Raw genomic sequence first — 62,887 nt, 5'->3', positions numbered from 1 at the left:
AACATTGAGTGGTTCTTTGATCTCTTAATGTGAGGGCACACATATGCAAATCAAATGCCTGTTAAGTGGTGCATTAGATTTCAGTCTCGTTGATTGTCACCTGTGGGGTAATATAATAAAAGTGGACATGGACGTGCCTTTTGGCTACCTGTACTTTGTCAGCTCTATTTCTGCATTTAAGGAATGCTCCCCATTACACATGCTACCTCCTCAAGGTGGAAGCTTATTCTCTACCAACTTCTCTTGCAACCAGAGCATAAGGAGCCAGATTTCCAGTAGGAACAAGGAGGCACCATGAGAACCTGGCCAGCAAAGAAAAGTGGGTTAAGCATGATGGAGAGATGCCCAGCTTTGAGAGACAATGTTGGCAGACATTCCAGGGCAGAGTCCTTCCCAGCACAGGTGCTATGAGCTGAAGACCATGTCTTCTGGAGGCTACAGTAGGCATTCCAACTGTAATGCTTTGGAGGCTGTTCCCATTTGTGTAATTTCCTTTGAATCAAAGTCCTTCCCAAAGGTCCTGGAAGTTTTAGTGTTCTTTAATAGTTTCCTTTCCACTTCAAAGTATCTAGAGAGGATTCTGTTGTACCTGCTAAGAATCCTGATAGACTACAATAATTCATTCTGCCATCTGCAATGTCATCAGAGGTTTTGTTTATAAATACAGGCATGTCATTAGTCAAAGCATTCCTTTTGTATATTTAGAATGTAAATTGTGTGTTGGGAGAGTGGATAGTGGTTTAAAATAAAGTCTGTGTTAAGGTGGAAAGTATGCCATCATAGTCGAATCCCTCATTCTGTGCAGGAAATGGAACTGAAGCCCAGAAAGGGGAAGGGATAAGACTTTTTTTAAAAATTAAAAGTTTTTTAGCTTTTAATATAAACACAAAAATCACATGAGTTGTAGCATTCTTTTCAAGATGAAATTGCAACCAGTACTTGAATCTTCAAGTTCTAAACTCCATAAATTTTTTTGAGGTGGTAGATTATAATATTTTATATACCATTATTTATGTCTCTGTCCTTTAAAAATGATGGAACCCATAACACTAAATACCATGTGAAGTGTTGCTATATTTAGAGAAAATATTCCTGGCCCAGAAATGCTTTGTTTACAGGTCCGATTCCTGGGATTATACTTGAGAAGGTAGGAGAAACAGGTTTCATATAGTTGAACATTCATTTTTTTCCCCACTATTTCAAATCAAGGGTGATATTGTTACCAATCACCTAACATTATGTATTCCTAGTCCTTTAAAGCCTGGAGAGTCCCCAAGATTTATATAAGTTCCCGCTTAAAAGTAGCAGGACTTGGGCCGGCACCGCGGCTCACTGGGATAATCCTCCGCCTAGCGGCGCCGGCACACCGGGTTCTAGTCCCGGTCGGGGCGCCGGATTCTGTCCCGGTTGCCCCTCTTCCAGGCCAGCCCTCTGCTGTGGCCAGGGAGTGCAGTGGAGGATGGCCCAGGTGCTTGGGCCCTGCACCCCATGGGAGACCAGGAAAAGCACCTGGCTCCTGGCTCCTGCCATCGGATCAGCGCGGTGCGCCGGCCGCAGCGCACCGGCCGCGGCGGCCATTGGAGGGTGAACCAACGGCAAAGGAAGACCTTTCTCTCTGTCTCTCTCTCTCACTGTCCACTCTGCCTGTCAAAAAAAAAAAAATAAATAAATAAATAAATAAATAAAAGTAGCAGGACTTGAAATGGGACACTTCCAGCCAGGTGAACATGTGGGACTAAACAACTGTTTTGTATCACCTACAACTATTTAGGGTCCAGTTCCTTGTTGTTGATCACATGTGCATTAACACTGCTCTTCATAATCTTCCTTTACCAGATCTGGAGGAAAGGGAGAGTACAGCTCTGCAAAGAGCTACTTTAAGAAGGGAGGTGCTTCCTAGGTGACAACAAGGTATTCCAAAACTCTTAGTGCTGCTTTAAGCTTTGATAGCTGTAGAAGTATAAATGCTACAAACTTACATACAACACATTACCTGAAAGCTCAGTTATTTCTTTTGGACTTATTTAGGTTTGCAAATTTGGAATATTAAACTTTTAATTCTATTTGGGGGGGGAGGGGTTTAGTCAATGTATGCTATCTAAGATAGGACTGAAACAAAACATTAAAATTAAAAGTTTACCATTCCAAATTTCAAAAAACTAAGTTTAAAAGAAATACAATGTTCTAAGTTTGTAGCATGTCTACTTCTGCTGCAGTGTCCTGGAGGGCCTCCTCCCACACACACATACACACACACATGCTTAAAACTGCACTAACTTCCTGAACACCTTGTATTTTTCTACCTGCTTGTTATTTCTGGACCATCATGTTGGCTGACGTTAGGAAAGTATCTTTTAATACAATTACTTGATAAGGAAATCATCAGAAGATGAAAAGCACCATTATGTTATAGCTCATGAGAAACACAGCATGGCCCCAACAGAAATAGATTATCAATAACTGATACTTTCTCTTTATGATCCCAAATGTACTAAAATGCTAGTACCTAGTGCTTGCAAAGAACAGCAATGACAACTGTTATCCGGCAACTTTTTGGTTTAAATTGATCGCCAATGATGATGAACAGCTTCAATATTGCAAGAAGAACCCTCAGTACCTAACAATGCTACAGTCTGCTCCTAAGCGGCTTCCTGAGATGGCAAGAGTCCCATGTTTCAAGGATAATACTGCATTGATTCTAAAGGCATATGCAGCAATATTGGAAGAGGGTAAGAAAAATAGGAAAAAGATAAATTATAGGGTTAGTGTCTGTAGTGTCTAAAAATTTTAACAATTTAAAAAAAACCTCATGTAGCTCACAGTTATTAAGCAAATATCTGTGTGGGGGTAGGGAGCTTTCCCTTTCTTGAATGGTTTTTGTAACCCTTTACATTAAAAAGAACAGAAGAAGGCCAGCGCTGTGGCGCAGCGGGCTAAAGCCCTGGCTTGAAGTTCCGGCATCCCATTTGGGCATCGTTTCTAGTCTCGGCTGCTCCTTTTCCGATCCAGCTCTCAGCTATGGCCTGGGAAAGCAGTACAAGATGGCACAAGTCCTTGGGCCCATGCACCCATGAGGGAGACCCGGAAACAGCTCCTGGCTTCGGATCAGCACAGCTCCGAGAGAGAGACAGAGACAGAGAGACCGACAGATCCATTCTTTCCTATGGAGTGTAATCCACCTCACTGTCCACAAGTCTCCTGAATTCCATGTCTGTCTTTTCGGTGAAAATACTAACTTTGCCTATTCAACAAATGGAAAACTGGGAAAACTGGATTTCTACATGCAGAAGTATGAAGCAAGACCCCTTCCTTATACCTTACACAAAAATCCACTCAACATGGATTAAAGACCTAAATCTATGACCCGACACCATCAAATTGTTAGAGAACATCAGAGAAACCCTGCAAGATATAGGCACAGGCAAAGACTTCTTGGAAAAGACCCCAGAGGCACAGGCAGTCAAAGCCAAAGTTAACAATTGGGATTGCATCAAATTGAAGTTTCTGTACTGCTGTAAAAGAAACAGGAAAGTGAAGAGGCAACCAACAGAATGGGAAAAAATATTTGCAAACTCTGCTACAGATAAAGGGTTGATAACCAGAATCTACAAAGCAATCAAGAAACTCCACAACAACAAAACAACCCACTTAAGAGATGGGCCAAGGACCTCAATAGACATTTTTCAAAAGAGGAAATCCAAATGGCCAACAGGCACATGAAAAAATGTTCAAGATCACTAGCAATCAGGGAAATGCAAATCAAAACCACAATGAGGTTTCACCTCACCCCAGTTAGAATGGCTCACATTCAAAATCTACCAACAACAGATGCTGGCGAGGATGTGGGGATAAAGGGACACTAACCCACTGTTGGTGGGAATGCAAACTGGTAAAGCCACTATGGAAGTCAGTCTGGAGATTCCTCAGAAACCTGAAGATAACCCTACCATACAACCCAGCCATCCCACTCCTTGGAATTTACCCAAAGGAATTTAAATTGGCAAACAAAAAAGCTGTCTGCACCTCAATGTTTATTGCAGCTCAATTCACAATAGCTAAGACCTGGAATCAACCTAAATGCCCATCAACAGTAGACTGCATAAAGAAATTATGGGACATGTACTCTATGGAATACTATACAGCAGTAAAAAAAATGAAATCCAGTCATTTGCACCAAAATGGAGGATTCTGGAAAACACCATGCTGAGTGAATTAAGCCAATCCCAAAGGGACAAATATCCTATGTTCTCCCTGATCGGTGACAACTAACTGAGCACCAAAAAGGAAACCTGTTAAAGTCAAATGGACACTATGAGAAACGGTGATGTGATCAGCCCTTTCCCTGACTGTCGAGGAACAACTTAATACTTTATCCCTTTTAGTATTTTTTGTCCTGCTTAATACCATTGGTTGAACTCTTTAATTAACACAGTTATTCTTAGGTGTTTAAATTTAACTGAAAAGTGATCCTTGTTAAATATAAGAGTGGGAATAAGAAGGAGGAGATGTACAGTTCGGCACATGCTCAATCAGACTTGTCCCTAATGGTAGAGTTAGAAACGTGCCAGGGGATTACAATTCAATCCCATCAAGGTGGCATGTACCAATGCCATCTCACTAGTCAAAGTGAACAATTTCAGTTCATAATCGATCATAATGATAGGATTAAGTGTCAGAGATCATGTTAACAAGACTACTATCTGCTAATTCTAACTGATGGATTGTTCTCCTCTTTTAAATTCTAACATGGGGAGCGGGATACACAGCAGACTCATAGAATGGCAAATGCCCTAAAGAGCACTCTGGCCTCAGAATCAGCCCTCAAGGCATTTGGATCTGGCTAAAAAGCCCATGAGAATTTCTCAGGCATGGAAAGCCAAGACACTGTGGCCAAAAAAATGACCTAAATGAAAGATCTCTGAGTGATATCCCAGTGGAAAGAACAGGCCATCAAAGAAGGAGGTACCTTTCTCTGAAGGGAGGCGAGAACTTCCACTTTGATTATGGCCTTGTCTTAATGAGGTCAGAGTTGGTGAACTCAAAAGGCTTCCATAGCCTTGGCAATCAATGACAAGAGCCTAGGGTGATTACTGCTGTCAGAAATAAGAGTGTCAATTGTTAATAATGACAGTCACTGTGCACTTACTCCCCATGTAGGATCTCTGTCCTTAATGTGTTGTACAATGTGAATTAATGCTATAACTAGTACTCAAACAGTATTTTATACTTTGTGTGTCTGTGAGTGTAAACTGTTGAAATATTTACTTAGTGTATACTAAGTTGATCTTCTATATATAATGATAATTAAAAATGAATCATAATGAAGAATGGGATGGGAAAGGGAGTAGATGGGATGGTTGGTGGGTGGGAGAGTGGTTATGGGGGGAAAAGCCGCTATAATCCAAAAGTTGTACCTTCAAATTTACATTTATTTTTTATTTTTATTTATTTTATTTTTATTTTTTGACAGGCAGAGTGGACAGTGAAAGAGAGACAGAGAGAAAGGTCTTCCTTTGCCGTTGGTTCACCCTCCAATGGCTGCCGCGGCCAGCGCACTGTGGCCGGCGCACCGCGCTGATCCGATGGGAGGAGCCAGGTGCTTATCCTGGTCTCCCATGGAGTGCAGGGCCCAAGCACTTGGGCCATCCTCCACTGCACTCCCTGCCACAGCAGAGAGCTGGCCTGGAAGAAGGGCAACCGGGACAGAATCCGGCGCCCCGACCGGGACTAGAACCCGGTGTGCCGGCACCGCTAGGCGGAGGATTATCCTAGTGAGCCGCGGCGCCGGCCTCAAATTTACATTTATTAAATGAAAGTTGTTTTTTTTTTTTTAAACATACTAACTTTGCTGGTTTTTGAGTGGGAGAGGTGACAATTCTCCAGTCCTTGTAGATGATGGATTCAGGATGTTTGAAACAGCGCCTCTCCCCCATTACTCCCTTTAAGAGAGGATGGCATTAGAGTGCTGAATGCCAATGAAATTATCGGCACCGAAAGATCCTCTCACATCAGCTCTACACAAGTCTTTGTATTTGTCTTCACACAGTCTGTAAATGGCCTCCAGGCTCTGGGCTCTTTCCTTGCTGAGAAGAGGAAACAGAAAATTCAGATTGTTGTAATCTGCTAAGGAGTGAAGGTCAAAGCAGTATTTGGCATAAACACTGGCAGGAACATTAATATTAAACTGAACCAGCCCCAAAAAGTGCCGTTATGTTTCATTCCAAAGTGACTACTGCACCTTCAGCTGTGAGCTGTACAGCACTGAAAAGAGTTTGAACAAATGTGTAAATAAATTGGTGTTCAGTTAAAGTACTCCTCCGGAACCTTCTCTCATGTGAGTGGATGTGATTTCTCATCAAAAATATCCAGGGATCTATTTGCATCTCTGTTCTTCATGTGGTAATATATTGCTAAGGTCACACATCCATTTGAGATTTGCTCAGGAAAATTGTGCTTGCCCTCAGATGGTCAGAAGGGCTTGATTCCAAAGCCAGACCTTCGGGTATCTCCCAGTCGCTGCTGTGCTGCGGTGGTGGCCCTCGCAGGCTCCGAAATCCAACTTGGTGGGCTCCGCAACAGCAGGTGCCAGCTGCCACCTCAGATTTCAGACTCGTATTCCGGTTCTACCAGCCCCACATGCTGGCCCAACTTGGGGCTGGCACTTGAGGACCTGCAATGGGTCAGCATGTTCCCCATGGGGTGCCTTCGCAGCCGCTCCCTCCCCCAACAATGGCGTGGTCTGCACCTGCAGCCCCAGGCTATTCTGCTCCCTCCTGAGTTCAGTTAAATGTCTAGACTATTTAGCAGACCAGAATGGGTCCTGGTATTTTGTGGCCTCTGTGAATGTCCAGTGAGGCCTTGCTGGAGCCAAAACCCCAGGAGATAGGACCTTTGTCTCTGGGGGCTTTGAATGGAACAGGTATCATAATGTTATAGAGTAATATGGTCCAAAAGTTGACCAGTGGAGCATGCTGGGAGATATGCAGCAGCCCAGAGGGGTGTTGGTTTGATAGTGGCCAGTGGAGTGATCTATTGTCTAGGAGGATGCATTGATGTGAATATCTTAAACTCAGTTGAGAATGATCCTTGCACAGGGCACTGGGTTGGTATAACTACCATAACTGATGTTGTACCACTAGGCACTGAGCATTCTGGAGCTGGAATAGCTCTACTGCCTGACCAAGTTTATGTGGTTGGGAGATGTGAAGGCAGAGCTCACCCTTCCTTTGTTGAAGCATATAATATTCAAACTGACTTCTGGGCAACTATCACTAGTATGATCAATCCACAATACTATACAGGGACCACAGTGCTTCAGGGGAAGCTCTGTGCAATTGCAGGATACCATGGGAATTCCCTGATGAGCAGCATTGGATACTATGATCTTGTCACTGATAGCTGGGAAGTCGTGACATCTGTGGGCATTCAGCACTGTGATGCTGGTGTGTGTGTTCTCTGAGAGAAGTTACCATTGTCGGACATCCTCCAGGGCTAGTGACCAGTCCACAGGACAGTGTGCAAGAGTCAAGGATTGTTTCCAGAATGTCATTCTTGATTTATGAAGAGTTAATTACAGGCACAAGTGGTGCCTATAATTTGACTTATTTTGTACTTATTTGACATATACTGCCCCTTGCATTGGTAGCTGGTAGGGTGTGTAACACACTCAAGGGAAGAGAATGCACATTGTATGGATATGACAGACCAGATCACCTCTCCCTCTTCAGTGTGAAGCACTTTGTTGTCATTTAACTGACCATGTGCTTAGGAGATACACTCACACACGTGTGCATTTCTCATATCTCCCATTCCATTCTGGAGGAAAAGAGGGCCCTGTCCAAACTTTGGTGTCTTGGGAAAGAGATTCATCTGACTTTCAGTGCAGCAGGGTTGGTATACCAGAACTGAGTTAGAAGAAGTGAAGTAGATTGAATTTAACAGAATGTGAGTGAACCCAAGGTCTTTCTTTTGTTTTAAATTTTTTTAACTTTTATTTAATGAATATAAATTTCAGAAGTACAGCTTATGGATTACAATGGCTCCACCCGCCCCCATAACTTCCCTCCCACCCGCAACCCTCCCCTTTCTATAGAAGAGTATTGTGCATCTTGCTGGAAACTGTCTGAAAGAGTATAGTGACCTAACATTGAGATGAGAACAGATAGAGTATATGTGGGAGTTTGGCATACCTCGGGAGAAACTCGAAGTATGTGTGATTTCTTTTTTAAGATTGATTTATTTGAAAGAGTTATACAGAGAAAAGGAGAGGGAGAAGGAAAGAGGGAGAGGTCTTCCATCCGTTGGTTCACTCCCCAGATGACCGCAATGGCCAGAGCTGCACCAATCCAAAGCCACGAGCCAGGTCGTCCATCTGGGTGCAGGGGCCCAAGGACTTGGACCATCTTCTACTGCTTTTCCAGGCCGTAGCAGAGAGCTGGATGGGAAGTGGAGCAGCCACTTGGAACAGGTGCCTATATGGGATGCTGGCACTGCAGGTGGAGGCTTTACCTGCTACACCAGAGTGCCGGCCCCGTGATTTCACATTTTATTCCCTGCCGGGACTTAGCCATGGCAATGTTTCTGTTAAAGGGGTGAAAGATTTTCATTTTGTTGTTGAATCAAACACAACTATACTTCCACCCTATTTAAGGAGAGGGTGTGGATAGCAGCAGCCTAATAATTCAGCTACCGGAGTTACTACCCCATTCTTTTAAGAGCACACTTCCACGAAGGAGTGGTTTTTCAATGCTGTGTTTGGTACATTTAGTCCTTTTCCCAAAGTTTCCCATCTCTGTCTGTAGAGTGGATTTTATCCATCCTAGGACAGAATAATCAAGGACAACCTTTCTTTTTTTTTTTTTTTTTTTTTTTTTGCTAGTTTCAGTACTGGCTCCTCTGTGTAATGGAATAAAAGTCTTGCTTTACAAGTATTGGGAGCATGAGGACATCGTAACCTAAACAAAGATGTACTTTCCATTCAGTCTGAAATTCCAACTTCTTCCCTCTTTCCTTGAGTTGTATTGGCCTACAAAGTTAATTTCCTTTCCAACTTTTTAAACACTCAATCAACTGTCTCAAAAAGAATTAGCACAAGTTGGTTCAAAATTCCCATCTAGAACTATATTTGTATTTTTTCATCAAGGATTTTTTATTACTATAGTTGATATGTAGATTCCATATTTTGACCCAAAACTGTATACACTTACAGAGTACCATATGATGTTTTGACAAATGTATGTATTATATAATCAAATCAGCATAAGCATATCTTTATTGTGTAAATATTAAAACCCTTTCTTCTAATTTTTTGGAAATATACAATATTTTGTCATTATCTGTAGTGATCCTACTGTGCAACAGAATAAGAGAATTTCTAACTTGGCACCCATTGGCCAACCTTTTGCCATCCCTACCCTTCTCTACTCTCCCCAGCCTCTGGTGACCGTTATTCTACATTCAACTTCTATGAGATCAACTTTGCTATTTATAATTTTAAAGTCTAGAAAATTAAATGCTCAAGCACATGAATTTTAATTTACTGTGCTATAATCACATTTGAACTGTTCTGTAGGCCTGAAAATAGTATTTTAAATATACGTTGATCATGAAAAATCGGGTAACTAAACTATTAATATCAGATAATCCTATCTATAAGTCTAAAAGGGTGGCTGGATACATAAGAATATGTACATGTGAGTTTAAGTTTTAATTTTTTAAATTTTTATTTAAGGTATACAAACTTCATGTATACAGATTCAGGAACATAGTAGTACTCTCAACCCTACCCTTCATCTGCTCACACTCTCCCACTTCCTCCTCCTCCCTGTTCTATTCCCATTCTTGTTTTTTACAATGATTTATTTTCAGTTTACTTAGTGTAGGGTTAATCTCATGAGTATAAAGTTAAGAGTTCAACAAGTGTTAGGAAGAAAAACTATATATACACATATATAATATGTATTTGCTATGCTATAGAACTTTAATTCCTTATTTATATTTTCTGTTTTTTTTTTTTTTTTTTTTAATGTCTTTCTTATTTGGGAAGCAGACACAACACACACACTTACGCTCAAACTCCCTTCTGCTGGTTCACTCTCCAAATGACTGCAACAGCCCCCTTCTGGGGCCAAAACTGGGAGCCAGGAACTCAACTCAGGCCTCCTACACAGGTGCAGGGACCACTTTTATCACCTGCTGTCTCCCAAGGAACACGTTAGCAGGAGGCTGGAATCCAGAGAGCAGTCATGATGTGAAATCAAGCACTTCAATTAAGGATGCAGGCACTTCCACTGGCATTGTAATCACTAGGCCCCAGCCCCACTCCATTTTCTAAAGGAACTTGTATTAAGCAGCCGGGACTAATATCAGCATCCATATAGGATGCCAACATCACAGGTGGTGGCTTTTCCTGCTATGCCACAATGCTGGGCCTGGGATTTATCTTCTAACCAATCACCCAATGACTTACTGGGACCCTGGAAAATGGTTCTTAAAATTCAGTGTGCAAAAGCATTATGTGGGCCAGCGCTGCAGCTCAATAGGCTAATCCTCCATCTGCGGCACAGGCACACCGGGTTCTAGTCCCGGTCATGGCGCCGGATTCTGTCCCAGTTGGCCCTCTTCCAGGCCAGCTCTCTGCTGTGGCCCAGGAGTGCAGTGGAGGATGGCCCAAATTCTTGGGCCCTGCACCCGCATGGGAGACCAGGAGAAGCACCTGGCTCCTGGCTTCGGATCAGCGTGGTGTGCTGGCTGCAGCACACCAGCCATGGCAGCCCTTAGAGGGTGAACCAATGGCAAAAGGAAGACCTTTCTCTGTCTCTCACTGTCCACTCTGCCTGTCAAAAAAAAGAGGGGGGGGGTGCATTATGTGGGAGACGGTGCTGTGGCACACTGGGTTAAGCCATCGCCTGCATGCTGGCATCCCATATGGGCACTGGTTTGAGTCCCGGCTGCTCAGCTTCTGATCCAGCTCCCTACCGATGTGTCTGGGAAAGCAGCAGAAGATGGCCCAAGTGTTTGGGCCCCTGCACCCACATGCAAAACTTGCAAGAAGCTCCTGGTTTCAGCCTGGTCCAGCCTTGACTGTTGTGGCCATTTGAGGAGTGAACCAGCAGACGGAATATCTGTCTCTCCCCCTCTTTAACTCTACCTATCAAATCAAATAAATAAATCTTTAATATTCAATAGAGACCTTGGAGCCTGCCAGCACACTTGCAGCACCGTGTGATTCTGGTGAACGTTTTGAGAGAACACTGTGGGAGGGGAGCAGCACTCCACCATGTGACCTAGCACATGCCGTTTCTGCTGGCACATCTGAAGTGTCAGGGCTCTCTGGCTCTGGGGAATTCACTCTGTTGACAGGCCCCACTGCTGACAATTATTCCCTTATATTCTGTTACAGCCAGTCTAGCACAGGTCTTTATTCTGTAGAGTTTGTGGCTCCCTGGTATGGGCATCTCCAGTGTGGTTCTCCAGGTTCTTTTCTTTCCATTATTGGTTAAGATGAGAGGCAGCTAAGAAAGTGACTGGTATAAGGCCATGTTTCAAGATGTAATCGTAATGTAATGATATTGTTGGATTCCTTAAGGCTCCAATGAATGGACATCTCAGAAAATGTTTGTAGCATCAACGGGCACTTCATCTGAATAATTTTCAAGGCTAATTTTCTGCAATAATGGAGTTAAACCTGGCATGAACCATGGATGAAACAGAAGAAGCTCCCTTTGAAATTCAGGCTAACATTAAATTTGAATAAACTGAGCTGTCAAATTGGATAAGGTGAGACTGCCCTCTGCTGCCTGGAGGTAAAATAGCCTTAAATGTTTTCTAACAGCACATATCCATGGATCAGGCTTTCCCAGAGGGGCAAGAGGTCAGTCTCCTTTGTTAAAGTTCTAGTATCACTGGAGACACATAACAGTTTTGAGATGTTAAACTCCAGGAAGTCATACCTTAAATACTGGTCTACCTAAGTCTTTCCCAGAATGAATCTCTTTATGGACCTATAGGAATCATGACTTAATTTCCCAAGGCAACAGTTACCCAGCACTTCACATAAGGGGTTGTGTATCTGACCTAATTATGCATCCTCCTGAGGACAGTGCCACCCCTCACTCACTCACCTCTTGATTCCTTTCCTTCATCACGGTCATTCCACCCTCAATTCCACATTATTCTTGCCTCCTCGTCACCGTGCCCTTACCTGTATCACCCTCTTTCCTTCCTGACCTGCCTTCCATGGTTCCTGGACTGTGTGCTTCCTTTATACCTTGTGTCCCTTCTGCAAAATATGCCTCAAAAATACTTGATTTCTCCCTCTCTTGCTAGTTGACTGTAAAATGTGTGGGCAGGGATCCTATCTACCTTGACCATGTCCTAGAGCAGCACTGGTTCCATATCTGGATCAATCCCAAGGTTTTGTCTACCCTCCCCCAACCGGGAACATGAATTCCTAGAGATGTCAAATGCAACTTAGAGCAGAGAGGGTCTTTTTGGTCTCTGGCAAGCATCATTTGAATGCTGTGGGTGGGTAGTGAAGTCAGAATATCCAGGACACAGAAAACAGTGGAACAGGAAAGACATCAGTAGTTTTAAGGTAATTAGGGAAGAAGTTGATGATGTAAAGGGGACAACCATTGAAGATTATGTAGTCCCTCAAAAACTTTCTCTGCTTTCCTTAAATCCCCTACATCTTTCCCAAATTGAGTGTCTAAAAGCTCGTAGAAAGCACATAGCTTTGTATTTTCCAGTGTCACCTCACACTTCCTGTCCCTCCTTCATTCTAATTCCCTGACTCTGCTCCTACTCCTATGAAATCTGGAAATCAACACTGGTGATTCCCTAGTTCCCTTCAGTGAATGAGACCTTTCTTTTAAGACCAGTCATCCTACTGGAGCTCTTGAGAAGCAAAGGTTGAAGTTTTGGAGGTCCAAAAACAGTTGAGTTTATGAACTTTTTAAAGATTTATTTGAAAGACAGAGGTCTTCCTTTTGCTGGTTCACTCCCCAAATTGCTATAACAGTCAGAGCTGGATCAGGCTAAAGTCAGGAGCCAGGAACTTCTTCCAGGTCTCCCACACAAGTGCAGGGGTGCAAGGACTTGGGCCATCCTCTGATGCTTTCCCAGGCACATTAGCAGGGAAGTTGAGCAGCCGGGACTCGAATCAGCAATGATATGGGATGCAGGTGTTGCATGCCAGGGTTTTAACCCACTTTGACAGTGCTGGCCTCTATTTGTCCACTTGATCAAGTAGGATAAAGGTGCATGGAATTGAGAGTGTTGCTCTAATAGGTGTGCAAAAGATAAAGCCATGGAACTCAAGGTTTAGTGAGGAAGAGAAGCAAAGGAGCCAGGGACAGAAAATGCTCAGTGGAGGAATATAGGAATTAAAAAACTAGACAGGGGTAGGCACTTGTTCCAACTGTTGACACCACTTGGGACAGCTATATCCCACGTTGGAGCACCTGGGCTCAAGCTCCAGTTCTGCTCCTGAGCCCAGCTTCCTGCTCATGCACATCCTGGGAGCCAGCAGTGATGGCTCAAGTAGTTGAGTCCCCTTATCCCTAGTAGGAGACTTGTATTGAGTTCTTGGCTCCCAGGCATTTGGGGAGTAGACTAGGTGATTGGGGCTCTTTGCTTTTCTTTCTTCATATCAAATAAAAATCAGTAATTAAGAGTAGCTATTTATGTCCAACCAGACAGAAACTGAGTTAGGAATTGCTTTAGACGTAAGATACCACAAAGCTGACCATTGTAATTTAATCAAATGAGGGTTTATTTCAGTCATGTAAGAAAACCAGAATTGGGCAGTCCAGGCAGGTTCAGAGGGTCCAGCCCCATTATCGATGACCTAAGCTCCTTCTACCATTCTGTTCTCTACTACTAACATGGTCACCTCATGGTTGCAAGATGGCTGCCTTCAGATCAGAGAAAGAAAGTTGAGGCAAGAAGGACAGGGAAATGGCAAAAAGTCTTTCCTCTATTAAGCTTTCCAAGAAGGCACAATCACAGATTTACACTCTTACCTCAGTGGCCAGATCTATCTCATGAGTGTTCCTAGGGCACACTGTGTCTCTCAATGAAGTCTGAGTAGAGGAAGTAAGAAGTTTCTCTGCAATCTGACATACTAGGAGACATCTCTAACTCCAAACCACCTAACCATTGGAAGTGAATCAGACAGCACTGTGGCATAGCAGGTAAAGTCACTGCCTGCAGTGCCGGCATCCCATATGGGCACCGGTTCAAGTCCTGGCTACTCCACTTCCAATCTAGCGCTCTGCTATGGCCTGAGAAAGCAGAAGTTGGTCCAAGTCCTTGGGCCCCTGCACTCAGAGGGGACCCGAAAGATGTTCCTGGCTTCAGATTGGCACAGCTTCGGTAGTTTTGGCCATTTGGGGAGCGAACCATCGGAAGACTTTCTCTGCCTCTCTGTAGCTCTGCCTTTCAAATCAATCAATCTTAAAAAAAAAATGAATGAGGTAGCAGAGGAAGTTAGGTAACATCTAAATCAGTGAGACTTATCACATGAAATACAGACTAAAACAGAAAACTAAATGAATGCCTTCAGATAAGAAATACAACCCAAGCAACAAAAACAAGATGGTTTAACAGAACAATGAGAAAAAGTGAAGGAAATCTCCCTCAAAGTAGAACATTTAAGTAATGGAAGGCCCATTAAGGACCAGGAGATCATCAAAGCCTAAACACAACGACTGCTCACCACGATGGAAGGCAAAGGGCTTACAAAGTCAGCATGAAATTTCAGAGCATTAAGGTCAGAAATAAAAGATACAAACGTTTTGGAGGAAAAAGGTAACATAAAAGATTAGGGGTAACAATGAATTTCTCAAACATTAGAAGGCAGACAGCAGGAGCAACATTTTCCAAATACTGAGGAAAAATAATTCCTTTCAAACAAGATTTCTATACCAAATAAAGTACTGATACTTGCTGAGTATCAGAAAAAAAGCACCCCATGCCTCCTTGGAGAAGCTCCTGGTCTATTAGCATGAAGGAAAAGGATCAACATAGGAGAGGGGAGGGAGCAGGAGGTTGGAGAATTCTATGAAGAATTTGTCTTGGAAGGAAAATGAAATCAGTGAATTGTCAGGTTTGACTGCAGGGCAAACCGTAATGAAGATAGAAAACAGAGCTGTTCAAGTTGGATACTGAAAGAAAAGACTTTAGGGGTGGGCATTTGCTGTGGGACTTAAGATACTACTTGGGACACCTGCACTTCGTATCAAAGTACCCGAGTTCAAGTCCTGGCTCCACTTCCCATCCAGCTTCCTGCTAATGCACACCTAGGGAGGTGGCAAATAATGCATCAGGTACTTGGGTCATTGCCAGCCATGTGGGATACCCATGTTGAATTCCTGGTTCCTTGCTTCAGCCTGGCCCATCCCTGGTTACAGCATGCATCTTAGGGAGTAAATCACCAGATAGATACTAATAGCACACATAAAAAGTACACCAGAGAAACTCGAATCAGACTCCTATTTGGCTTGTAATAAGAGTAATATTTACAGGGGCTCACCTGGTTAATCCTTCACCTGCAGCACCAGCATCCCATATGGGCGCCGGGTTCTAGTCCTGGTTGCTCCTCTTCCAGTCCAGCTCTCTGCTGTGGCCCAGGAGGGCAGTGGAGGATGGCCCAAATACTTGGGCCCCTGTACCTGCATGGGAGACCAGGAAGTAGTAGCTGGCTCCTGGCTTCGGATTGGTGCAGCACTGGCTGTAGCAGCCATTTGGGGAGTGAACCAATGGAAGGAAGACCTTTCTGTCTATAACTCTACCTGTCAAGTAAATTAAAAATATTTACAGGCATATAATAACGAAGACAACATTGATTTAACAAGTTTGAGATTTACCTTTAGAAGGATGGAGGGAGAAAATGGAGTGTGAAATAAACTAATTTTTCAAAACAGTCAATAGAGGGGAGTTCTAGAAGTGAATATTTAAGATAGTTCCTAGTATTTAGAAACAGGAGCACTGGGCTAAATGTGGCCACCTGGGAGGCGGGAGTCAAGAAGAGGTGGCTTTCCTTATAAGCTTATCACTACTTTTAAGATAAGAGAGAATAAGCAAAGTCAGTGGGAAAGGAGAGCCGTCTACTCAACATAAACTGGAGCTTGTTAGATGCAACCTCTTGGGTCCCAGTCTAGACCTACAGAATCAGCCTGGATCACCTTTCCATTAATTTAAGAAGAGTATGCCTTCTCACTTCATGGGAAAGGCAGAGAGACCTTCCACCTGCTAATTCCCTCTCCAAATGCCATCACAGCCACAGCCGGGAACTGCTGACTCCAGGAGTTGGATACTCCATCCAGGTCTCACACAAGTGACCCAAGTACTTGAGCCATCAGTGGCTGCCCCTTAGGCTGCACATTAGCACGAAGCTGGATAGGAAGCAGTGGAGCCAGAACTCAGATCAGGCACTCCAATACGGGATGTGGGTACCCCAAGCAGCTACTTAACTGCTGTGCCAAACACTCACCCCTCAGCCTGCTTATTTTGAGAAGCACTGACAGTGCAGGAGGACAATTAGTGGGCATACATTATCAAAGGATTGAAGTCAGAGTTCAGCCCAGTGTTTTAGGTAAATTCACCCTTTTCACTTGCCTATACTCTGACATTGCTGCTCAGTGCCCTTGACAAGCCTTGATCTTCCTGGTATTTCAAGTTGTTTCCAGAATTTTCTGTCCTGGTCATCACTTCCTTCATGATTTGGGGAGTTTCACTTCTTTACCTCACAAAACCCGCTAAGACAGGGACTTGTGAGTATGTTGTTACTGTTTTCAAACTGTTTCTGCATATTTTAGTCCCAAGATCATGGAACTCTGAATAGCTCAGCTGCTCAATAGAGGCTCATCAATCTGGTTCTTTCAAGTAGTAAGCCAGGACAGAGCAGCAAATAAAAATCCCTGCCTCCCAGAGGAAAAAAAAAAAAAAAAAAAAAAAAAAAGGCAACTAGAAATAAGGCACAATTCTAAAAGCACTTAGAGTAGTTCCTGTAATTCTAATGTAGGTGTTAGATAAGGAGGTTAATCTTAAGTTCTCAGAACTTACTTTCATAGCATAAGATCTATAAAGCTTTTTTATTTTTTAAATGGTTCGAGGGAAATTATTAACCACATACGCCATTAGTTGCTTTAAGTGTAAGACAGGTACTAAAGCCATTCAAGCCATAGCTATTGGTCTTTGGACTAAACAGTTTAGTGACTTTAAAATTTTTTATTGATAGAGTTAGACCTTTCTGTCTGCCTTCCGTTGGTTCACTCTAATGGCCGCTATGGCCAGCGCTGCGCTGATCCGAAGCCAGGAGCTTCTTCCTGGTCTCCCATGTGGGTACAGAGACCCAAGCACTTGGGACATCCTCCGCTGCCCTCCCGGGCCACAGCAGAGAGCTGGACTGGAAGAGGAACAACCGGGACTAGAACCCAGCACCCATATGGGATGCTGGTACCTGGCCCAACTTTGTAATTTTTTAAAAAACAGAAAAACTCAGAATGAATTATGAAGTTAAGTTACACCACAATTTCCTGATTCATTTGAGTGCAAAGTCTGGCTTAAATATGGTACCTATAAACATTAGTAACACATTTATCAAATGTAAATCTTAAGACATTTAGAGATACAAATTTAAAGATGTTTTTAAAATGCTTCCTGTGATCAAAGATCCCATCTTTTATTACTGTGAGGACTCCTGTATGCAAATTAGCTTCACTTACACAAACTGACAACGTTGACTTTACACATGACAATATTAAACAGGAACTAACAAATACCACATAAATATTCCTTATTTTGTAGTGTTCTTCTCCTCATCACCGTTTTCTGATACAGAACATTATACGCTGCAGGCCTGCCCGGCACAGAACTTTCAAGATACACATACCTGGGACCAGTTGTATGATTGTTTATGTAAAGGACAAAGCAGTCTTAGTTTGTGAATGAACATTTTTTTATTTTTATACCATAATCCAAATTGTAGCTTTTCTGGCTTGTTGAATGTTTCAACTAAATTTAATTTACAAAAAGATTTCTCCCACATTACACTAAAGCATTCATTGTGGTTTTTTATTTTCACCAGATTTTTACAAATAAAATCATTTTGATGGCTCTCTAATCCCTTAAATTACACATTGTCTAAAACCTGTCTGGGTTGAAAGAGCTCAATTCTGCCTAATTTTTCCAAGTTCAGTATAAATTACTGTGATGGAAACACTGATCATCCTCTTCCAGTAGTCCAGTCTGCGTTAAAATTCTTCCTCTGCCTGCTTGCTACGGGACTGCTTAAGCTGCTGTAGCCTCTCGATGGTTTCAGAAATGGTGCGCTCCCCATGGACCTTATTATCTCTGGTACGGATATTAACTGTGCCGCTGGTTTTCTCTTTTTCACCAACAACTAAAACGTAAGAGAGCTTGGTTAGACTTGTCTAGAGATACAGGATTACTAATGAATATCAAAACCACCTCTTTATAGTTCCCAATATGTTAAAACACATTTGACCTAAAAATCTACTTTAAAAAAAATGGGGTCATTTAGTCCAGGCAACTTAAAACTTTTCTTGCCTTCATCTTTTATCTCTTCATATAAAAACTTTCAGACACACCTTTTAAGACATTTAATGAAATTTTCACAATCAGGACTGGAAGGAACTAAACAGAGAATTCATTGGAGCCTAAGGTCTCAGGATTTTCCTTCCTTACCCAGGATGAAGTTATACTGGGCTAACTGTGCGTTCCTGATCTTCTTATTCAGTGTACAGCCAGCATCCAGGTCAATGTCCGCCATGAACTTAGCATCATGGAACTGCTGCCGGACCTATTTATACAGAAATACCTTATTCATTAGCTCTAGAACGAGACATTCAGGCAAGCAGGAGAAAAAGAATGCTAACAAAAAGTATACATTAATTTGTGACTTGTAAAAAAAACACTGCCTTTGAGAGATGAAATGCCCTAGAACATTTCGAAAATCAGAATCAAAGCAATCAAGTAAACCTAATTAGCTCTCAAGATGTTTATAAATTAATTGCTTTCCCTTTGTGATGTATAGTTTATCAGCTTACATATAACATCCAATGATGGATTTCTAATCCCATGCATATGCAGCAAGTCGGTAATAACAGGAATCCTCCAACCACTGCCATTTTTGTGTGCAGTATTTTTTAAGCTAAAATGCCGATAGCACAACCAGGTTAAAATCATCCCAACTTTTCTGTTGCTGGAGAATGGAATATAAAATGCCATTAAGAATTGTCTTTCTAACACTAATTAACTGAACATGATGATTACTATGTTAAATAGAATTCTAAGTTTTTCTCAACTGATTTATTTATAATTTCTTTAATCAAGAAAAAATTAAAAGCAGAAGACAGATTAAAGCCAAAGATCAAATCAAGATTGTTAAATGAAGTTCCAGAAATGTACAGTTGTTTTTACTACCTCAAAAATGCCAGTTCTGCTATATTGCCTTAGGTCCATGTTTATCAAGTAGACTTATTTTCAATATCAAAGCAAAAACTAGGTTAAAATTTTCTACCCAATAATTACAAAGGTTTTTCAAATCAGATTCTCATGGGTATTAATTAGTCCTATAACCTTAAAATGTAATAATGAAGATTTACTAGCCTAAAAGTAATACTAGCCATGAAGGATAGTTAAAAAAAAAAAAATCTGTTTATAACCTGCTTTGAGTTTAGCTCTTATGTTCAAAACACCCCACACCTGGTTTATAAACCAGTTTTTACACAGTGTGATTAACACGAAGAAGAGGCGGAGTAAGTGAAAACCAGCGAGCTTTACCATCTGCCCAGCCTTTATTCTTGCAAACACACAAGTTACAGAGCAGAATCACCACCACACGACCTAGAAACACTAAGAAGGGGTCCAGTTTCTGGAAGTCCTGGTTACAATGCAGAATGAATGTTTCCATGGAAATCTTTTAGGTATGGAAGTTTAAATTGTAACTGTCATCAGTACTCCATTATCACCAGTAAAATTAGCTTTCTTAGGCTGACCCAGGCATCCAAATAGCCCAAATCATCTACAATACACTAATTTTGTATGTGTTATATGATCTTTGAACTAATATTAGCCATACTAATAATTTTTATGCTTTAGTGGTCTTTAACTAGTTAACTTGGGATTTTTTAAAATGTTAACTTGGGATTTTTTAAAACACAATTTCTAAAGATTTTGTTACATTTCTCTACTATAAGCTTTAAGAACACTTCCTAAAATATCATTACATTAGAACAGACTCTTCTAGCCTGTAAGGTATAAGTAGGAATGGCCATTTATACATTTGCTAGTTTTTTTAGCAGGAAGGGTAAAACATTCATCCACCATGATGCTAACTGAAAAATTCTGGATTAAAAACAAAGCAGAATTACTCTTTAACCCAAAGAGCAGCCTGAACTGCATTTTACATCTGAATTCACACATCATGTTGAGGTACTTGTTGGTTTGGTTTTTAAAATACTAAATGCTACAATGTACAAGTGTTGTGTCTATACAATACTATCTGAATGTCTTCTGATCAGGTACTCATGTACAAAAGCACTGAAAAGGTAATATAATCATACTCTATACTTTGTGCATCTTTGTGGGTACAGTCTGTTGAAATCTTTATATACAGAAGATCAAATCAGACTAAGTAAAGATAATTGAAAATGAATCTTGAAGAATGGGGTGGGAGGGAAGTTATGGGGAGAAAAACCACTGTAATCCAAAAGTTGTACTTTTTACCACATATAGAAAACAGTTAAATTTCACTCATAATGTATGGCTTGAGATCTGAAACACTTAACAAGAGGTGTTGAAGAAAAATCTTAGTTAAGGATTACCTTTTGAGCATATTCATCACAGGTTGGCCCCACTGGAACGACCATTACCTGGCGAGGAGACAGCCAGAAGGGCCTTTAAAAGAAGACAAACTTTACTCCAGATCTGGATACACTCTCTAACAAGGATGACACAATTCTTACTCTGCTCTTTATCTGTTCTGAAGCATGGAAGGATACTTTTTTCATCATGGGGAATACAGTGCCCTGAGTTTATCATTTTGCAGGATTCAGCTATAATTAAGTTGGCAGACTTAGGATTCCTACTCAGAAAAGATTACAAGTTTTGGTGCAGTGATTCGTTTTACTGAACACTTGTCACTGACAAGGAGGGACTCTTCAGAATATTTCATTACTAAATTGGAAAGTTGTTGCTCACTTACACTAGACAAAACCAGAGAAAATGACAGAAGTTACCATTTCCCCCCATAGTTTTCTGTGAGGATGGCAATCATTCTCTCCACAGACCCCAGGATGGCACGATGAATAATCACTGGCCTCTTCTTGTCATCACCATCATGGCTGGGAAGAAAAACATTTTGCCTTATATATGCATTTCCTCTTGTATATTTCTAGAGAAAATTCTGACCTGAAACCAGAAACTCACCTTACAAAGGTAAGATTAAAGCGGATGGGCAGCTGAAAATCCAGCTGGATGGTGGCACACTGATGGTACCGACCAATTGCATCTTTAATCTGTATGTCAATCTAAGAAGACAGGGCCAGGTTACCATAAGACATTGAGTTAAAACTCAGCTCAACAGTGGGAATAAGGCTAATTTTTCCTTTTTAAATTTAAAAGAATCTCCTCTTCACCCACAAATGAAAATTACATTACTCAAAAAATACTTTGGTACTAACCTTTGGACCATAAAAAGCTCCATCTCCAGGGTTTAACTCCCACTTTTCACCAAATTCATTCAGACTGTTTTCAAGTTGCTAAAGATAAAGCAAAATGATTTTTTATTTTTGTTTATCTGCAACTTCCCTTCTGGACCAACCTGAGACTCAAAATACAATTATTTTCATGGATCACTATTCTCAACTTTGTAATTTTGTCCCCTTAAACTTATGCTCATATAAACCCCTTTTTGGGGCCAGTGCTATGGCACAGTGAGTTAAGCTGTGTCCTGCATTGCCGACATCTCATTTGGATGCCTGCTAGAGTCTCAACTGTTCCACTTCCAATCCTGCTCTCTGCTAATGCGTGTGGGAAAGCAGTGGAAGATGACTCAAATCTCTGGGCCCTGTACCAGTGTGGGAGACCCAGAAGCAGCTACTGGCTTTGGATTGGACCAGCTCTAACCATTGCAGCCATTTGGGAAATCGCTTACCTTTCAAATAAATAAATCTTTAACAAGGGTATTTAAGTTTACAGCTTATCAACAAGGGGCTGGTGTTGTGGCGTAGAGGGTAACAAGACACTTCCATCTTATATTAGGTGCCTGTTCATGTCCTAGCTGCTCCACTTCAGAACCAGCACCCTGCTAATGGCTTGGGAAAAGCAGTAGAAGCTGACCTGAGTAACTGGGCCCCTGCCACCATTTGGGAGACCCAGATGAAGCTCCTGGCCCATTGCTGGCCATTGCTATCATTTGGGGGAGTGAAGTAGCAGATCTCTCTCTGTAAACCTTTCAAAATAAAATTGAAAAATAGCTTGCAGCTTGGTAAATGAAATAACATTCAATCATTGGTGAAACAAGCTTCCTCACACCTAGGAATCACTTCCAATTCCTTCTGCTTTAATCCTTTTAAGGAGGCCAATTTCAGATAGTGTCTGTCCCATCAAAAAACACCACTTACTTTCTCAGCTTGATTCCATACTTCAATATCTCCAAGGAATTTTTCTGGGCGAGTAGAAAGGTTCAGTTTAAAAGAAAATCCAAATACATTATATACTGTTCGTAGAAAATCCAAACAACCTTTTATTTCATCTTCAATCTTTAAATTTAGAAAGCACAGAAAAGAAAAAATACTTTGAAAAATGGAAATACTTTGGAAGCCAAGAAAAATTTTTATCTTACTGGGTCTCATACCTGCTCCATGGCACAGAATATGTGAGCATCATCCTGCTGGAATCTTCGTACCCGGGTAAGTCCTGTGAGTGCCCCTGACAGTTCATTCCTATGTAGGACCCCAAAATCAGCAATGCGCAGGGGCAACTCCCGCCAGGATCTTGGCCGATGGTCAAACATAAGGCTGAAAAAAAAACCACGAAATTTGAAATCTACCAATCCTGAACTCTAGGAAAGTGAAACTGCTTCTCTACTATGACATCTAATTCCATGCTTTTCTGATTACACATCTTGTTTTTAATAATTGTTTTGGGGGCCTAGCATTCTGGGTACAGGTGATGCCTGGCTGTTCCATTTCCAATCTAGCTCCCTGCTAATATGCCTGGGAAAGCAACAGAAAATGGCCTGAGAACTTGGGTCCATGCCACCCATACAGGACACCAGGATGAGGCGCCAGGCTTCGGTCTGGTCCAGCCCTGCCACTGAGGCTATCTGGGGCTTGAACCAGCAGATGGAAGATCTCTGTTTCTCCCTTTCTCTCTAACTTTGTCTGTCAAATACATAAACCTAAAAAAAATCTTTTGAAGGAGGTAAAGCAAGCTCAAACTGTGGCACAAGTAAATCTTCAATAGAAACTCAAAGCTGCTGAATACCAGTGTCCTGGGCAGTTCATGGGTTTAAGAGCAAACAGCTCCTTCTCCACCTCAAAGGAGAACATGTTTTCACTGTAGTGCTGCCAGTGGCCTGAGGTCATCCACAGTCGGCTGTTGTAGATGTTTGGGGTGACAACCTCCTGGAATCCTCTTTTCCTATATTCACTCTGTTAAGAGAACAAACAGTACAAATGTAAGCAAACAAATGTTTACCTTTCTGATAGTATAAAAATCACACTTTTTACTCCTAAGTGATACATGGGCTATTACTCAGAAATTGCACTTCTAGGTATTTTCCAAAAGGGAACCTCTTATACATGTACATAAGGAAGCTTAAACAAACCAGGCTAACCACATCGTGTTTAGGAATATGGGAAACTCAATTTATAGTACTCAAAGTGATAAAGGAATAATATGTAACAACTGAAAATAAACAGTATTTGAAAAAATATCACAATAGACAATGTAATAATTTAAGGGTAAATATTTGGGGTACTAAGGATCCATGTCAACTTCAAAACAGTTTCTTCTTGGAAAGGAGTAGAAAGCATTAGAAAGAGGTTCCAAAAGGAGACTTCTTAAAACTTATATAATTTTCAAACATAGCATGATATATTTTTTAAATTTGGGTGGTAAGTACACAAATTCTCTTTAAATTCATGTTTGAAATTTTATGGTTCAATGTAAAGACTAGCTTGCTTTTTCAAGGAAGCTATAAATGAAAGGTCAAAGATCTCCTACACAAAATATACAGAGTTACACATCCTACTTCAACTTCATCTGCCTGTGTACAGCTAAGTAAATGGACAAAATGGTATGATAGGAAGTAAGTATTCTTACATGACCTATGAGACCCCAGACATCAAAATACAAATTTTTATCTTATATCCTAAATCTTAAAATAATGAAAATGATTTACCCTGATGAATTCCATAAGTGTGTTATAAATATAGGCTCCCTTTGGCAGGAAAAAGCAACTTCCAGGGCTAAGTTCATGGAAGAAATAGAGTTCCTGGTCCTGTAGAAAAAAAAAAACTTAAGATTGTACTTGAATGTATACAAACCAAACTTTAGAAAACTTGAGTATAGCAGTCATGTCCCATATTTCAATTAGTACCAATGCTGAATCAAACCATCTCACTATTTCTGGTGCACAATTTAATGGTGGGGAATTGTAGCTGATTTACAATTTCACATAGGCCCATTTCTGCCGGTTACATTCCCCAGTCAAGATTCCAAAACAGTGACATCTTCCACTGCCCACACTGAGAGATCTTTAATTCCTCGAGGTTTCAACTTCATTTGTTCTTTCCTCCTCTCTCTACCCTGCCCTCCCTTTCTCTCCTACAAAACAAAGGGCAGGAAAGAGAATGGGACACTGATAATCAGGAGGAGGAGGAGAGGAAGATGATTAACTTTGGGTCATGTGAAAGACAATCTGCTTCCTCATTGCCCCCATAATCCCAAGTACCCAAAGCTCTCAGGGACACCCCGGTCCTCCTCCTAATCACTGCCAGCTTCCTCACTGGTGCAAGTGACTTCCCAAAGGAGCATGGCATGGCTACTGTCTTCAGCTCAAACTTCATCACCTGACAATCAAGGACCTCTGGCACAGAATGGGCCCTATTTCAGGGGAGAATGATTACATCAACATTAACTTCCAATCTGAGGCTATATCCAGTGGTAAGCAGAGAGTGAAGGAAATGAGACAAAGAATCCACTGGTGACCTGATGTCACCTTGGCCAGCAAGTAGATTAGTATGTCTGGGTCTCAGTTTCCACATCTTTAAAATCAGTCAGACTAGATGTTTCCTAAATGTAGTTCTCCTGGCTCTATGAAATAGCTATAGCTCTTTTACAGAAAACTACAATGCATTTTTGAGTATGAAACATACTCCATAATACATGAATAACCAGTAGCCCATAGTTAATTGAAAGCTATAGCATCTCTTCAAAAGGAAATTTCTAGTACTTAACACAACTACATTTCACATTTCAAACTAAAGAAAAACAGAATACATCACTGCTCTTTTACATACCCTCCCAATTTTCCTATGATCTCGGTTTTTAGCTTCCTCCTGGAACTTTTCCCACTCTTTCAACATTTTGGGATCTGGGAATGAAATGCCGTAAATTCTCTGCAGAGTCTCCATATCTGCTTTGCCTTCCCAATATGTGGAGGAATTCTGAAAAAGGGATTAACCATGAAAGATCACCAGATTTGTAAATCTCATTTTAAGAATTGGAGCAGGTGAAGCCGCAGCCTGCAATGCCAGCATCCCATATGGGTGCTGGTTTGAGACCTGGCTGCACCACTTCCAATCCTGTTCTTGCTGTGGCCTGGGAAAGCAGTGGAAGGTGGCCCACACTGCACCCATGTGGGAGACCCGGAAGAAGCTCCTGGCTTTGGATCGGTGCAGCTCCGGCTGTTGTGGCCAATTGGAGAGTGAACCAGTGGATAGAAGACCTCTCTGTGTGTAATTCTGACATTTAAGTAAATAAATAAATCTTTAAAAAAAAATTAGAGGGGCCAATGTGTGGCACAGGTTAAACCCCAGCCTGCACTGTTGGCATTCCAAATGGGTCCCAGTTCTAGTCTTGGTTGTTCCACTTCTGATCCAGCTCCCTGCTAATGTGCCAGAGAGAGAGAAGATGGCCCAAGAACTTATGGCCCTGCTCCGAGGTAGGAGACCCAAAAGCAGCTCCTGGCTTTGGCCTGAGCCAGCCCTGGTCATTGTAGTCATCTGGAAAGTAAACCAGCAGATGAAAGACCTGCCTCCCCCTCTAACTCTTTCAAATAAATAATAAACCTTTAAGAGTTGGATCTTATTTCTCAGTTATTTTATAAGTCAAATTAGTATTAGTCCTTTGGACAAGACAAATGGCATAAAAAAATTGCAGAGTGTCTCCTGTGGTTCTGAGGCATAGCTGGAGTAGCTAGACTCATTCCACAGCCAAAGGTAGTTATCTTCATCCTTCAAAAAGAATGCCATTCTTCAATTTTCATTCACTTAGGCCATGGACATTACTCTGACTGCAAGGGCATGTCTCACAAAAAGACTAAGCAAAAATGAAAATGAAACAAAAACATCCTGAAATGTCAACTATTCTCATGATTTAAAGTGCCTTTTAATACTAATAATTTAATAATTAAATGTATGAACTGTAGTCTGCATTGCATAACAGTGTTTCGGGTAATGAAGGACAATATCTAAGGCCATGGTCCTGGTCCTGGGCCAGCGCTGTGGCACAGTGGGTAAAGCACATCCTGTATCAGGGCAGGGGCTGCTCCACTTCCCATCCAGCTCCCTACTCCCATCCAGCTCCCTACTAATGGCCCGGGAAAACCAGCAGAAGATGGCCCAACGTTTGGGTCCCTGGAATCCACGTAGAAGATCTGAATTAAGTTCTTCGCTTTAGCCTAGCCTAGCCTAGCCCTGGCCATTGCAGCCATCTGGGGAGTGAACCAGCAAATGGAATCTGACTCTCTCAAATAAATAAAACTTAAAAACAAAACAAAAAATATCACTGTCCTACTAAGACCATATCATCTAGTGACATATTCATCTTGGCTTGGGTAAGAACACTGTGGTGCTTGGGTAACAACAAAATAACCTAAAGGCACATTTCTCAGAATGTATCCTCACTGGTATTAAATGCACAGCTGTTGTAGAAAACTGTAAAATTCGGTTTATAGTTTTATTAAAAAGGACAACTTGGGTGTATACAAAGGGCCAAAGCACACCCTCCTACAGTGAGTCTCACAGCCATTATTTCATGATGGGTGAATTCCCTGCAGTTCCACCCTATGGAGATCATGGATGAAATTAATGACTCCCGGTGAGAACCTGAGTTATAAAAGCCTGAAGACAAAGAAAGAACGCCCACTTAGTAGACAGCAGGAAGAAAAAAAAAAAAAAAATCTTACGTGGTTGGGAAAAAAAATGGTGGAAGAGAAAAACCCATGCAAATTTAAGCACATACCTATACTAGGCAAATAAGTTACATAGTCTTTAAAGTTACATTACTTACTTTGTGTATTTTTAAAGTCTTAATTTTTCCTGTGTGTCTCACATGAGGACCCCGGCAGAGGTCTATCAAGGGGCCACATCTAAAGACAAAATGAAAAAAATTTTAACAAATACAAAGTCATACAGCCCAATTGCATTTAATGACATCTGATATTCTCACCTATAGACTGTAGTAGTTGGGGTATTCACTTTTTCATTAAGTATCCGGCATTTGAACTTGTTGTACTGAAAACAGAAACAATTTTTAAGACCCCTCCTTTAATTTGTACCTCAAAATATGGTTGCTAAAATATAACTCAAAGTATATCAGAATTGTATAAGTATAAAAATGCCAATATGTCACCCATCAAAATTCTTCTCAAGAACAAAATAGATTTCCTTTAATACCCTAAAGCCCAATGGTACAAGTCATGGATGATGTAAAAGTTGAAGCCACAAAACAGCAAATTAAAAAAAAAAATTAAAAGTTGAGGCTGTTACAATTAAATTTACCTTAAACATTTCCAATAAAGTTTCTTTCTTAACTTCTAATCTTTCAAAAGCTTGTTTTTCTTTCATGATTTTCTTACATACAGTCTCCAAGGAAGCGAAGTCATTACTGGACACACCCCTGAGGGACGAGAAAGCAATATCTCTTACCATTTCATGCTGACCACTTGCTGGCTTACACCAATGTTTCCTAGGACACTTTAGAGGTAGAAAGGGTTAACATCGGGCCCTTGCATCATGTATGTGTTGACTATTTTTCCATAAATTATTTTCGTATTTCATGCATACAGTGCTTTGTACCTTTGTCATCACAGAGACCTTCTCACTAGTGCCTCCTCCCTCCCACCAGCTTTGTTTTATATTTCTCAATATATCCAGGGGCTTTAATTCCATCAATCTAGATCAGAGATCTCAGGAAAGCCTCTATCAACAACTAAACTGCAACACTTCCAGTTTTGACAATGCGAACACTCGGTAGCAGAAAGCAATGACCTCGGTGTCCTGACTCCTTAAAAAAAAAAAAAAAAAAGGCACATTCACAGACTCAGTCACCCACATTTTGTTTTCTTTATCCAGCGCCACAACTTACCCTTCTTCAAGGTACATGTCGTAATAGAACCCATTCTCTATGGGTGGCCCATAGCATAAACATCCACCATAGACTCTCTCCATAGCCTCACCCATAATGTGAGCACTGGAGTGCCAATAGACCTGAAATATTAAGAAAAAAAGAGTAGTTTCAGTGCTGGCACACAAGTTGTTGGCTAACAAGGTCATTTTAAAGAGCACAATTTATTACAAACAAAATCAATTAAAAAAAATCTCAATTTATAAATCTGTCAACTACAATGATTTTACCTACAGCCAAACTAATTTTAAAAGGTCTCTATGGGCTGGTGCTGTGGTGTATCAGGTAAAGCCGCCACCTGAGGTGCCAGCATCCTATATGGATGCCTGTTCAACTCCTGGCTGCTTCACTTCCAATCCAGCTCTCTGCCATGGCCTGGGAAAGCAGAAGATGGCCCGAGTTCTTGGGCCCCTGCACCTATGTGGGAGACCTTGATGAAGCTCCTGGCTCCTCATTGGAGCAGCTGGGCCATTGCAGCCAATTGGGAACTGAACCATCAGATGGAAGACCTCTCTCTCTCTGCCTCTCCTCTCTCAGTGTAACTCTGACTTTCAAATAAATAAATAAATCTTTAAAAAAAAAAGAAAGGAAAATAAAATGGTGGTGCTAGTGCTGTGGCACAGTGGGTAAAGCCCCCACCTGCAGTGCCAGCATCCCATATGTGTGCCAGTTTGAGCCCCGGCTGCTCCATGTCCAATGCAGCTCTCTGCTATGGCCAGGGAAAGCAGTAGAAAATGAAGAGCAACATTTGGCCACTGGCTCTTGTGTATGCGTGTAACCTGAGGGGAAAATCTGCAGTCCCATTGACTTTGAGCATGGCCAGGAAACCACGGAAGACCATGAGGTGTCTGCAGCCTCCCAGAATCAGTATTCCTAGTGGGAACTGGCTCAGGGAACATCTGTCTCTTGCTAACTGGACAGGATGGCAGGGCAGAAGGAAACCTCTGCACCCAGAGACCGTGGGAGCCTTGTGTACTGAGACTGTGGGGACTTGGTGGTACATGCGAGGGTGCAGGGTGTAGCTGGGTCTCTGGGAAATCACTGGTGTGGCTCCACACACTTGGAGCTTCTTGGTTGCTTAGGGCAGATCATTACAGCAGGAACTGCACTCACAGTGAGGAATGCACAGAGCGTTTGTGCAGTTCATACGGAGGTGTGGATGAGCACTGAATACACTGAGGGCTAACACCCAGGCACTGCTCAGCATGGAGGAGAGGAGGTGAGGCGGTGATCACACTGATGAGACCCCTTCTGTTAATAAGAGGAGATCTACCATGCCCAATGGGGGCATTACCATGGATACTCGCCCCAGCCTGAAGCACTGACCAGAGGTCCCGGCCACATCTACCACACATCTCTTGGTATTCACTGAAAGTGCAGATATTCTAAGAAACAGAGGCACAGCTCAAAGATAAGAGCCATCAGAGGAAAATAACAATTAACTCCACAAAGGCCTAACAATAAATGCAGAAATTCAAGAAACAAGAATAAGACAGACACTATGAACACCCCCAAAGGAACACAATAACGTTTCAATATTAGAATGTGAAGATGAAGAATTTGATGAAATGCCGAAACAAAATTCAAAAAAATCATAGGATTACTGAAAAGCAATCAAAAGCAAATCCACAAACTAAAACCATACATGACATGAATGAAAATTTTTCCCATGAAATTGATATTTTAAAGAGAAATCAAAAATATTAGAAATGAAGAATTCAATAGATCAAATAAAAACTGCAGTGGGAATCTTTATCAGCATTTGGTGAGGCAGAAGAAAGAATATTTGAGTTAGAAGATAAGTCTTTGGAAATCTTTCATTCAGAACAAAAATAAGAAATTTGAAAACTTAAAAACAGTGTTGGAGACTTACAAGATACCATCAAACATATGGGTCTGGGGAGTTCCTGAAGGTGGGGAAAGAGAATGGACTAAAGGCCTACTTAGTGAAATAATTACAGAAAACTTCCCTAAGTTGGAGAAAGAAAGAGACATGCAAATACAGGAAGCACACAGAACTCCTAATAGGCATAACCAGAAATGATCTTCATGCCACAATGCAGTCAAACTTTCCACAGTAAAACATAAAGAAAAGTTCTAAAATGTGCAGGAGAGAAACATCAGGTCACTTTCAGAGGATCTCAAATTATATGCGCAGCTGACTTCTCCTCAGAAACCCTACAGGCTAGACGGGAATGGTGAGACATAGTCCAAGTCTTAAGAGAAAAAAATGGGGGCTGATGCTGCGGCGTAGCAGGTAGAGTTGCGACCTGCAGTGCCAGCATCCCACGAGTCCTGGCTGCTCCACTTCAGATCCAGCTCTCTGCTATGGCCTGGGGAAAGCAGTGAAGGATGGCCCAAGTCCTTGGGCTCCTGCACTGGCATGGGAGGCTCAGAGAAAGCTCCTGGTTCCTGACTTCAAATTTGTGCAGCTCCAGCCGTTGCGGCCACCTAGGGAGTGAACCAGTGGATAGAAGACCCCCTCCCCCCCGAGCATCTTTTTTAAAAGATTTATTTATTTGAAAGGCAATTACATAAATTTAAAAATGCAAGCAAACTGTTGAGTGGATAAAGGAATTATGGTGTACACACACACACACACTGGAGTACTTATTCAGCTGTAAAAAATTAAAAAAATGAAATCTTGTCTTTTGCATGGTCACAACTGGAAACCTATAATTATACTTAGTGAAATAAGTCAGTCCTTAAAAGAGATATTACGTTTTCCCTGATCTGAGGTAACTAACAGAGCATCTAAAATGTGGTATGTTGGAGTAAAATGGACATTTTGAGATTTGATGATTGTGTACAGCCCTTGTCTCTACTGTTGAGGAACAGTGTTTTTTTTTTTTAGTTGACAGTATTTGTTGAACTCTTTACTTAGTGTAGTGATAATCTTTTGAGTAAAGTAGACTGAAAATGGTTCTTTATAAAAAATTAAGAATGGGAATGAAAGAGGAAAGAGGGGTGGGAGCATGGGTGAGAAGGTAGGGTAGGACGTATCACTGTTTTCCTAAAACTGTATATATGAAATACATGAAACTTGTATAACTTTAATAAATAAAAAAAAAATTCCCATATGATTCTTCCTCATGAAAGTATATAGTAATGAAAATAAACATATTCAACATCTCCTCTTAATTTTCTCAGGCAAGCCCTTTTAAATGCAAATTTCAAATATGACTATGACAATCACGAAAGTAGCAACAAGCTGGGATGAACTGCCAATATGAGCTGCCATTCAATGAACACTTACGGCCTGAGCTTCCTCATCCTCAAACTTGAGAAGTTCCAAGGTACAATCTTCCTCCAATGGGCGGTCTAGGTCCCAGACAACTTTATTCACTTTAGCAATAACAGTATTGTCAGCCAGGCCTTGACTTAAAAATATACACAAAAACACAAGAATTTTTTAAAAAATTAATTCCTTACAATACAACATTTAATATTAAGAATAGGAAAGAACTATATTATACATTAATACTCTGGTTATATACCTATATGTCTTATAAAATATAGATGTATCTATACCTTTCTGAAATAAAATGAAAAAGCAACAGTCTCCAAAAAAATGTACCCAAGAATATATATGCTGAAAATTCAGAATACTATTTAATCTGGGTATCTCCATGATGTTCAGCAGGTACACTCAACTAACAGAGGAGACTACACACCTTTTACACTGTTAAATCTCACAGAAGGCTTGAAGGTGTTAATGGAAAATCTGTCATCGAAGGCTCTTATTTTCTTCTTGCTCTGTGTAAAGGTTTACAACTAAATTTATACAACCACCCCTCCCTTAAAGATCAAGAAAAAAGTAGTGAAGAAAAAATTCCTATTCAATATTCAGTGCTCATGAGACTTTCCTGTAGATAACAGTCAATGTTTTCTTCCTCCATGAGAACAGATGGAACCAGTAAAATGATTAAAAATAAACATTTCACAAAACCTAACATGAATCTGACAGAGAGAAATGTCTGTTCATTTTGGTACAAAGAGTTTCCCAAGACTAACAAACAGATAAAGGTAACTAATATTGTCTGTATTTTGGAAATGACTTTCATCTTCTGGTCCATAATGGTGCCCTGAGATGGTTAACAATAGTGTTATTTTGAAAACACAGATAACATATAGGCCATCCTGAATCATTTTAGTCTTTCAAAGAAAGGATAAAGCAATTCATACTTTCTGATTTACAACCAAACAAAACTTCAAAGGAAAATCTTTTGAAGCAAAGGGAGCATGGCTTTTTCTCTTCCCTTTCATATTCACCACTAATCATTTGAACATTTAAATAGGCCATTATTCATATTCCAATAGAAAATAAATACTTATTCTGGAGTTGTGCAAAAATGTCTTAATAAAGTACCCTGATTACAGACCAGCCTAAAGCCCCTCAAGGCTTTAAGCACTTCACTATATAAATCTGCAGTGCTTGCAAAAATTTTTTTCCAACAGGTCACTTGAAAAATTACAATCTATTCTGTACTAGATGAAAACACAGGAGAATGTTGAGAAAAAAGTTTCTGGACTCACAAAAGCATGAACTTTAATAATGACATGGCTATAATCTCATTGTGTGACAAAGGAGAAATCTAACCTGAAAGGTTGAACTGGTATTTAAACATCTATGCCATTTTCTAGGATCTCACCTGGTAAATTTGGTTATCACTGCAACTTTTTACTTCTTTGGGAGTAAGGCAGAAGTACCTGTCAAATCAACTGCAACACTCGACTCACTTTGTAAAAATAACCAATGTCCACAGCACAGTGACAGCTCATGGACTATTTTCTTTGACTCCTGCATAATATGCTTACCAAGATTCAACTGCATAGGTTTCCAAACCTGTTTATGTGGCTTCTAAAAAGCCAAGTTCAATAACTGGTAAGGGTTGATAAAGGTTGGGTAATGGGGAAAAAAACTTTGTCAAGGAAGGTGTGGATAAAAATAACCACATAAACATCTGGAAAGATTCTGCAATCATGCCGTTTCTCATTTCTGTTATATTAATACGGGAACTCTAATTGGCATTCTCTATCCTCAAAAGTCCTGGCCTTACACATAAAAAATAAATGAATATATATGCATATATTATATACTAAAACGTTTAAGACAAAAATTAGCAAGCATTTTCTAGAAAAGGGCATATGCTTGCTGTTGCATATTGTTCTTAGCTTTAACATGGTTTAAAAAATAAAGAAAAGCAAAACATAAAAACCACTCTTACTTGGTTTAAGACATATGGTCATTTATCGGCCGGCGCCGGCACACTGGGTTCTAGTCCTGGTCGGGGCGCCGGATTCTTTCCCGGTTGCCCCTCTTCCAGGCCAGCTCTCTGCGGTGACCAGGGAAGGCAGTGGAGGATGGCCCAAGTGCTTGGGCCCTGCACCCATGGGAGACCAGGAGAAGCACCTGGCTCCTGCCTTCGGATCAGTGCGGTGCGCAGGCTGCAGTGCACCAGCCATGGTGGCCATTGGAGGGTGAACCAATGGCAAAGGAAGACCTTTCTCTCTGTCTCTCTCACTATCCACTCTGCCTGTCAAATGACCATATGTCTTTTTTTTTTTTATCAATTTATAACTTCCCGATTCTAATTTCCTGATTAACTGGCCAACCACTGATTCAATCACATCAATTACAAAGTATGCATTTATTTCTCAGTTACTTCAAATAATTTCCTCCCTGTCCAATTAGGTTTTAAGATTAGTATTCATAGGGCCAGGCTGTGGCATGGCAGGGAAAGTCACCACCTGCAGTGCCAGAATCCCATATGGGCACCAGTTTGAGTCCCAGCTGTTTCACTTCTGATCCAGCTCTCTACTTTGGCCTGGGAAAGCAGTAGAAGATGGCCCAAGTCCTTGGGCCCGTGCCCATGGGGGAGACCTGGCTCCTGGCTTCGGATCAGATCAGCTCTGGTCATAGCAGCCATTTAGGGAGTAAACCAGCAGATCGAACACCTCTTTTTCTCTCTCTCTGCCTCTCTATAACTCTGCCTTTCAAAAAAACCTTTTAAAAAAATTAGGTATTCTTTGAATTTATAAACATATGCTTTTTTCATGTCACATATAAATTTCTTAACTTTCTCATGTAGCATGATCTGCCTTCACATTTAACTTCAAAACTGAGACATTTAAGGCAAAACCGGTAAAGCTTTCTACTTGATTCTGTGCCATTTATGATCAAAGTAGAACTACACACACAAATTTTCATAGGTACAAAGCAGATTCTTTCAGAAATTAACTTCAGATCCTGCCTGTAAGGTTCCACATCACTTTGGTTTTAAAAATCTGCAGCAATATAAACACCCAAAAACTTTCAAGCAGTAACAAAGTATGAGGATAAAACTTGTCAAGAGAATAAATGTTTAGTATGGTTAAAAACATCAGGAGGTCAAGGTAGATGTTTCTTGTACCTAATTCCACATGCAATTTGATAAGGTGTAGTCTTCCAGGATTCTGCATCGACCTGTTTGCCATCAGGCAGAGTGACTTTAATTGGCTTGCTGTGTTTCTCCGCCTTTTCTGCCAGGATGGAATCATGTTCTGCTTTTAGTTTATTATACATCTCAAGACGTGTGTTAATATATTCAGGCCAGGGGTTCAACTGCAAAGCAAATGTGAAAATTCAGAAAAAAACTTGTCTTCCTTTTTAGAAAAAGAAATTATAAAATAGACAATATAAAAGCCACAATGACTGATCAATGCAATATGTTAACTGCCATAATCATGGGCATTGCTATAATAATACTAATATCTACTTCTTATAATTTTACCTTAGAGGGCTGCCAACATCCTGAATTGACAAATACTATCATTTTGCAAAAAAAAATTCCCATCAAGTGCTTTTATCTCTTTTTTAAAAATATTTATTTGAAAGGCAGAGAAAGAGAGAGAAAGGAGAGATGGAGACAGAGAGAATCTTCCATTTGCCAGTTAACTCCCCAAATGGCTGCCAAAAGGACTGGGTGAAGCCAGGGCCAGAAGACAGAAGCCAGGGAACTTCACCAGGTGTCCCATGTTGGTGGCAGGGGCCCAAACACTTAGGCCATCTTAGGCTGTTTTTCCAGGTATGTTAGCAGGGAGCTGAATGGGATGGCGCTGCAGGCAGCTGCTTAACTCGTGCCCTGTGTGCTTTTAAAACGCCCTCTTAAGGTCTTTTCTAGCTAAATGAAATTACTATAGAAACAACTGGAGGCCTGAGTTGTGGCATAGCAGATCAAGCCACTCAGGCAATGCGAGCATCCCATATGAGTGCTAGTTCAATTCAGGGCCAGTCTGCTTCTGATACAGCTTCCTGCCAATGCCCCTGGGAAAGCAGCAAAAAATGGCCCAGGCACTTATGCCCTTGCCACCCACATGGGAGACCAGAATGGCATTCCAGACTCCTGGCTTCAGCCTTTTCCAGCTCTGGTCACTGCAGCCATCAGGGGAATGAACCAGCAGATGGAAGATCTCTGACTTTCCATCTGTCTTTCCTCCTCTCCTCTGTAACTCTGCCTTTCAAATGAATAAAATCTTAAAAAAATAAAAACTGGCTTTCATTCTGTTTCAGTCTTGTTCACAAGGTCTGCCTGTGTCTCCACTCACAACCACCCAGGAATTTGATTTAGGAATTCCCATATTTGAAAGTATCACTGAATTCAAAGAAGACAGGATCACATACTTTCCTGGGAGTATTTAAAACAGGGGCATGGGGCCAGCACTGTGGCATACCAGGCTACACCATCACCTGCAGTGCCAGCATCCCATATGGGTGCCTGTTTGAGTCCCAGTTGCTCCACTTTCGACCCAGCTAACTGTTAATGCACCTGGGAAAGCAGTGGAAGATGGCCCACCCAAGTGCCTGGGCCCCTGCACCACATGGAAAACCTGGAGAAAGCTCCTGGCTCCTAGCTTCAGTTTGGCCCAGCCCTGAATGTTCTGGCCATTTGGGGAGTGAGCCAGCAAATGGAAGACTTCTCTCTCTGCCTTTCCCTTTCTGTAACTCCACATTTCAAATAAATAAATAAATCTTAAAAAAAAAAAAAATACCACAATGCTACTCATTTAAATATTAGATAAAATCAACCAAAATATTCTGTACCTAGACTAGTATTGTGGCACAAAGGGTTTTAAGCCGCAGCTTGCAACACCACTGTCCCATAGCGGAGTACTAATTCAAGACTTGGCTACTCCGCTTCCCATCCAGCTTCCCACTAATGTGGCCATCTGGGGAGTGAACCAGCAGCTGAAGACCTCTGTCTCTTTCTGTCTCCCTTTCTTTGTTGTTCTGCCTTTCAAAAATCAAAAATCTGATACCCACTCAAGTTTAATAGTTTGGCAAATAAAAAGATAGAAATCAAAAATCTCACTTCCTCTAATGTCAGTCTACAAAACAGGTAGTGAATCTGTGGTCATAAAATAGCCAACCCACTAACATTGACAGTGTTTACAATCTTAAATGATGATAATGTTGATATTAGCAATTATACACAAAAGCAGAGTGAGGATGGCTTAATTTTTACCATGATTTTCTACCTTCGAATATATTTAATAAAAAAATGACTTATTCCAATACAAGAACTTAACACTTATTCTATTTTGATAATGCTTCTAAATACATTCTATATACAACATAAAACACACTTAATCTGAAAGGAGTACAGACTATTATCTGAGAAAGTGACCTGAACTAACAGAAAATGAAAGTTGGGCCTACTCTGTGGCATAGTGGGCTAAGCCTCAGCCTGCGGCATCAGAATCCCATATGGGCTCTGGTTCAAGTCCTGGCTGCTCCTCTAAGACCCAGCTCTCTGATATGGCCTTGAGAAAACAGTTGAAAACAGCCCAAGTGCTTGGGCTCCTGCACCTGGATGGGAGACATGAAGAAGCTCCTGGCTTCAGAAAGGCTTAGCTCCAGCCATTGCAGCCATCTGGGGAGTGAACCAGCAGACGGGAGACCTTTCTCTCTGCCTCTCCCTCTCTCTATAACTCTACCTCTCAAATAAATAAAATAGAATCTTAAAAAAAAAAGAAAATGAAAGCCAACTACAGTATATAGACTCATTGTACACAGCCTGGGTTCCATGGTTTCTGGTGACCATGGTTACCCACTAGGTCACCTTTAGAGGTTAATAACATTTTCCTAAACATCACAGCCAAAAAACAAAAAAAACCCATAAGATTAAAAACACATATTTACATATTTCAACCTATTAAAATACAACTTTTTGGAACAATTAAGCTTTCTAGGTGAAGGAGCATTTTTATTTTTTCCATTATATAAAATTCCCTTCTCATTTCTTATCTTTTCTGTCTTCATCTTTTGAAATGGAAGAGCCCCAAATATCTTTGTAATTCTTGCCTTCAGTGTCTTTTTCATTAGCCCTCTCTGGGAGATTTTGATCACAGGTGTCCATAATCCTACATGAAGAACCAATGAATTAATATCTAAAAGTCCACTCTGTCACTCTATGACCATAATCTGAACCTTTCAGTCCAAAGCATAGTCCCCAGTCCTACCCACCATGAACCCTCAGTCCTATCCCACCTACTCCCTTAACCCTCTCCATTTTTCTGCAGTTTATATCCTCAAAACTTTGCATGTGATTACAATGAAAGTACAAAAAAGAAATTAGGGCCAATATGTATTTTGCATTTTTCTGTACTTCTTAGTCAGAAGAACTTAGGGTACAACTCAGTTTATTCAACATCCATTGAGCAGACGGTCCCTGGGCCTGGGCCTGGCTCCGGGAAGGCAGAGATGAGTAGAACTTGCACATCTCCCTCACAGGGAACAAGGCAAGTACACGATGACAGGATTGCAGGGGAGGAGGCAAGGGCCAGCACACTGCACTGTACAATCTTTCCACACCAATCCTTAAACATACACAAGTCTCACTCAAGATGGCCTATTCAGAAGGGCACTCTAATTGTACCCTTTGTTTCCCATTTCCAAGCTAACTCTCAAGCTGTGACAGAAGAGTATGACTGATTCATAAGCATTATTGTATTTACTTGCAAATTTTAAAATCACAATCAAAATTTGCCTTACATTGACAATGAAGTATAATGGACAAGAGATGGACCAAATATAGGAGAAATGGTTAGGTGGAGCTCTAAGTATCACTATGCCCGAATACTGACACATTGGAAATCCCTAATTCAAAATCTGACACGCTCCCTCATCAAGCTCCAAAAGTTTCCATTTCTGAGCTTTTCAGATTTTGGGTTTTCAGATAAGGGATGCTTAACAGTGAAATCCCAAAATGTCGCAAATGTCCCAAAATCTGTAAAAGTCTTAAATTTAAAATAGTTCTGCTTCCAAGCATGTTAGAAAGGGCTACTCAACCTGCATAAACTTACTCACAAGTAAATGAAAGCACTATAAGCTGAGCAACTGCAGCACTTGTAAAGCCAGTCTGTTGTGCTACTGCTAAGCCTGCTCCTTTGAACTTCTTCCCTCTTGTAGTTTTCAAGCCTCCATCCAATAAAATGGCCATAATGACTAAAGCAAAAGTGAAGCACAGCTCACAGTAACTCAACCTCAACCATAATGTAGAAAGACAAGCTTAACTGCCAGTTAAGGCAAAACACGCAGGAGGCAGGCTGCATGTGGGCTAGTTTTGGTCATACCAGTTCCTTTTAGCATGAGCTCAGGGAACTGAGAGCATTCTCTGCACACTTGAAGGGACTCAAGGGATTTGTCCTGGCTTAAAACCAAAGTGCAAGAACAGGTCCAGTTGGCAACAGTGAGAAAGGGTCAAGCCATTTTTGGCTTCTGTAAATGCAGCAGAAGCTCAAACACCACCTTTTTATTTCCTTAATATCTCAATAAAATGATCAAACAGCTGCCATCCATTCTAGCAGATTATTACCGTAGTCCACGATTCCTCTGTGAAACCCCACAATCAGATCATCTTACAGTCTTACTCCAGCTGCTTTCCTTTTGCAATGACTACCCATCTTGTTCTCCCACTTGCAGAGTAGCTTTTCCTAATTCTTCTCCCCAATTTTCCTACTTAGTGCCATCTTACAAGCTCACGGGAAACACAGGATCCCTTCCACATAACCAGCCTGAGACAGCTGCCTAGTGTGTCCCAACTTTTGAGAACAGAGCACTCTGTGAGGATGACTTTTACCTCTGCTCGCCCTCCATCTCCAGATCCCTCTTTGTTCTTCTTCTTGCCTCCTTCCTTCCTCTTCTCCTCACCAGCACCTTCCTAAATAAGCAAAAAAGAAATGAGGGGTTTGTACTTTAATTTCACAGCCCTTCCCCCATAATACCCCAATGGTTTTGAAGATGTCATTTGAGTATGTTTAAAAAAACAAACAGAAATCTGATTTTGAAAGACTGAAAATTTCACTACTAACAAAGACAAGTCAACAACTTACAATAAAGACAAGTCCTAAAAGAGTAGAGTTACTGACCATGTTCGATTCCTCAAATTCCATTTAATTTTAACTATTCCTGGGATTTCTCACTGCAGGTTTACTTGTACCATGTTCTAAACATACAGCTACAAAGAAGCACACATGTACTCAGTAAGTGCATTTCCAGGAAAAGAAAAAAATCAAATGCAATATGTATCTCCCCATTCCACAGCACTTCCAAAAGCCTGTGTGCTCACAGCATTTTGCTAAATCCTGCAGAAGAAGCAAACCCAAGACCTAATCCCTACGACATGCAAACTTCATTTCTTCAGGACACCACGGCACACATGTATGAGGCTCTCCTGGAGAACACAGCAGCAATACCAGGAATAGTTGCCAAACAGGCTGCAATCACACTAAGTGCTAGGATGGAGAGGATTTTGGCAGATTGGATTGTGAAAACAGAGGAAATACATTCTAAGTATACACACAAGATGTCGTCAGAGTTTTTAAAACAAAAAACAAATCAAAGAGAAAATGATTAAACCAGATAGGCATATGAACTTCAATCAGAAGCAGTGAACTCACAGGAAGTTTTAAAATAGTTAGACCTGTACCAGGGATACTGAGTGACCAATATAAAGGAGGGGAGAAGTATAGTACTGAATGTTTGTGATTTTTTCAGTCTCATTAAGATATAATTCATAAACCACACTACCTAACAGCATAAAGTGCACAATTCAATGGTTTTTAGTGTATTCATAGTTGTACAACTCTCATAATCCATTGCAGTGCATTTTCACCACCTCAAAAAAGAAACCCTGTCCCCAATATTAGTCACTCCCTTTCCCTCCTAACTCAGCCCTTGGTAGCCATATACCTTCCTTCTGTCTCTATGGATTGGCCCATGCAGGTATTCCATATAAATAATCATACCATATGAGTTCTTCTGTGACTACCTTCTTTTGCTCACCACAGTTTCAAATATTTGCTCATCATAATTTCAGATAGAAGTATTTCATTCCTTTTTATTGCCATATAATATCACATTGTTTATCCATTTATAATGGAATCTGTCATCTAAAACATGTTACTTGTACAATTTAAAAATAAAATTTTTAAAAGATTCCTAATGTTATCTCAAACTAACCCTTCTTTCACTTTAGGAGCCTAAGAATGAAATTTCTTTTTCTAGTAAAATGTTTTTGGTTGAGCCAGTGTTGTGCACAGTGGGTTAAGCAGCCACCTCAATGCTGGTATCCCATATGGGTACTTGTTCATGAGCCAGCTGCTTCACTTCCGATCCAGCTCCCTGCTATCATGCCTGGGAAGGCAGAGGAATATGGCCCAAGTACTTGGCTCCTTTCACTCATGTGGGAAAACCAGAAGATGCTCCTGGTGTCAACCTAACCCAACCCTGGCTGTTGAGGCCATATGGGGATTGAACCAGTGGATGGAAAATGGATCTCTCTCTCTCTCCCTCTAACTCTGCCTTTCAAACAAATTAATTTTTTTAAAAAAAATTTGGTTTTGGTCATTTAACAAATGAATGGGTGTAGTGAAAAAAGGGGGAGAAAATTAACAAGAATTTTGTGTTCTAAATACTTCTCCCTTTCACAAATGAGCACAAACCCTCAAAGAAGGTGATTTGTCCACTTTTATACAGATAGTAGGTGGTAGAGTTGGGAAACCGAAACAGGCCTTTCTGAAACAGAGGCCCATTCCCTCCTTACACCTACTGGGAAGATGGTGGGTAGCTGTTCTCTGCTCAATGAAGGCAGGAAAGAAAAAAATATGACTTTGTGTATTACATAGTTATGTAACAACAATTTAAAATTTCAAAGCAGGGGCCAGCGCTGTGGTGCAGCGGGTTAACGCCCTGTGCAGCGGGTTAACGCCCTGGCCTGAAGCACTGGCATCCCATATGGGCACCGGTTCTAGTCCCGGATGCTCCTCTTCTGATCCAGCTCTCTGCTATGGCCTGGGAAAGCAGTAGAAGATGGCCCAAGTCCTTGGGCCCCTGCACCTGCCTAGGAGACCTGAAGATGCTCCTGATCGGCACAGCTCTAGCCGTTGCGGCCAACTGGGGAGTGAACCAGCGGATGGAAGACCTCTCTCTCTGCTTCTCCTTTCTCTGTGTAACTCTTTCAAATAAATAAATATAAAAAAAATAAAATTTCAATGCAAAAGTCGGGGCAGAGAACTGGACTGTGAAGGGAAGCTAGGAATTACCTTCTTCGAGGATGCTAGAGTCGAAAAGAAAGTATCTACAGAACATAGTTCAAATAAACTCAATCCCAGACAGCTGAGACAGGAATGTTCTGTAATTCCAAAAACTTGACTGAGGGGTAGATATTGTGGTGATGGCACAGGTTAAGCCATGACTTGGGACACCCATGTTTTACGCTGAAGCACTGGTTCCAGTCCCAGCTACTTGGTGAACCCAATTCTCAGCTAATGTGCCCAGAAAGCAGCAGAAGGGACCCACATCCTTGGGGTCCTGCCACCACCCATTTGGGAGACCTGAATTGAGTTCCTGGCTCCTGGTTTCGGCTGGACTATCTCTTGTTCTTGTGGCCATTTGGGGAGTGAACCAGCAGATAGAAGAAAATAACTCTGCCACTGTGCCTTTGAAACAAATTAAAAAAAAAAACACAAAACTATAATCGGGGGGTGGCAGGTGCTATGGTATATAGCAGGTTAAGCAGCCACCTGCAGCACTGTATACCATAGGGGTGTCGGTTCAAATCCCAGGTGCTCCACTTCCAATCCAGCTCCCTGCTAATGTGCCTGGGAAAGCAGAAGATGGCCCAAGTCCTTGGGCCCTTGCACCCATGTGGGAGACTCAGATAAAGCCCCTGGCTTTGGCCTGGTTCAACCCTGGCCACTGCAGCCATTTGGGGAGTGAACCAGCATATGGGAGATTTTCCTTTCTCTGCAACACTGCCTTTCAAATAAAACAAATATTTAATTTGTCATAGTATTTGTCTTTGACTCATTCCCTGGCAGAAGATGGGAGACAGGACTATAGGGGTTAGGAGTACTGACGACAGAATACTGAGTTTGAGTGAGTTACTGTTCCTATGCTTGTTTTCTCACCTGTATGATGGGGGTATAAACAGAATCCAGTTCACAGGGTTACTATGAGAACTGAATGAAGCACTCAATGCATTCATATTGCGCCATATCCATAGTTAGCATTCAATAAATGTTAGCTATTGTATAATTCATTATTCAAGAGGGAGAAATCTCATATAAAGGTTATTCAAAAAGTTCATGGTGGGAAGGTGGTGTAGTGGTCCCAAGATGCTCCTTGGAACTCCCAAATCCCATTGGAAGTGCCTGGATCAAGTCCCTGCCCTGCTACTAATTCCAGCCTTTTTCTAATGTGCACTCTGGTAGACAGCAGGTATTGGCTCAAGTACTTGGTTCCCTGCCACCCACGTGGGAGACTCAGATTATAGCTCCTGGCTACAGGATGGCCCAGTAACAGCTGTTGCAGGCATTTGGGGAGTAAACCAGCAAATGGGAGGTCTATCTCCTTCAAATAAATAATAATGTTTAAGTTCATGGAAAATGTGTATTATGAAAAAACTATGCATGGATTTCAATTAATTTTTGCACCAAAATAAATCTCTTAAATTCCATTGTCCATTAACTTTGAAAGATGAAACCAAAAGCAAATTAGAGAACAGTGAAAATATCACTTTTAAATGGGAAAAAAAGATGGAAAAAGTCTACATATAGCCAGTACTTACCACCTTAAATAAAATTTATGTAACTTAGAAACACTCAAATACATTTTTCCAATTTGAATCTCTGAAGGAACTGAAAAAAACTGTCTTTTAGGGTTCCTGTCCTGTCAGAGCAAGGGAGGCTACTTGGGTTGAAGCTCTCCCCCTTCTATCCCACCACCAGAGGCTTTTACAAATACAGCCCAGGTCTAACACATCCCTGCTTGAAAAACTTCATGCGTAGAATATGATCATCCTTGATTGCCCAAGATCTTTCTGATGGCTATACCTCTGCCTCAAGCATATCTCTTGCAAGCAACCTGACAGACAGGAGTCACTACCCAAATGCCTTCTCCACCTGGGAAAACACTGCTCCGCCTGGTTTCCCAGGTGAACTCATTCGTCCACATTCAAACCCCTCCCAACCACAGTGAAGTGCTTTCTCTTCTGGAATCCCAGAGTTGGTCACACATCACTATAACTTTAGGACTTAGGAGGTTCTCAAAGCCAGGGACTGGGTCCTATTCATTTTCCTACCTGGCTCACTCAGCTTGCTGCCAGGCATAACAAAAACCGAGAAATTTTAAATGATCATTTAAAGACAAACTTTACGTGGCAGCATCAAAGAGAGGTGGGGTATGTCTTTATGCCAAGGTTGACGCCCAAGAGAAAGTTCAAAAGGATGACGTCCATCAGCTCTCATGAATTTAAGGCCAGCTGCAGCCTAGACAGGCGCAGCTTCTCAGCCATTCGTAAACTGTGAACAGCCGGTCTCCACCACTCACGAGTGTGTGGAAATTGCCTAAACCTGGGCAAGGTGGAGCAGATTTCGGGGGCTTGGTTTCCCCTTCCTTAAACTGGGGATCTTTCACCCTACAGCGTTTTAGGATTAAGTGAAGCTCTGTAATATGCTTCCGGCAGAAAAAGCGCCAGAACACAAGTCTGGGAGTCGCGAGTCCGAGCCCCGAGTTCTGCCTCAGCTTCTACTTCGATGTGTGGCTCTGAGCAATGACTCGAGGTCTCCCTTTCCTCATCCGAAAAATGAGAATGAACCACGGACGACTCCTGTCCAATCGGGTCCCCGACGTATCCGGGAGTTCTACGTCCGTCCCGGCCACACTCGGCCCCCGCTGCTTCCTGCCTCCCGCCCGCCGCCGACCGCCAGCGTTGGCAGTCAGCGTCCTGGCCCAGCTCTGGGTCCCCCCACCAAACTGGCTCACCGACTTCTCCTCGCCTCCCATCTTCCCTGAAGGGCTGCTGGCCGCTTCCTCTAACATCGGACTACGCAGAGCCGAGAGCGAAGGTCTGGAAGAAGGCGGAAGGCGGGCAGAAGCGGGCCCTGGTCTCCGAGGAACACGGCGCTCGCACCACGTTGCCCCTGGCGCACCAGCTGATGCAACCTGCAGGCGCCTGCGCCCGCCTCTAGCTGCCCGGGGAAGGGCAAGCCAATCGGCGACGGCGGGAGACGGGCCCTCCGCCCTGTGAACCAATGAGAAGGCTTGTTGGGGGACAGCCCTTCTAGGAAATCAGGGCGTGGCAAACGAGGGGAAGCTGGGAGAGGGGAACGCGCGGAGCTGGACCCGTACTTCTGCCGGACCCTCCACTAAACCCCAATCCGGAGGCGAGGCTTTTGCAATGCGCATGCGCCCTTCTTTCCGGCTGCTTTCGGCCGCATAATCAGGATCCTTTTCGGCCACCGTAGCCAACGACAAGTACTCGGAGTTTCCGGGAAATCTTGAACCAGCACCTGGCTCTGAGGTGCATCTTAGGGTGCAGTTCCGGGTTTCCTGTGGCTTTACTGCCGCCTAACTTGGCGTGAGTGATGAGCCCTGACCACAGTCAGTAGCCTTGAATCGAGCTTTTCCCTTGGCCGTCCTGGCTTCCCGTGACCCGCGTCCTGGTGATGAGGGGCGAGCGTCTTTCCCCGAACATTCTGTAATACATCAGGAAGCGTTTCCACACGGCCCGTGAAAATACAGTGAAACTTTTCCCTAAGAAGATAACCATGCTGACTCCACGGATTCTCACGCTTAGGTGTCTGTGTCTGGAACCGAGTGGGATTGTTTGGTTTATTTTACTAGCCAACTTATTAGACAATTGCTTTTTAAACTCAGGAGCCCAATGAGCGTGTCTTCGTGACGTACTCCATCACAACCTTTTACGGATTTTTACTTCCTAAAAGGTTCTCTTCTGAACAACTTTCAGCCTTCGGGTTATCCCAGCTGCAAAGAACAGCAGTTGCCTAATCCAGTTTTCTGCAAACAGTGTTACTATCAGGATAGTCTTCGAATACAAATCAAGTTAATCCTTTGCTTAAAACTCTGCAGTGGCTTTCTCTTGCTCTTAGAATAAGAGCAAGAGCATAAAAACCCCCAGCCTTATGACATTGAAGCCCCCTAACTGTCCAACTCTGCAGCCTCTCTTTCCCCCACCGTAAACTGAGCTCATAACTGACAATTCAGAGGCTGGCTGAAAAATCAAAGCTCAAGTTTATTCAGCGTCAAACTGAGGATTTAAACCCAGAAACAACCAGTTAGTGGCCTGATGTGGCTGTTCTGAAAGCCTCCCTTGGCTCCAGTTTTATACTGTTCTTGCAGGGTGAGTACATGCATTGAATTGTTGCAGAGCAATACCCCCAAACTAGTTGGAAGTGTTGCTAATAGAACCGCCAAACCTGAATCTGCTCGCTGGATGCTCGGAAAGCCAGTCACTGGCATTAGGGTGGTGGATGAAGGGCAGCTAATGCTTAATTCCTGGGCTCCCTGAGGAAGTAGGGGTGAAGGTTCTTATAGGTTGAAATTGGGGCTGAGAGGCACCATGTTCAGCTCGTGTCCAGCTCATGTCCAGGTTTCTGGTTGGCCTTCCTTTGATTGGTGAAGCTGTGCTCTTTAGGGGCTTTATGAAGGCCAGGTGGGCTTCAGTTGGTTTGTGAGTGGTGGTTACCTTCTGCCCCAGACCTGGAATTTCCCTGAGCAAACACCTGTGAACAATACTGGCCAATAGGACTTGTCTCTTGGAGAAGAAAATGACTCCTTGAGTCCAGTGATTAGTACCTTGTCAGGCCACATACATGTAGCTCTCCCTCAAATCAGTGAATTCCAATCGATTACACTGGGCTAAGGGAGACAGACAAGAGGCTAGATAGGTCCTGCCTTTACATTATAGAGGTTTGGTGTCAGAAACAGGCTAAAACAATGTAGAGTTATGTGTTATTGATCACATTGAAAATAAAATAACAATCATTGAAAACTGAAGAGTACTTGGTAATAGCTGACAGACTTGGTTATTATGAAGGAGGTACATAGCATTCCTATACTCATTCTCATTTGGGGTGTTATCTCTATGCAGGGAGAGGGAACAGGGGGGCCCTTAATCACTTTTCCTACAATGGCCCCAAGACTTAAAACTTATTCCTGCTTAATGTTTCTTTGGTCATGGCTGAGTTTCCCTGAAAGATCCTATTACCTGGGATCCAGCTACAGGGCACCTCCCAGCACAGACAGCATCCTCGCTGGCCTAGGCCCCTATAGAAGATATAAATTTAAATTCACAGCTCCAGCCATAGCGACCTTTTTTCTCCAAGTCTCTCCCACAGGGTTTTTTTTTTTTTTGGGGGGGGGGTGGACCTAACAAGATTATTCTCCCTAATTCCCTTTGTCCTTTGTGTACCACTATGTACCTTTTGCCTATTTGACACCTAGTTGGCAAGTCTCAGGAGAACTCTTATCTGACCTCCTTTACTGTATGGAGCAAGTGTCCCTGTTCTGTCTGCTGGTGGTTCCATGTGGCTGTCTTGGCAGCACCTATCAGTTCAAGTTTATAATTTTTTAAAAACCTTTATCTCCTAGATTGAAAATTTCACTAAGATACAGCTTGTGCATTTTTGCCAGCACCTAGAAGGTGTAAATATAGTATACAACCAGATATTCAGTAAGAGTTGAAAAAAAATCTGAGTGTTGAGATAAACCTTAGTTCTTTGATTATTTTAGGATGGGGGGAGAAAAAGCCAGACCCGAGGGATCCAGAAATTTTTTTTAAAGATTTATTTATTTATTTGAAAGCCAGAGTTACACAGAGAGGAGAGGCAGAGAGAGAGAAAGAGAGAAAGAGAGAGAAAGAGAGAGAGAGAGAGGTTTTCCATCCACTGGTTCATTCCCCAGCTGGTTGAGAGAGAGAGAGAGAGAGAGAGAGAGAGAGAGAGGTCTTCCATCCACTGGTTCATTCCCCAGCTGGTTGCAATGGCCAGAGCTGTGCTGATCTGAAGGAAGGAGCCAGGAGCCTCTTCCAGGTCTTCCACATGAGTGCAGGGGCCCAAGGGCTTGAGCCATCCTCCACTGTTTTCCCAGGCCATAGCAGAAACCTGGATTGGAAGAGGAGCAGCTGGGACTTGAACCAGTGCCCAAATGGGATGCCAGCACTGCAGGTGGTGGCCCCACCTGCTATGCCACACCGCTGGCCCCAGATTCAGAGGTTTTTAACAAGATTAGATTATTAGCAGTACTTAGTGGGTGTTTACTTTTATTTTTTGAAAGATTTATTTATTTGAAAGGCCAAGTACAGAGTAGGAGGAAGAGTCAGAGAGATAGAGGGAGAGAGAGGTATCTGCCATCTACTCGTTCACTCCTAAAATGGCCACAATTGCTAGGACTGGGTCAGGCAAAACAACGAGCCAGGAACTCTATCCTGGTCTGCCACATAGGTTGCAGGGGCCCAAGAATGTGTGCTGTCATCCATTCTTCCCAGGCACACATTACCGAACAGCTTGCTAGGAAGTGGAGTAGCCAGGACTCCAACCAGCATGTGGATATGGGATGATGGTGTCACAGCTATGGCTTAACCCTGTGCACCACAACATGGTCCCTGGTGTGTTAACCTTAGAATGTTTCAGAAATTATATGCAATTATTTTTAAATTTTTTATGAGCTGGATCTACATTAGAGGTTTTTTAAAGTCTCAACATTAGAGGTTTTTTTTTTTTTAACTTGCATCCTATTAAATCCATAATCTTTCAAAACTGGTTATTCAGCTATAACAGAAGAGAAATTAATGTAATGGGTATAAAGTTATTATCACAGTCTCTAGTGATAATTTTTAATCATTATTGGTCATAACCCCTGTTTGATCCAAACCAGCATTGTAATATCCTCTTTTGTTCCATTGTTAATAATGTGATAGGTTCAGGTGTTGTGGTACCATGGGTTAAGCTACCACTTGGGGTGCCTGCATTCCATATATAAGTGTTCAAGTCCTCATTCCTCCACTTTTTTTAAAGATTTATTTATTCATTTGAAAGTCAATGAGAGAGACAGAGAGAGACAGAGAGAATGAATATGAGAATCTTCCATCTTCCATCTGCTGGTTCACTCCCCAAATGGTCTCAATGGCTAGGGCTGGGCCAGGCTAAAGCCAGGAGCCAGGAGCTTCATCCAGGTCTCTCACATGCTCCTTCACTTCTTACTCAGTTCCTGCTAATGGGAAGGCGGCAGATGATTGTACACCAATGTTGGTGATTCAGATGCAATTTCTGTCTCGTGGATTTAGCCTGGCCCAGTTCTGGCTGTTACAGGCTGGAAGTTAAAACTTTTAAAAAAATGTGTATATTTATTTGAAAGGCAAAGGGACAGAGAAAGAAAAAATAAATCTTTCATTTCCTTCCATTTCTACAATATGGGTCTGGCACATGAGCTGCAGGAACCCAAGTACTTGAGCCATTTCCTGTTGTTCCCAAAGTGCATATTAGCAAGTAGCTGAATCAGGATTACAGAAGGGAGATATGGGATATAGGCATCTCAAGAAGGATTCTTTTTTTTTTTTTAAAGATTTTATTTATTTATTTGAGAAGAAAAGTTAGAGAGAGAGAGAGGTAGAGACAGAGAAAGAGGTCTTCCATCTGCTGGTTCACTCCCCAGATGGCCACAACAGCTGAACCTGAGCCGATCCAAAGCCAGGAGCTAGGCGCTTCTTCCGGGTCTCCCATGTGGGTGCAGGGGCCTAAGTACTTGGCCCATCTTCCACTGCTTTCCCAGGCCATAGCAGAGAGCTGAATAAGAAGAGGAGCAGCTGGGACTAGAACCGGTGCCCGTATGGGATGCCAGCGCTTCAGGCCAGGGCTTTAACCTGCTGCGCCATAGCGCTGGCCCCTAGTCTTAACTTCTCATGTAAAATGACTTTATTATGCTTGTTGGGCAAGTATGCTGAATTTCAGCTTAATTTTAAATAAGGAGATGACCAGAGATCAAGATAATTGAGGTTGCTAGAGGCAGAACAAAACAGTATTGGATGCAAAGATTGTTGTAATTGCTATACTACAGAGTCTCTGACAGCTTCTGTCGCTCCCCCTCTTCGTGGAGGAACGACACTAAGCCCTGCCTAGGCTTCATATCCGAGTCACGGCACCATTATGTCGCTCCCCCTCTTCGTGGAGGAGCAACACAGGACCCTGCGCTGTTCTTTCGTCTGCTTGGCCCTCCCCGGGTTTGCTGCTGGTTCTTCCCGGGTTGGCTACTATCCCTTCCACCTCCGTGGAAGGGCAGTTCCCCCTGGCCACATTCCCCACTTCCGCAGGGGAGCGGCACACCGCCGGCCGGCTCTCTGGGGGGCTGCACAGGTGTTCCCCTTAGATGTTCCCCTCAGATGTTCCTTGTGCATGCCGTCTCTCTCCTCCTTTATAGTCCTCCTCCGCCAATCCCAACTCTGCTACCCACACGCCGAGTACACTGCTCTCCTCCAATCAGGAGCAGGTCCCACAGTTTATTGGTTGAACTGGAGGCAGCTGTGTAGAAGCTGTTTCCCTTCTCAGCGCCATATTGTGGGAAAGCAGATGCATAGAATAAGTCTTAATTCCAGTAACTTAGTCTAGTCTGAGTTGCTCCCAGTTGCTCCCCACAGATCCCCCTTTCTTTTTATTTTTGGCGTTGATACGCGCCTGTCTTCGGTGCCCCACGGCACACACTCTGCTCTGCTTGCTAGAGTTGCCCACAGGTTCTTACAAGTCCTATCAATCAGGCAAACTGAATCCGGGTCCTCTCTTTGCCATGTTGTGAGGAGGTTTTTAGGCGCTGATGCGTGCCTGTGTTCGGTGCCCTGCAGCGCATGCTCTGCTCTGCCTGCAGGTGCTTACAAAACCTATGAGGCAAACCGAATCCAAGCCTTCTCATTGCCATATGGTGGGGAGGCTTATTGGTGTTGATTCGTGCCTATCTTCGGTGACCTGCAGCTCATACTCTGGTCGAGCTGCCTGCTGGTGCTTACCGCCTAATCAGGCAGACCGAATCCAAGCCTCCTAATTGCTGTGTTGTGGGGAGGCCTTACTGATGTTAATTCGTGCCTGTCTTCGGTGACCTGCGGCGCATAAGCTGCTAGCCGCCCGCAGGTGCTCATCGCCTCACTTAATCAGGCAGACCGAATCCAAGCTCTCACATTGCAGTGTTGTGGGGAGGCCTTTCTCTATTTCTCTATCTCCGGGCATTCCTATTTCTCCCATTTTACTTCTATCTTCCAGCATTCCTATTTCTCTCATTTTACTTCTAAAACTTCTGTTTCTCTTATCCCTGCGGCTTCCCGGCGCCCGCCCCGAGGCTGCTTCTCGGCGCCTCGCCGCCCCGCGGCAGCTTCACGGCTCTGCGCGGCTTCCCGGCGCCTCGCCCCGCCGGCGGGCTACCAGCTCTGCGCGGCTCGGCTTCGCGCGCACACTCCGCAGTCTCCACGCCCTTTGCGTCCGCACCACGGCCTCGCGCCAGCCCCGCATTCCCTATCCATTCACGCCCCGTGCTCTCTCTGCACGCGGCGGCTTCCGCGAGTCACACAGCCCCAGCTCACGTTTCCGCCACCACCGGCATTCAGTCCAAGTTCCCCGGACTAACCTGGCGAATTCCAATCTGGCGGCCCACGTCTCTGCCTCTGGTTCCAGATCTTCGCCTCTTGCTCCCCGGGGTGACTTGAAGAATTCCAAGGTGGCTTACGTCTCCGCCTTGGCCTGCACTCGCGGCTTCATCCTCCCTAACATTTTTCTCTACCCGGTATGTTTCCTTAAGTTTTCTTCCAACAATATTCCTCTCATTTCTCCTGGCTTCTCCCCACAGTCCGTATCCAAGTCTAAGTTTCTTATAGGTTTCACTTTCACTTTCAACCTGCAGTCCGTATCTGAGTCTAAGTTTCTTCTTGCTTTCACTTTAAATCCTAACTTCTTTCCCACAGTCTGTATCCGAGTCTATGCCTAGGCTTTCAATAGCTTCTTCTGGCACCTTTTTCGTCCGGCTTTTCCCTAGGCTGTTTGCTAGTCTCTCTCTCCAGTATTTTCCCGTTTCTTCCCTCCTAGGTTTCCTATCCGAGTCACGGCACCATTATGTCGCTCCCCCTCTTCGTGGAGGAACGACACTAAGCCCTGCCTAGGCTTCATATCCGAGTCACGGCACCATTATGTCGCTCCCCCTCTTCGTGGAGGAGCAACACAGGACCCTGCGCTGTTCTTTCGTCTGCTTGGCCCTCCCCGGGTTTGCTGCTGGTTCTTCCCGGGTTGGCTACTATCCCTTCCACCTCCGTGGAAGGGCAGTTCCCCCTGGCCACATTCCCCACTTCCGCAGGGGAGCGGCACACCGCCGGCCGGCTCTCTGGGGGGCTGCACAGGTGTTCCCCTTAGATGTTCCCCTCAGATGTTCCTTGTGCATGCCGTCTCTCTCCTCCTTTATAGTCCTCCTCCGCCAATCCCAACTCTGCTACCCACACGCCGAGTACACTGCTCTCCTCCAATCAGGAGCAGGTCCCACAGTTTATTGGTTGAACTGGAGGCAGCTGTGTAGAAGCTGTTTCCCTTCTCAGCGCCATATTGTGGGAAAGCAGATGCATAGAATAAGTCTTAATTCCAGTAACTTAGTCTAGTCTGAGTTGCTCCCAGTTGCTCCCCACAGCTTCTTCTTTCTTTTTATAAATATTTGTTTTATTTATTTGAAAGGCAGTTACAGAGAGAGGGAGAGACAGAGTTCTTCCATTCATTGGTTACTCCCCAAATGGCCGCAAAAGTCTGGACTGGGCCGAGCTAAAGCCAGGCCAAGTTTCCCATGTGGGTGACAAGGTCCCACATACTTGGACCATCATCTGCTGCCTTCATATATGTATTATCAGAGAGCAGGATGGGAAGTGAAGCAGCCAAGACAGAACTGATGCTCATGTGGTATGCCAGCATCACAGGCAGCAGCTTAACCTGCTGTACCACAGCACTGGCCCTCTGACGGCTTCTTTTGATTTCTAGTTCCATTTCAACCTCAGAACCAGTCCTGTGCAAGGATGGAAAAATAAATGGCAAAAAGTTTTTCTGAGAATGAATGTGATGCAGAAATGTAGAAGCGTAAAACTCATGTTCCTACTTGGGAACCTCTCTAGGAGATATTCCTGTGGCATAGTGCCCTCTAGTGTTAGGAAGGGGTTCTTTCCTATATGGGCATTTAGGGCTAAGCAAACATCTCAAATCCAGTGTTCACTAACACTAGCAACAGCAACAAAACCCTGTTGATTGATTCAGTCATATTTCATGTCCACTACCCTACATATTTTTTGTTTTATTTTCTTTTTTAAGATTTATTTTAAAGGCAGAGTTACAGGGCACGAGGGGAGAGAGACATCTTCATCTATTGGTTCACTTCCCAAATGGCCTCAACACTTGGGGTTGGGCCAGACCTGTGGGGAGCAACCCGGACTAGACTAAGTTACTGGAATTAAGACTTATTCTATGCATCTGCTCTCCCACAATATGGCGCTGAGAAGGGAGAAACAGCTTCTACACAGCTGCCTCCAGTTCAACCAATAAACTGTAGGACCTGCTCCTGATTGGAGGAGAGCAGTGTACTCGGCGTGTGGGTAGCAGAGTTGGGATTGGTGGAAGAGGACTATAAAGGAGGAGAGAGAGACCATGCACGAGGAACATCTATCTGAAGGAACACCTGTGCAGCCCCCGAGAGAGCCGGCCGGCGGTGTGCCGCTCCCCCGCGGAAGTGGAGAAGGTGGCAGGGGGAACCGCCCTTCCACGGAGGTGGAAGGGACGGTAGCCAACCCGGGAAGAACCAGCAGCAAACCCGGGGAGGGCCGAGCAGACAAAAGAACAGCGCAGGGTCCTGTGTCGTTCCTCCACAAAGACGGGGAGCGACAAGACCTAAGCTAGGAATCTGGAACTATATCCAGGTCTCTCATGTGGGTACAGGGGCCCAAGTACTTGGGCCATCCTCTGCTGATTTTCCAGGCACATAAGCAGGGAGTTGGATCAGAAGTGGAACAGCTGGGACAATGGGATGCCTGTGTCGCAGGCAGTGGCTTAACTCACTGTGCCACAAAACCAGCTACCCTACATACTTTTTAGGATGGGGTAGTCAACAGCTCTACCTTGAGAAGTGGACAAAAGCCATGTATGAGAGCCAGGTATTGTGTTGTAGTGGGTTAAGCCACTGCTTGGGATACCCACATTCCATTTACTAAGTTCCAAAATAGAAAATGTATCTGCACTCTTCATGATGTTTGAATCCTGACTTCTTATAAAGGAGTTATTCCAGTTTTTTTTAGAGGCTTTGTTTCTTTTCCTCTGTTCAGCTTTATTGCAGTGAGGCATTAGTCCATTTTTTATTGCTATAATGAAATTCTTGAAACAGGCCAACTTACAGAGAAAATGGGTTTATTTGTCTCACAATTTTGGAGACTGGAATTCCAAATATTATTGCTCAGGCTTTGGTGAGGGTCCCCCTTGGCTGTATCACTTCACAGTGTGGTCTTATTGCTGGCAGAACCCAAGGCAGAAGGAAGTACCTCATGACAAAGATGAGGGAAAACACATATCTTTCCATCTGTTGTGTATTAATTGCCCTAGAAAGCCTGCGAGGCATTGAATAGAAACACCTATACTGAGACTCACCTGAGAAGTGGCTGGGCAGAGCCATTCATCTCACCTGTCAGATCAATTTGACTTGAGTGATGTGCATAAAAAGTCATTTAGTGTTCATCTCGAGCAACCTTGAGCATTCTCTTTTTCTACACATTATTCATTCCCAGAAATGCCCTCCTTAAAATTGATCAGTAGTCTTCTTTTCAATAGCCTTTTTCCAGACTTCCCTGTTTCTAAAGATGTTTTTAGCCAATCATATGATTCAAAACCTGCCCTGGCCAAGTCAATGTATGCTCATTAAAGAATATACAATTTTTTTTGACAGGAAGAGTGGACAGTGAGAGAGAGAGACAGAGAGAAAGGTCTTCCTTTGCCGTTGGTTCACCCTCCAGTGGCCGCCGCAGCTGGTGCGCTGCGGCCAGCGCACTGCGCTGATCTGATGGCAGGAGCCAGGTATTTCTCCTGGTCTCCCATGGGGTGCAGGGCCCAAGTACTTGGGCCATCCTCCACTGCACTCCCTGGCCACAGCAGAGAGCTGGCCTGGAAGAGGGGCAACCGGGACAGATTCTGGCACCCCGACCGGGACTAGAACCCGGTGTGCCGGCACCGCAAGGCGGAGGATTAGCCTAGTGAGCCGCGGCGCCGGCCGAAGAATATACAATTTTAACTCAGTTTTGACCACTTTGGAATACTTCCCACAGCTCATTGAGAGTCAGCTGGATTGTGCCTTCCAGGCTTAAGTCATTCGTAATCTGCACTGAAACCTTCTATTACCCTTTTTCAGACTTTATTTATTTATTTATTTATTTTTTTTTTTTTTGACAGGCAGAGTGGACAGTGAGAGAGAGACAGAGAGAAAGGTCTTCCTTTGCCGTTGGTTCACCCTCCAATGGCCGCCGCGGCCGGCGCGCTGCGGCCGGCGCACCGCGCTGATCCGATGGCAGGAGCCAGGAGCCAGGTGCTTTTCCTGGTCTCCCATGGGGTGCAGGGCCCAAGCACCTGGGCCATCCTCCACTGCACTCCCAGGCCACAGCAGAGGGCTGGCCTGGAAGAGGGGCAACCGGGACAGAATCCGGCGCCCCGACCGGGACTAGAACCCGGTGTGCCGGCGCCGCTAGGCGGAGGATTAGCCTAGTGAGCCGCGGCGCCGGCACAGACTTTATTTTCTTCACCACTGCCTATATCTGTGTGGTCTCCCGCACTTTCCTTATAAAGCCAGTAGCACTCAATCGGGGTGAGGGCTCTACCCTAATGATATAATCCATAATCTGATTTTTCCTGGTGACCCCTCTTTTGAAGTCCATAGTCAGATTGTTTCCAGTCTCTGAATACCATTAGCACAACATATTGGGGACTGAACTCTTGTGTGAGCTCAGGAGTACAAGTCACATTTCAATGATAGCAGCAGGTCTTCATTATGGTTCTGATCCATGTTGTTTCCTACCACCTTTTTGAAGAATGTGCGTTTCTTATCTTTTGAAGTTATTCTCTTTTATGTGTGTCTACCCTCTCCTTAAATATATTATTTTCCTTTTTTGCCTCTAACATCATAAGCTTTTTCTTTCTTTTTCTTTTTTTTTACAGGCAGAGTGGGCAGTGAGAGAGACAAAGAGAAAAGTCTTCCTTTTCCATTGGTTCACCCCCCAATGGCCGCTGCAGCCAGCACACCACGCTGATCTGAAGCCAGGAGCCAGGTGCTTCTCCTGGTCTCCCATGGGGTGCAGGGCCCAAGGACTTGGGCCATCCTCCACTGCACTCCCGGGCCACAGCAGAGAGCTGGACTGGAAGAGGGGCAACCGGGACAGAATCCGGCACCCCGACCGGGACTAGAACCCGGGGTGCCGGTGCCACAGGCGGAGAATTAGCCTATTGAGCTGCAGTGCCAGTCATCATAAGCTTTTTCATAAGGGAACCTCTCTGTTCCTCCAGTTTAATCAGCTGTCTTTTTTTTTTAAATCTATTTTATTTATTTGAAAGAGTTAGAGAAAGGGGGGGGGAGAGAGAGAGAGATAGAGAGAGAGAGATCTTCTATCTGCTGGTTCACTCCCCAAATGGCCAGGAACTTCTTCTGGGTCTCCCACATGTGTGCAGGGGCCAAGGACTTGGGCCATCCTCTGCTGCTTTCCCAGGTACACTAGCAGGGAGCTGGATTGGAAGTGGAGCAGCCGGAACTCGAACCACCACCCATTTGGGATGCCACCACTGCAGGCTGGGGCTTTAACCCACTGAGCCACAGCAGTGGCCCCAGCTGTCTCTTTTGATTTTGCCTTCAGTCTCCTGCTCGTTTCCAATAGTAAAACTGAAGCATACTTTTAAGCTATTCTAGTTTCATCTGGTTCTCCTTAGAATACCCGCTTCTCAAAGAGACTTTAGACACAAGTCTTTTAAAATTTAATTACATTATCCACCTTTGGGTTTGAAATAGTGTAATTGCTTCTCTGCTTCAATCCCTCAAAACAGCAAATTCTGTTTATAATTAAGACCCATAGGATTTGGATGTACAGAACCCACACTATGAAGTGCGTGTGTGTTACCATAGGAACTGCCAGCTTTGATGACCTCATTACATATGTGTCAGCACACGGCAATCTGCAAATAATCAAGAGCCCTGGTTATGGTCGACTTATTCTCTCCAGATTGGTGGAGGAATGGTGGTACCTGAACCATTCAGGACTGAATCACTTACTCTGGATGTTTTCAGGTAAAAGGACTCCTTGAAAGAACACCTTCAGAAAGGAGATCTTGTTATTAGTCACGCGGATACAGGAAGCTGTTTGGAAACTCTGAAAAAAGGAAAGCCACTTGTTAGAGTTATAAATGAGAAGCTGATAAATAATCATCAGCTGGGATTGGCGAAGCAGCTACATGAAGGACTTCTCTTCTACTGTACCTACAGCGTACTTCCTGGGCTGTTACAGTTAATAGACTTACCAACACTGAAATGCTATCTTCCTGGCCAGCCAGAAAAATTTTCTGCCTTTTTGGATAAAGTTTTTGGCTTAGAAGAATAAACACTAAATTCTCAATATGTTAAAAACGCCTCCAAATCCTGGCTATGGAATGTAATAAAATGTATAATATGTATTTATAGAATATATAAATTAATAAACTTTCTAAATCTTTAGAATGTACCTACATAGGAATTTTATGGTATGCACATTTGCATCTGAGTCAAAATCCTAATTGCAATTTAATATACTTTTTGGATTTTCCTTAATCATCAATGTAGTGACCATTTATAGCTATGGTTTTAGAATTCCAAATAGATTTGGAATCATGGAGGAAAAAATGAAATTTGAAAACCTTGACAAAGACCATAAAGGTAGTTAGCTTGGTGTTCTTAAAAAATAATGAAACATTAATAACTTTAAAAAGTTTTTGTATGAGAGTCAGCATCTTTAGTTTCATAATCCAGGAAACTGAATTGTTTTTAAAAAGCAGAAATGATAGATTCTTCTCTATGAAATAAACTCAGTAATTGCTGAAATAGGATATTAGGCCACAAATCAAGCCTCAGTAAATTTAAAAAGATTGATTGAAATCATGCCATGTGGGCCAGTGCCATGGCTCACTTGGTTAATCCTCCGCCTGCAGCACCAGCATCCCATATGGGCGCCGGGTTCTAGTCCTGGTTGCTCCTCTTCCAGTCCAGCTCTCTGCTGTGGCCCGGGAAGGCATTGGAGGATGGCCCAAGTACTTGGGCCCCAGCACCTGCATGGGAGACCAGGAAAAGGCACCCGGCTTCTGGTTTCAGATCGGCGCAGCGCCAGCCATGGTAGCCATTTGGGGAGTGAACCAATGTAAGGAAGACCTTTCTCTCTCTCTTTCTCTCACTGTCTATAACTCTACCTGTCAAATTAAAAAAAAAAAAAATCATGTCATGTATCTTTTCAGACCACAAAGGAATAAAACTAGAAATCAAAAAGAAGAACAATGGAACATTTACATGGAAATGAAACAGAATGCTATTGTGTGACCAGTAGGTCACTGAAGAAATTAAAGATGAAATAAAATTTCTTGAAACAAATGAAAATGAATACACAAACCTGTGGGTATAGCAAAAGCAGTTTAAGAAGCAAGTTTATAGCAATAAGTGCTCACATTAAAAAACCCAAGTGATCTAATGATCAAGAACTTAGGAAAATAACAACAACTTAAACCTCAAATTAGCAGGAGGCAAGAAATAATAAGAACCAGAGCAGAAATAAGTGGAAAAAGTATGAAAAAACAAAAAACTGTTCCTTGACAGTCAAGACAAGAGCTGTTCAAAGTCATCCTGCACATTGGCTGAGGAACACTGAAACTTAGCCAATGTTGTTCCTTTTGATATAATAGAGCTAAGCATTCTTAAAAGTTTCTATTCTCTATATGCAGTACAAGGAAAAGCTGCAGTAATCAGTGTTTGATATCCACACAGCCTACTTATTAGGATAGGTGGCTGGCTGCTTCAATTAAATGCCAGTTGGACTGCTGTTCAAAAGTCACTTGCTTATCACAGTACAAATAGTGACAAAACTTCAAAGTAAAACCTTGAAAGTCTGATGCTCTCACCTCCTTAATATTACCGAATGTTGTTTTGGTCCCTAAATGCTTCTCCGTGTGCATTTTCTAGATGTCTGGCCTGTGCACCAAGATTTAGAATTTTAGAAGTCCAGTGCATAACATCTTTTTTTTTAACTTTTATTTAATAAATATAAATTTCCCAAGTACAGATTATGGATTACAATGGCTTCCCCCCCCCCATAACTTCCCTCCCTCACGCAGCCTTCCCAACTCCCGCTCCCTCTCCCATTCCATTTGCATCAAGATTCATTTTCAATTCTCTTTATATACAGAAGATCAATTTAGTATATATAAAGTAAAGATTTCAACAGTTTGCATCCACATAGAACACAAAGTGTAAAATACTGTTTGAGTACTAGTTATAGCATTAATTCACATTGAACAACACATTAAGGACAGAGATCCTACATGAGGAGTAAGTGCACAGTGACTCCTGTTGTTGACTTAACAATTGACACTCTTGTTTATGACGTCAGTAATCACATGAGGCTCTTGTCATGAGTTGCCAAAGCTATGGAAGCCTTTTGAGTTTGCCAACTTCGATCTTATTTAGACAAGGTCATAGTCAAAGTGGAGGTTCTCTCCTCCCTTCAGAGAAAGGTACCTCCTTCTTTGATGGCCCGTTCTTTCTACTGGGATCTCACTCACAGAGATCTTTCATTTAGGTGGTTTTGGTTGTTGTGTTTTTTTTTTTTTCCCCAGAGTGTCTTGGCTTTCCATGCCTAAAATACTCTCATCAGTGCATAACATCTTTCTATTTTCCAATGAACTGAGAAAAAGACATAGAAATAGGATAATTTACGGTGAAAATATTAGCTTTATTATCCATAGCCTGATTGAATAATATGACTCTAAATTTGCTTTCTAAATCTTGGATTGTCCTCTGATGGAAGAAAATATGAGCCGATCCAGGCCATCTACCAATCAGATACTTCTCTTTGGTGAAGAATGAGGGGATGGGAGAAGATGATAGAATTCTGATGTGATTGTTTCAGATTTGCAAATGAAGAATCAGACAAACTCATCTGTTGAGGATGAGTTGGAATGAGTTAAGTAGCTTAAAGAAGTTGCAAATGAATATCAAGGACCAGAAAGAATCAAAATTTTAAATATGTTTGAGTCAGATCAGCTGGTGAATCTATTGCTAGTTTTCTTCAAAATGTTCGAATTCCTAGAAAAAGGAAGATCAGTATAGGGGCTGTGTAAATAACATGAATGCTGTGCCTTGTTCAGCCTTGACCTTTCCTTTTACCAGGGCTGATCTAGCTCTTGCCATAGCTGGGCGTACAGCCTGTCTACAGCAGAGGTCGATGTTGAGTCACAGATGGGACAACAAACCCAGGGGAACCAGATAGTTATATTAGCACATTGGGTACCCTGGACCTTAACACCATGGAGGAAACAGTGAATTATATTCACAGGAATATATACACATTGTGGGTACTGATTTGCCATCCTTGTCTGAAGCCCTTCTGCCAGTACTATGATTCATATAATCATAAAATCCATCAGTTTTATAGCTCATACATCATTGCCTCTGACCAAAAAAACATATTTTATAGCAAAGAAAGTGAAGCAATGGATCCATTTACTCAAAATTTATTGTTGTTGCCCCTTCACCAAGAAGTAGCAGGATGATTTAAACATACTCCAGAAGAGTGTCCTAGTAGTAGGAAAACATAATACTATCTTTGTAACTCTTCTGTAAATCTAAAGTTATTTTAAAATAAAAGTTATGTTAGTGTTCTGAAAAAAATAGATTTTTTTCATTTTTTAAGCCTATGAAAATATTTATTATGAAAATATTAAGAAATTGAGTACGGATTTCAAAAGGTTTTGTACCAAAATAAACTTAACTTAGAATTCTACGTTTTCTCAAATATTTTGAAGTACAGTCTGACTATATATGTGTTGCATAAGCTTATAATTAAATAAATTAAATATTAAATAAATTAAATATATTATAATTAAATAAATTACATTAAAGATGATGAAAGACTCAAACCATCACTTCTGTGGTGTGAGTTCTTGTGCAGCTGGGTAACCTGCTGCTAGGGATGCCGTTGCCTCGTATAGGAAGGCCAATTCAAGTCCTGGCCACTCCACTTCAGATCTAGGTTCTTGCGAATACATCCTGGGAGCAGGAGATGCTTCATGCTCGAGTGCTTGACCCCTTGCCACTCACATGGAAGATCCAGATGGAGTTCCAGTTTCCTGATTTCAGCCTGGCCCAACTCTGGCTGTTGCAGTTACAGGAGGTTTCTCTCTCTCTCTTTCTCCCCCTCCCCTTTTTCTCTCTCTCTCCCTCTCTCTCCCCCTTCTCTGTCTTGCTGTCATTCTGACTCTGCCTTTCAAGTAGATGAGAAATAATAAAACAGATGTTTAATTATTTTTCTGTTACAATCATTTAGGGATTCAGGTTCCTTATCTCTTTTTTGCTCTATCATCTTCAAGTGCAGGGGTCATCAGAACTTTTTCTCAATAGACTACTTGGTAACTATTTTAGAGTTGGAGGTCAATATAGTCTCTGTTACAAGTAACCAACTCTGTAAGATTGGAAAAACAGCTATAACCATTTTTCTTTTTCTTTTTTAACTTTTATTTAATAAATATAAATTTCTCAAGTACAGATTATGGATCACAATGGCTTTTCCCCCCAATAACTTCCCTTCCTCCTGCAACCCTCCCATCTCTTGCTCCCTCTCCCATTCCATTTGCATCAAGATTCATTTTCAATTCTCTTTATATACAGAAGATCAATTTAGCATATATTAAGTAAAGATTTCAACAGTTTGCACCCACACAGAAACACAAAGTGTAAAATACTGTTTGCGTACTAGTTATAGCATTAATTCACATTGTACAACACATTAAGGACAGAGATCCTACATGAGGAGTAAGTGCACAGTGACTCCTGTTGTTGACTTAAAAACAGCAATAACCATTTTGTAAACATCTTTTCCAGTAGCTTCAGCGGAAAAATCCCAAGTCAATCACTGAGGCTGAAAGAAGACAAGAGAAACTAAAATTAACCCATCCTCAGTCATGATCCCACCTCAGGTGCTCAGGGAGACTGGGCCAGCCCCACTAAAGTGATGCAGAATGGAAGTAGGTTGTTTTCAAAAGGAAAGGTGGGCGAAAACAGTCTGATAAGTGTGGGTGGTTTTTTGCCACATGTATAATACCCAATTACATTCTCATTTTATAAAATTGAACACTCCTCCACTACATTTTAAAAAGAGTATGCTGACAATAAACTATTGATCTTTGCTTGATAGGTAGGTAGGTAGACAGAATGGAGCATCAGTGATACGTTCAGTACAGTTCTAGGTGCTGGGGCTGCAAAGATGAGTTAGATCTAGTATCTAGCTGGATGAGACTCATGGGACAAGTTAAATAAGTAAACACATGTTGCTTAAAGGAATAATATCCTTCTTGTATTTTAATATTTTTATTATTTATTCTCTATTTTTGGCCTTTATGGGGAGCATAAAAATGTAAATTACAGACACATTGGATTTGGAGCAACTGACTTTGGGTGAATTATAGTTGTGTAATCTTAAGTAAGGATATATATGAATACTTTAGTGTCAGTTTTAATGAATGTAAAATAAGTATGTTGAGCTAAATGATCCTCTAAATTCTTCTATTCTTTGAAATTCTAAGTGTCTGCATGTGTAAAGTTGACTTCATTGAGATTGATTAGTCA

General features: G+C 42.5%; 1 protein-coding gene and 3 pseudogenes across 1 annotated transcript; 2 read left to right on the top strand and 2 right to left on the bottom strand.

The window, feature by feature from the left end:
* Positions 1–5,941: 5,941 nt before the first annotated feature.
* LOC127492833 (cyclin-Y-like protein 1 pseudogene) lies at positions 5,942–6,696 on the bottom strand (annotated as a pseudogene).
* Positions 6,697–6,779: 83 nt separating this feature from the next.
* LOC138845153 (kelch-like protein 26) lies at positions 6,780–7,495 on the top strand (annotated as a pseudogene).
* Positions 7,496–17,944: 10,449 nt separating this feature from the next.
* On the bottom strand, positions 17,945–45,146 carry TARS1 (threonyl-tRNA synthetase 1). Its single transcript, XM_002714114.6, has 19 exons — positions 44,972–45,146; positions 39,786–39,866; positions 35,079–35,269; positions 31,922–32,045; positions 28,627–28,748; positions 28,041–28,158; positions 27,709–27,773; positions 27,550–27,628; positions 25,557–25,703; positions 24,437–24,535; positions 23,518–23,684; positions 22,886–23,048; positions 22,653–22,790; positions 21,711–21,788; positions 21,457–21,557; positions 21,267–21,371; positions 20,853–20,925; positions 18,712–18,826; positions 17,945–18,406 (listed from the first exon to the last, which is right to left on the bottom strand). The coding sequence occupies exons 1-19, from the start codon at positions 45,026–45,028 to the stop codon at positions 18,258–18,260; spliced, it is 2,172 nt and encodes a 723-aa protein (XP_002714160.2). The 5' UTR covers positions 45,029–45,146; the 3' UTR covers positions 17,945–18,257.
* An 11,295-nt stretch (positions 45,147–56,441) lies between these two features.
* LOC149122339 (UDP-N-acetylglucosamine transferase subunit ALG13 pseudogene) lies at positions 56,442–57,626 on the top strand (annotated as a pseudogene).
* Positions 57,627–62,887: the final 5,261 nt, after the last annotated feature.

This window comes from Oryctolagus cuniculus, chromosome 14, assembly GCF_051225735.1.
Source record: "Oryctolagus cuniculus isolate XC-2025 breed Fujian yellow rabbit chromosome 14, ASM5122573v1, whole genome shotgun sequence".
In the NCBI taxonomy this organism is placed as follows: domain Eukaryota; kingdom Metazoa; phylum Chordata; class Mammalia; order Lagomorpha; family Leporidae; genus Oryctolagus; species Oryctolagus cuniculus.
This window is presented reverse-complemented; position numbering and strand designations above follow the sequence as displayed.

Excerpts from the sequence above, each read along its gene's own strand:
- TARS1 (XM_002714114.6), bottom strand. The coding sequence starts at position 45,028 with ATGTTAGAGGAAGCGGCCAGCAGCCCTTCAGGGAAGATGGGAGGCGAG. Across the intron at positions 32,046-35,078 it reads CAAATTGCATGTGGAATTAG|TCAAGGCCTGGCTGACAATA; the intron begins GTACAAGAAACA and ends TATATTTTTAAG. Across the intron at positions 24,536-25,556 it reads ATCATAGGAAAATTGGGAGG|GACCAGGAACTCTATTTCTT; the intron begins GTATGTAAAAGA and ends TTTTTTCTACAG.